Genomic DNA, 72089 nt, shown 5'->3' with positions numbered 1-72089 from the left:
ATTAATAAAATGTTAAAAGAGTAATTTCCGAAATTCAACGACAAAAAGATGATAAATTATCATAACCAAACGCCTTCTCATTCTTTAAATAGTATTAGATGTTTTTAGAAAATTTTATGCTCTTTCAAAAAAGAAATACTTATTTGATTACTTTAATCATAATAAGATTGTTCTTGAATATTTTTGCATCTGGTAAATGTTTCACTTTGGTTATAGTAATACTAACAATAATTAGTGCAGTAAAAGATTTTCTTATGAAAATATATTTATTTATTATTTTATATTATGCGATATAATGAGCATTAAATTATAATGAACTCTTGTGGTTCGAGGTTTTTTCTTTCATCTCACGAATAATAATATATTTTTTCTTTTTAGAGTTATCAATATGGGCTACCCCATACATTCAGATTAATTCATATAAGCTTTGATATTTTATGGGTTAAGTTGGGCTAGTTTATTTTTTATGTAGGCCAGAAAGCGAGAAAGTGATCGACCCAACTTACAAGTATGTGAGTTAAAGGTTTATCATGTAACTTCATTTTTTTAAAATTTATATTATTTTATAATTACTAAATTAAATTATAAATTATAATTTAAAATTGTTATCATAAATATCGACAAAACAATGTTACACGATGTTAATATTACTCCGTTGTAACCAAATCTACAAATAAAATTATCTTTATGATATTTATTAAATTTTTTTCAAGTAAAAGTATAAATATCTAAATAAAAATATTAATCAAATTGTTTTGAGTTTTGAATTTGTTTAATTTTAAATTTTAATATTATATTATATTTTTTAATTATTTTTTATTAATCCGCGGGCCAATCCTATCTATATTTCTCAAGCCCCATAAATCAATGACTTATTCAAGACTGGCTAAGTTAGACTAGATCGACCCAACGGGTCTAGTCTTTATTGATGGTTCTAAGTTTTTTATATGGACATAAAAAAAAAATGAAATGTTCTAGTACAAATTAAAATTATTACTTTTTTTCTTTTCAAAAAGAATAAAAAAAAATGACTTATTTTCTTTTTTATAACACTTTAATTTTAATTTTTATTATCACATATTTAAGATCATAAAAGTACAAAGTATTTAGTATATATACATGTAATAACTTAAATTTAGGATAATAAGCATAAAAAATATTTCTATTATTTTAAATTTTATATAAAATTAAATTAGACCATTATTTTAAATTGGAGAAAGTACGAGATTTCGTGACTTAAATATGCTATATCACTAAAAGAGCACATCATTAAGAGATCGTTTAATTCATATACTAATTATGTGGAAGGTTATACAGCACAAATTATTTAGGTGATGATAAATAATACTAAAAATTATTATATTTGAATTAATTATTGAGTATTTTTGTCGTTAAATTATATGATCCATAGATTTTTTTTAATTACCGAATAGAATTATATATAAATTATCACACAATTTGACGTGGGTATTTTTAATATCATCAGTAAATACTACTCTTTCAGTCCGGAATTATTTGTCATATTGCGCTTTTCGAAAGTCAATTTGATTAATATTCAAAGTTAAATTAGACCATATTAATTCGATATTTTAAACAAAAAAAAATTAGATATTCTAAAACTATATGAAAAGTACTATAAATTGCAATTTTTTTTCATATTAATATGATGAAAAAATACATCTTAAAATATTAGTCAGAGTTTATATAATTTGACTCTAAAAATAGAAATTATGACAAACAATATCGGACGGGGAAAGTATTTATTTAAAATTGGGATTGACTCTTTTATATTCATCCAAACGACCCTAGAAGTAAAATATAAAATTTAAGTTATACCTTTTAAAAAGGTAAGTATATGTGCATTTGGTTGATAAATAATGAACAGATATAAAAATAATTGGCCCATTTGGTTGATAAATAATGAACAGATATAAAAATAATTGGCAGAACACATAAGTGGCCTCTTAAATTTGTCAAGATTTTTCGTATAGACACCTTAACAAGAGCTCCTTCCTATTGAACACTTAAACCACTCAACAAGTGTACCTATCAAACACACCTGACTGACTTGTCACCTGTCGTTTAGGCACGCCTTTTGAGCGGGTAAAGTGAAAAAAAAAAGTGATGTGTCAGATTGGCACACTTAACGGTCCAAATCTTTCCCTTTTATTTATCCAACCCTAGATTTTCCCACTTGTTTTATTTCTCATCTCTTTCTTCTCCATATCTCACCATTGTTGTCGAAAATTAAAATATTTCTTCATTTATCTTCTTCACAATAAAAGAATTATCCAATTTGTCGATTTTAACTTCTTCAAATGCCTTAGCTTTCTCGAATCAGCCGTAGAACACAACAATAACAATTATTTTCTTCAATCGAGCACGCATAAGAAGAATACATGAAGATTCAAAAGATGACTGCAAGGTTTACTTAGAGAATCGACCACATTTAACGGGAATCGTGAAAGAAAATCTAGGGTTTATTCAAAATGAATTTTGGGGATTTAGGGAAATGACTGAGGTGTTCGGTGTTTTGTTATGTGTATTACCACATAGATTAGATTTTCCACGTAGGAGGTGTGTAATGTCACGCGCTCCATCTTAAAATAAATGCTTCAAACAACAGGTGTCAAGTCAACAAAGTGTTTTTGATAGGTACACTTTTTAAGTGGTTTAAGTGTTCAATAGGAAGGAGCTCTTGTTAAGGTGTTTATACGGAAAATTTTGACAAGTGCAAGGAGCCGCTTATGTGTTTTGCCAAAATAAATTATTATGTGTGTGTTCTAATATTAAATACATTATTTTAAAAAACATAATATCTGATATACCATGGTTTCACGGTATTTTAAATAATTTTTCCTTAAGTTTAGTGTGTCCAAAAGCCTTTTTGTACTAATTTTTATGTAAGTTTCTCTTTATTTGCAAGAAATCTGTCTAAAAGATGAATGCGGAGGTTTTGAGCAAGAAATACAGAAAAGTACCACCTATGGAGCTTGTGACGTTCGTCGTGCTCGTGACGGTCCGTAGGTGGCATCGTAGTGCAGCTGCTTAAGGAAGATGGGAAATTCTGACCAAGTGTGGGGTTACGGAGTGCGTGATGGACCATCGTAGCCATGACGGTCCGTCCTGCTAGTTCGTCATGAACATCAGAGAAGTAGTCTCAGTACCCTAATTTCAAGAGTTCAAGTGTTTTGAAACGGAGACCCTCGACGGACCGTTGTGCCTATGACGATCCGTCATACCAGCCGTCGAGGTTAATGAAGAGAGCAACAGAAGAAATTGCACAAGTATGGGACAACGGAGTCCATAACGGCCCGTCGTGACCACGACGATCCGTTGCGAGGTCCGTCGACCCAGCCGCGTTTTTACAGATTTCCAGCAAATAGAATCCTTATTTAATTAGGTTTTTATTTTTTATAAATAGTTAAAAAACCTCGTTTTTAGGGTTAGACTCTTGATTATTTGAGCTTCTTTTGTGGATTAGATTTGGTAATTATTGTTACACTTTTGGAGAATCTTTAGTCTTCAATTAATTTCAGTAATGATTATTGGTGACTTTTGTTGATTAATCAAGTGAACTTTTGGATTTTATTCTTTCTCATTGAAGTAAGTGCATGAATTCTTATATTACCTATTTGAATATTGTGATTATGATTATGGGTAACTAAACTCCATAACTAGGGTTGTGGGAACCATAGGTGAATAATGAGGCAAAACCTAACTAAAATAACAATTCTAGAATAGTGTCTTGCATGTATTGATAATTCTTTCGCTTAGAAGTATCTTTAACGTATGGCCAACGTTAGATTTCATCATAATGCTACCTGCCAGGCCAAGTACGTAGATAATAGGAAAAGAATTATCAACAAGATTTAGTGTATACTATCTAATAGGCTAGTATTGATTGGTACGAGGTAATAACTTAGTCAAATATCGAATATGATGCTTAATATGAGGTAAAGGTAAGGGTTAGTATAGCAACACACGTAGCCGGACCATGGTGCGGAGTGAAATTTTCTAGATGCCGGACCAAGGATTTAGAAATACATAACTTATCACTTTGCATGCAAGATACTAGGAAAGAATTGTTATAGTTAGAATTATCAACTTATGAACCTGTGGGGAACACATAAACCCTAGTTACATTGATTAATTGATTAAACTCCAACATTCGAAGTTGTTGATTGTCTCCTTTAATTTCGCTAGTTATTTTCATTTATTTAGAAATAGAAAACCCCCTTTTATCATTTTTGCTTTCCAAGGAAATAATTGACTAACAATAGTAATAATAGATTGAAGTTAAGTCTAAACTATTTTCCTCGTGGGAACGATCCAACCTCATTAGTTGGGTTATTTACTTGACACGACCGTTTTACTTCTTATTAGAGAAGTAAGTTTTGAGCGTATCAAATTTTGGCGCCGCTGCCGGGGAAAGTAGCTTTTAGATTAATTTAAACTTTTATTATAGTTTAGTCAATGTTTTCTTGATTTTACCTTGTTTTATTGTTTTTGATTCTTGTGAAATCATCCTCCCTCTATGCCAAATACACGGAGAGGAAAGGAACCCTTGTTTCCCTACGATCACGAATTAGAGCGTACACTATGCAACATGAATCCAAACTTGAGAATTAATGATGATGATCCAAACCAGAACATACCAGCTCCGTTGATGTTCATGTCCAGTTGTCACCCGATGCTCCGGGTGAACACCAACATAGGGGACAAAATCCTGCTCCACGGCACCAAGAATACTACAAAGGCTATGACAATATAGCAGACTCTGATTGGTCACTTGTCTTTCCCCCTCTACCACCAGGCCACACCTTTGTGGTAACTAGTAGCCTGATGCAAATGCTCACTGCCAGAGATTTGTTTTCAGGGCTACCTTGTGAGGATCCACATGCCCATATAGCTAAGGTTAGGGCAGTGTGTAAAAGTTGTGTAGGGAGGTCTGACTTGGTCTTAGATGTAATAGGTCTAAGAGTGTTTCCTCACCGACGGATTAGGCTGCTATATGGTTCACTGAGCTCCCTTGCAACTCAATTTTCGCTTGAAACCAACTAAGGGACGTTTCCTTAGCACGCTACTATCCGGTCTCCAAGAAACTAAACCACAAAGACAGAGTGAACAACTTTGTGACACTACCAGGAGAGTCAGTTAGTAGTTCTTGGGATAGATTCACCTCGTTTTTTAGAAGCATCCCAAATCACCTTATGGATGATGAGTCACTGAAGGAATACTTTTGTTGGGGACAGGATGATAATAATAAATTGTTGTTGGACACTATAGCAGGTGAATCTTATGGGGAGTGTCCTTATGCTGAGATTGCTGAAAAATTAGAGAAAATCTCCCGGAACAACAAAGCTTGGAGTACTAGGAAGTCAGATACCGGAAGAAATACCTTCGCTGTGCAGTCCACTCACAACCCAGCCACAGATGAGATTCGTGAAAAAATGGCTCAGATGAGAACTGAGCTTGGGTTGGTACTAAAACATGTCACTAGGGTGCATAAAAGATAAATGCAGTCAACTACTTGTCGAAACCACCGCCACAAAATGATGAGTGTTATTATGAGAAGGATTCCTACGCGGTAATGAGCAGACGAGGAGTTTCCGACCGACTGCCAAAGGCTTAAATCAGAATAATTGGCGCCAAGGTCAAGGGAACCAAGGTCGGATCTATGGTAACTATAACCTTGAGAGTCATTATGTTCAAGATGGAAACTACAACCGCGACAACAACTTCAACATGGGTAACTATGGTAACAAAAATGATAGGAATGGGCCCTATGTCCCTCCTCGAAATCGTGAAGTTACTCCTAGAGATGGTGGAGATAGTATTGCGCGAGTGGAGGATATGTTGCACAAAATGATTAGGAGGTTCGATGCTTGTGATGAACACATTAAAGAGTTAAGGAGTGATTTAGCGGGTATAGGGAAAAAAGTTGATACACATGCAATATCGATTAAGCAGATCGAGTTACAAATGACCCAATTATCTGCGACTGTGAACACACGGCAACCGGGCACTCATTCTAGCAACAATATCCAAAATCCGAAAAATGATGCATAATGTATGGCAATCATTTCTCGGGGTGGTAAGCAAACCATTGACTCAACTATGCCGTCTAATGAGGAAAATGTGAGAAAGGATAATGATAAGGTGGTAGAAGGTAGTGGTGAAGTATAAGATAGCACTGGAAAAGATGCAGAAGTCCCTATAGAGGTAATTCCCATGCCTAAACCACCACTACCCTTTCCTCAGAGATCAGTAAAAAAGGTCGAGGATGGATGCTGAAGAAGCTTTCTATCAATGTCCCTTTGGTAGAAGCTCTGGAACAAATGCCCGGTTATGCCAAGTTTATGAAAGATCTGGTTACAAAAGAAAGAAGATCCGAGTGCGTTCACTATTCCTTGTACAGACGGGTCATTACATGTTGCGAAAGCATTATGTGATCTGGGGCAAGCATAAATCTCATGCAGCTACTGATGGTTGATCGAACAGTGAAAAGGCCAATAGGGATACTCCACAATGTGCTAATAAAAGTGGAGTCGTTCATATTTCCGACAGATTTTGTTATTCTTGATTGTGAAGTGGATTTTGAAGTGCCTATTATTCTTGAGAGGTCAGTCCTTGATATGGGTAGAGCCTTAGTTGATATGGAAAAAGGGCAGATGAAATTTTGGTTGAACAATGAAGAAGTGACCTTCAACATTTGTAGGTCCATGAGGCAGAGTGGTGATTTTCAATCAGTATCTTTAATATCCCACAAAGAAAAGATGAAGAAGGATAATGAACTAAAAAGTGAAAAACGAGAGTTTATGGTTGGGGATTTGGTGCTTTTAGACAGTTCTAGGTTGAGTTTGCTTCCGGGCAAGCTCAAGTCCAAACGGACTGGCCCTTACTTGATTACCCAAGTATTCCCTCATGGAGCAGTTGAGTTAGAAATCAAGGAGGGATTGAGGTTTAAGGTGAATGGAGAATGAATAAAGCTCTATTTTGGGAATATTGCATCGGTGAATGAAGTCATAGAGGCATACCATCTTGATGAAGGCTGAGTAATCAAGTGCCCTCAATCGTGCCGCGACGTTAAATCACACGCTTGTTGGGAGGCAACCCAATACTTATAGTTTTTTTGTTTTTATTAATGATAGCATTTTCTATTAATGGGTTTTAAATTTGCAGGCACATCACCAGGAAATTCTGCAGAAAATCACTCTGCAGCAGTCACTGACAGATACATCGACGACCCTTAATGACCGCGACGGACCATCGCTTGAATTCGTCGTGCCAGGTACATCTTTCTGTTACTTTCAAAACTAGGACACATGCAACGGAACCAATGACAGACCGTCGCACATGCGACGGAACCGATGACGGACCGTCGTCGGGGACTCATCGCGTTATTAATGAAGCGTACCCGACCCGACCCGGCTGGGTTTTTTAAAAATTCTTAACATTTAAAAACCCCACCCCCTTTATTTCACCCCATTACTTCTCTCTTCCTCCCATTTCCCTCCCTCAACTTCCAAGTTCATAACCCCTCTCTTACAACCGATCATTTTCCCAAATTCTTCAATTCCTAAAATTCACTATCTACTAGTCAGAATCTGCCGTTGTGGTTCTTTACTTGATCACCAAGTACCTTCCTCGCTTATTTTTCTCAAATTCTCTAGTATGTGTCTCTGATTTCTACCCATTTACATTAAATTTTTGTTTATTAATTAGTATTAGCCTAGTTCTTCTTGATGGTTTCATTCTTTAATAAAATTCTGTCTGACCTAGATTGAGAATCCGCAAAATTGTCTTGTTAAAACTCTAAAAATAGGTACTTAAGAATTTCTAGTTTACTAGGTAGTTGGGTTAGATAAATGCAGGTTAAAACACTAACAATTTCATTTGGGTCATAGTGGAAGAATGAGAATCCCAGATCTGTCATTGAATGACACCACGAGACCTCGATGACGGACCGTCGTACCGATGACGGACCACCGTACCCACGACGGACCTTCATAGGGAACGTTCTAACATCCCTAACACCCCACTGACCAATTTTCTCCAAGTGTCCACCAATGGACACATGCAACGGACCGTCGTTACCACAACGGTCCGTCCTGCACAATCGTTCTGGTTGTCAGAGACCCTGTTACTAAGAGTCTCTCAATTTTTCTAATTGTCCTCCTACGGACACATGCGACGGACTGTCATTACCATGACGATCCATCCTGCACAACCGTTGTGTTGTCAGAGTCCTTGTTCCTAAGGATCTCTCACTTTTTCTAAGTGTCCTCCAACGGTCATCTACGACGGACCGTCATACCTTCTACGATCCGTCCTGCATAACCATCATGACGGTCAGAGACCCTTCTTCTAAGGGTCTCTATTTTTTTTCCAAATGTCCCACGATGGACCGTCATAGTCGCAACGGTCCGTCCTGCATATACTGTCATACTTGTCAAAGACTTTACATCAAGGTTCTCCACATACATAAGGTTCTCAATGTTACTATAGAAATGTCATTACATCTTAACTCTTTTATTTATTTTGTGTCGTTTTGCTTGTCTTGTTTGCTCCTTCTAGTACTAATAATGATTCTTTACAGGTATTATCTATTGTGGCACCAAAACAAGATCGAGTTTACGCACGCGGGCGATCGAAGTCTGTCGCCCCGTCTGCCTGCCCCGTCATTGGCTCTGATGATGAGCGTGACCCCGAGTACGTGCCCCCAGGCACTTCCACCCCATCCCGAGATGCACGTGCTGCCAGAGCCACACCCAAAAAGGCGGCGTCCGGCGTAGTCACTACCTCCCAGTCTGATGAGGAGCGCACACTGACCGACACACCTTCTGGGTCAACTACTAATGAAGAAGGAGCGTCTAGCTCCTTAGGAGTTTCGTGGTCGGAGGAAGCCTCCGGATCTGCTGAGGTTCCTGCACCCACCACCGCTGCACCGTCTGCCTCGTCTGATAAGGCTGACAGTTGGAATCCACACTCGGTTCACCAAATCGTGCTCTCACCCCGGTTACCGACCAGCCCAACCGGTGGTGTGTCGACGGGCAGTATCAAGTATATTCAAACACAAAGTTCCTGAATGACAAAGGAGTCATGACACAGACATTTACATTAGAGTGGCGGGTCCTTACGGGAAGTCTCACGACGATGCCTGAGATCCACAATCTCTTCACCAAACATCGACTGGAGTGTACAGCGCGTCTGTTGGGACGTTATAGTGAAGAGTTGGTCCGAGAGTTCTATGCCTCCTACGTAGCGACTCTCAGATCACCAGATTGATCGGCGGGCTGCCCCCACCAAACAGGCTCCACTGGAGCAGGTCCGAGTACGTGGCATTTGGGTTGATATCTCCCTTTCTGCCATCCACCGGTATTTATACGGCGAGGATGTTGATGCCAACCGTACCCCTCTCACCGCCGAGTTTGACTATCTGTGGCAAATTGGCAAAGATGGCCAATTCCTGCGTGACCATCGCTGAGAGAGACCACCAAGAGGTGGATGGCCCTGCACTTGTCCATTGATAGAGAGGGTGCTGACTGGGTGACTGAGCCGAAGGGAGCCATCAAGAAGGCTAACCTGACCATCACGGTGAAGTTTTTGTGGTTGATTGTCTCCCACTGCCTTTCCCCCACAACAGCTGATAATATAGTCACATGGGATCATGCAGTACTGATGGCAGCGATGATAGCCGGGTTTGAGGTGGATTTTACTTGGCTTCTACAGGCGGTCATACACGAGAGGGCTTTTAAGGTCACAACTACTTACCCTTTCCCGTGCATGATATTTTCTCTATGCAGGTCCGCAGGTGTGCCTATATGGCACGTTGATCAGGTCAAGACCCCGCTGGGCACTGTTGATATTGGCCTCATTAGGGATGAGGCCAATGAGTTGGCTCCACGCAGAAGGCCCCATCCAGAGTTGCCTCCACTTGGTGACAATCTGGCTGATACGGTAGCACAGGCCTACACGGCTACGCAGGCGGCTTCCACTGACACTACCCCGGTCGCTCAACCCCTTTCCCCGCTCTGGTCCCACTTGCTAGGGTCTTGAAATTAGAGGCACAGATGACTATACTTCTGCATCACATCCAGCCTTGAATGCAGAGGTCTATTGCTGAGGCAGAAGAGCGCTTGGAGCGGAGAATTGTCCAGCACACAGAGCGGAAGATCGCTGAGGTTCATCAGTGCTTGGACGCTTTTGAGTTGCGGGTGCTAGCTCGGCCAGCCCCTCAGGTGGATGTGTCGACCCTTCAGGCTGCGGTTGACAGTCTTCGTGCAGACATCGATATGATCTTAGAGGCTAGGGTGCCTGACTCTGAGGCCTCTTCTACAGATCTTGCTGAAGACACAGTGATGGCAGCCCTATTCGCCACTTCAGAGATTCCACCACCTCCCTCTCGAGAATATGCCAAGAGGCATAGGGGTCGAGAGGAGGATGAAGCTCGAGCACGTAAGAAGAAGCGCCATGAAATGGAGGCTGCGAGGAGAGCCTCACTTGCTTATGAGGAGGCGCGTCATATGAGAGCAGTAAAGTTAGCTGCTGGGGCGTCTAGCTAAAGAAATGTGGAGATAGTGGGAGTCACTAATGATAGTGTTGTTTATGTTGAGGACACTATTGAGGGTATCTAGATTATAGAGGTAGTGGGTTTCAGGGAACCAAACCCACTAGCTTGCTGATCGTCGGCGCTTTGTGCCCCAGGTTTGCTTCACCTATCTCTCTTGTATTTCAATTTTTTTATGCATTGGGGACAATTGCATGTCTTTTTGTTGGGGGTGGGGTAAATGGAAAGTGAGTGCTAGGGTGAAGTCTGAGTAGCCCAATTCACTATCCTCTTTTGGGGTTTTCTTGCCTGTGTTCTTTTTCCCCAAGAGACTGATTATTTTTTCTATTGAACCGTCATGTCTATATCTTGTGTACATAGTTTAATTCTGAAGCATGATGGCTAAAATGATATCCTGATAAAATGAAAATGATGCATGACTAGGCATAGTAATTGATAAATGTGTGGCTCTAAGCATGACATAGAGGTACACCACTGCATGACCCTAAGTCTAATATTCGAACTAGGTGTCTGATAATCTTGTAGAGTAATGAGATGTCAAGTGAGTGTGAGAATGATTTTAATAGTCCACTTTTTGTACAGAGCTAGAACTTGTCTGGTTAGTCCTGCTAAAGGTAAGCTGTAATAGACAATTAGGAAAGGATCATAGGCCCTTGTTCAATATATCCCATTTTTAGCCTAAATAAAAGAAAACCAAATGAAATTAATCCTTCTTTGATCCAAATGATTTTATCTTAAACTAGACCTGTCTTTTTCACCCCAACTAATCTTTTCTAAGAATAATGTGTTGGCCCTGGTCCCTCCTTGGACATGTGCACCTCAGCTTACGCCAAAAGCATAAGTTGAGGGTGGCTAATGAAGTAAACAACCCTTTTTATGACTCTGACCCAACTTTGGGTATTGTGTACTTTGACTCATGGCAAAGACATGAGTTGAGGGTGGCTATTATGAGGAATACTCTGGAAAGTGGGGTTAAAAGAACGAAGAGAGAGAAAGAACAAAAGTAAAATGACTCAAGAATTAGTTGAAATATATATATATATATATATATATATATATATATATATATATATATATATATATATATATATATATATATATATATATATACAAGAAATACAAGCAAGAAAAGAAGAGAGTCACTTATACAAATGAAGAAAGAAGGGAAAATAGTAAGGTGAAAGAATATGAGAAATTGGGCAAAATAAAATGATAGAAAATGGTATGTTTAGCCAATATGTCAATGTAACGACCCGTTTAGTCGTTTTGAGCAACAGACTTCAATTCTGGAAAAACTGGCAGAAGCGACGGACCCCACGACGGACCGTCAAGGGCACGACGGACCGTCGCAGGGTCTCATTTCAAAACACTTAGAAAATCTGAAATTGGGTACTAAAAATCGACTCTCTGAACTTTGTGACGGAAAGGCAGGACGGACCGTCACAGGTGTGACGGACCGTCACAGACCCTTGGTGGAAATTTGGGTCTCTGAACTCTTCGACGACCTGCAGGACGGACCGTTTCAGGCACGACGGCCCGTCACAGGTTGCGCAAGTCCCAGGCAGAGTCGGATTTCTAGTTAAGTTTTAAGGGACGTTTTTGACTATTCTTGCCTTAATTATAAAGTTCGTGGGTTTATATTAATAACTCAAATTCTTGAGGGGTTAAAATAGGTAACCCTAAGTTAATTAGTGGGGTATTATTACCATCTTTTATTCTTAATTATATACTAATTTGGGGTAAAAGAAAGAGGGTTTTGAATAAGAAAAGAGAAAAGAAAAGTGAGAGATAGATTGATCGATTGAGAGAGAAAGAGTCGAACGAGGAAGAAGAATATCAAAGCCTAGGAGATTGCTTGTTGATTCCAATTCTTCAGTGGAGGTAGGTTATGGTTTCCCTTACGATATTCGTAGTAAACTCTTAATAGAGAATGATATGTATTGATAATATTGTAAACCCTGCTATATGCTTAATTATATGCTTGCATGAATATGATTATGTGATTGTGATAAGATAAGCATGATGAAAATATTGAATCCCAAATCTTGAAAGGAAACCTTAATATACATTATTAATGATGATGCCTTGGTATAGAAGAAGGCTTGATGAATTAAAGCAATGGGGTTGATGATGCCTTGGTATAGAAGAAGGCTTGATGATTTACAGAATGATATTAGTGGATCGGGTGTCACGAACCGACACGTAGAATTAGGGGATCGGGTGTCACGAACCGACATGTAGAATTAGGGGATCGGGTGTCACGAATCGACACGCAGAATTAGGGGATCGGGTGTCACGAACCGAAACGTAGATTTAGGGGATCGGGTGTCACGAACCGACACGTAGAATTAGGGGATCGGGTGTCATGAACCGACACGTAAATTTAGGGGATCGGGTGTCACGAACCGACACGTAGATTTAGGGGATCGGAGTGTCACGTACCGACACAAGAGGAATAATAAATATGAGGGATCGGAGTGTCACGTACCGACACAAGAGGAATAATGAATATGAGGGAGCGGAGTGTCACGTACCGACACAAGAGAAATAAAGATAATGAATCTTGAAAGATGTTAATATACTCAATCTATCGAACATGATTCCCAAATGAGTATGGTATTGGGGCTTGAGTCCTCATGTGTGAACTTGACGGTAATTGCTAATGATATAGTGCTTGTTGTTGCTACATGATTGAGTATCATAGTTGCTTTTATGATATTACTTGATATATACTGTTTCCTATTTTGAGTTGGCCGATGATATCTACTCAGTACCCGTGCTTTGTACTGACTCCTACTTTTATTGTTTTCTTCTTGTTATTTGTGGAGTGCAGCAAACGTGCCGTCATCTTCGACTCAATAGTAACTCAAGCCAGTCTTCGTCACATCGGATCTTCAGGGTGAGCTAATACGTCTAGCTTGGACTGGATCTTCTACTTCATGTCTTGATGCCTTGAACCTCCGGCATGGACTAGCTTCTTATGTGTTTTTAGATTTTAGAAACTCTTAGAATTAGTAGTTTAAAGTAGATGTTCTTGTGATGATGACTTCCAGGTTTTGGGAATAATAGATGTGAATATTGATAGTTATTGAATTGATTTTACTAATGAGCTAAGTCTTCCGCATTATTTTCTGCCGTTATTACATTGAAATGTTAAGGTTTAGATTGGTTGGTTCGCTCACATAGGAGGGTAAGTGTGGGTGCCAGTCGCGGCCCGGATTTGGGTCGTGACAAACTTGGTATCAGAGCATTAGGTTCGTTGGTCTCATCACACAAGAACAGGTCTAGTAGAGTCTTAAGGAACGGTAGGGGGATGCCTTTACTTTTCCTTGAGAGGCTATAAGACTTTAGGAAAAATTTCACTCTTTCATTCTTTCTTTCGTGCTACTACTTGAGTCCAATTGGTATCTGGGCGATACGAATTGGTATTTGACCATCTTCACTCTCTTTCGCAGATGGTTAGAACTAGAGCAACGACTACGCCAACACCAACATCGGCCAGACAAGAAACAACGGAGCCAACCACTGGGGCTGTGGCTCGAGGAAGAACAGCGGCGAGTGGCCGTGGTAGAGGTCGTGGGAGGACGTCCTCTAGAGGGAGAGGACGAACACCGACTGAGGAAGTAATAAGAGAAGGAGAGGTTGGGGAAACCGAACAAGTGCAAAATGAGGAAACGCCACCCCAACCTACCCCAGAGATGATCAATCAGGTTCTGGCTTATCTTAGCGGGTTATCTGATCAAGGTCAGGCACCTCCAGTGTTTTCTGCACCAACACCTCCGGTTTCAGAAGTACAACATGCGGCTACTATGGCTCCCCGCATGGATGTTCTATTGGAAATAGGCACGTTTCCACGTCTGACTACTGGGCCTATAATGACAAATGATCAGCATGAATTTTTCAGTAAGTTCTTGAAATTGAAACCTCCGGTCTTCAAGGGTGCTAAATCGGAGGATGCCTATGATTTTTTGGTTGACTGTCACGAGTTACTACACAAGATGGGTATAGTAGAACGGTTTGGTGTGGAGTTTGTGACTTATCAGTTTCAAGGGAACGCCAAAATGTGGTGGCGGTCACATATCGAGTGTCAACCAATAGAGGCACCACCTATGACTTGGGCCTCATTCTCTAGTTTGTTTATGGAGAAGTATATCCCCCGGACTTTGAGGGATCGGAAAAGGGATGAGTTCTTGAGCCTAGAGCAAGGTAGGACGTCGGTTAATGCTTATGAGGCTAAGTTTCGTGCACTATCCAGATATGCCACTCAACTCTGTTTCAGTCCTCAAGAGCGGATTCGCCGGTTTGTGAAAGGGTTGAGGTCAGAATTGCGGATTTCGGCCTTACAGATAGCGACAACGGCAAAATCCTTCCAAGAGGTGGTAGACTTTGTGATAGAAGTGGAAGGAGTGAAGCCAGACGACTTCACCACAACATCGACATCAAAAAGGCTTCGAAAGGGAGGTGAGTTTAATGGTTCTTACACTAGAGGACAAGGTTCGGGAAGTTACTCAGTCCGACCAATTCAGTCTTCACTACAGACTGTAGTTGGGGGACCACCTCAGACCAATCAACACTTCTCCGAGGGGCATATGATCGACTCCAAAGAATGTTATGGATGTGGGGAGATTGGACATATTAGGAGAAATTGTCCCAGACCAAGTTACAGACCCCCAATAGCTAGAGGTAGAGGTGGTCATGGTAGAGGCCGTTTTTCTGGAGGGCGTGGTGGTCGAGGTAATAGTGGTCACCAAAACGGCAGAGGTAATGGGCAAACTGGGGCCACTACATCACAACATGGTAGGGGCAACGGACAGACGAACGATAGGGCCCATTGTTACGCTTTCCCTGGGCGGTCTGAAGCGGAGGCATCTGATGCTGTCATCACAGGTAATCTTTTGGTTTGTGATTGCATGGCTTCTGTATTGTTTGATCCTGGATCCACGTTTTCTTATGTATCTTCATCATTTGCTAATGGTCTAAATTTACATTGTGAATTACTTGATATGTCTATTCGTGTTTCTACTCCGGTGGGTGAGTCTGTGGTAGTTGAAAAGGTGTATAGGTCTTGTTTGGTGAACTTTGTGGGGAGCAACACCTATGTAGATTTGGTTATCTTAGAAATGGACGATTTTGATGTGATTCTGGGTATGACTTGGCTTTCTCCGCAATTTGCAATCTTGGATTGTAATGCTAAAACGGTGACGTTAGCCAAGCCTGGGACAGACCCGTTAGTGTGGGAGGGTGACTACACTTCCAATCCGGTCCGCATCGTCTCCTTTCTTCGTGCTAAGAAAATGATTAGTAAAGGGTGTTTAGCTTTCTTGGCACATCTCAAGGATGACACTACCCAAGTACCTTCGATTGACTCGGTTTCAGTAGTTCGTGAGTTTCTGGATGTGTTCCCTGCAGATCTTCCTGGTATGCCACCGGATAGGGATATTGACTTCTGTATTGATCTTGAACCCGGTACTCGCCCCATTTCTATACCCCCTTATAGAATGGCTCCCGCGGAGTTAAGAGAGTTAAAACCACAACTTCAAGAGTTATTGAACAAAGGCATCATTAGACCAAGTGCATCCCCTTGGGGTGCTCCAGTTTTGTTTGTAAAGAAGAAGGATGGGAGTTTTCGAATGTGTATAGACTACAGACAACTAAACAAGGTAACCATAAAGAACAAGTATCCTCTTCCCCGCATTGATGACTTGTTCGATCAGTTACAAGGTGCTTGTGTCTTCTCTAAGATTGATTTGAGATCCGGTTATCACCAATTGAAAATACGGGCAACGGATGTGCCAAAGACTGCTTTTCGAACGAGGTATGGGCATTATGAATTTGTAGTGATGTCCTTTGGTCTTACGAATGCCCCTGCTGCGTTCATGAGCTTGATGAATGGGATTTTTAAGCCATATTTGGACCTCTTCGTGATCGTATTTATTGATGATATATTGGTATACTCAAAGAGAAAGAAGGAACATGAAGAGCATTTGAGAATGGTATTGGAAATGTTGAGGGAGAAGAAGCTTTATGCCAAGTTCTCTAAGTGTGAGTTTTGGCTAGATGCAGTGTCCTTCTTGGGACACGTGGTTTCTAAGGATGGAGTGATGGTGGATCCTTCTAAGATTGAGACAGTGAAGAATTGGGTAAGACCCACTAATGTGTCAGAAATAAGGAGCTTTGTTGGGTTAGCTAGCTACTACCGCCGATTCGTCAAGGGATTCTCTTCTATCGCTTCCCAATTGACGAACTTGACTAAGCAGAATGTCCCATTTGTATGGTCGGATGAATGTGAGGAAAGCTTTCAGAAGCTCAAGACTTTGTTGACTACCGCACCTATCCTTACCTTGCCAGTAGAGGGTAAGAACTTCATTGTTTATTGTGATGCATCCTATTCTGGTTTGGGTGCAGTACTAATGCAAGAGAAGAGTGTGATTGCTTATGCTTCAAGGCAACTAAAGGTGCATGAACGTAACTATCCAACTCATGATTTGGAATTGGCTGCGGTAGTGTTTCCATTAAAGCAATGGAGACACTATTTATATGGGGTTAAGTGTGAGGTCTACACGGATCATCGTAGCCTTCAGTATGTCTTTACTCAGAAAGATTTGAACTTAAGATAGAGGAGATGGATGGAGTTACTAAAGGACTACGATATCACTATCTTGTATCATCCGGGGAAGGCGAATGTTGTAGCGGATGCTTTAAGTAGGAAGGCGGGAAGCATGGGAAGCCTATCTCACTTGCAAGCTTCTAGACGCCCACTGGCTAGAGAGGTCCAAACTCTAGCTAATGACTTGATGAGATTAGAAGTAAATGAGAGGGGAGGATTGTTGGCTTCTGTGGAGGCAAGATCTTCCTTTCTTGACAAAATTAAGGGAAAACAGTCTGATGATGAGAAACTGCGCAGAATTCAAGATAAAGTATTGCGAGGAGAGGCTAAGGAAGCACAAATCGATGAGGAAGGTGTTTTGAGAATCAAGAGAAGGGTATGTGTACCCCGCATCGATGATTTGATCAATACTATTCTGACAGAGACTCATAGTTCAAGGTATTCTATACATCCGGGCGCAACCAAGATGTATCGTGACCTAAAGCAACACTTTTGGTGGATTAGAATGAAGCGTGACATTGTGGATTTTATTGCCAAATGTCCAAACTGTCAACAAGTAAAGTATGAACACCAAAGGCCCGGAGGAACACTTCAGAGAATGCCCATTCCGGAATGGAAGTGGGAAAGAATTGCAATGGATTTTGTGGTTGGTCTTCCGAAGACAATGGGTAAGTATGACTCCATTTGGGTGATTGTTGATAGGTTAACTAAATCTGCTCATTTCATTCCGGTCAAGGTGACTTACAATGCAGAAAAGTTAGTCAAACTTTACATCTCGGAAGTGGTGCGATTGCATGGGGTTCCACTATCCATCATATCAGATAGAGGTACGCAGTTTACTTCTAAGTTTTGGAAAATATTGCATGCAGAATTGGGTACTAGGTTGGACCTTAGTACTGCGTTCCATCCCCAGACCGATGGTCAGTCTGAGCGAACGATTCAAGTGTTGGAAGATATGCTTCGTGCGTGTGTGATAGAGTTTGGTGGTCATTGGGATAGCTTCTTACCCTTAGCGGAGTTTTCATACAATAATAGCTATCACTCAAGCATTGATATGGCCCCATTTGAAGCATTGTATGGTAGGAGATGTAGGTCTCCCATTGGTTGGTTTGATGCGTTCGAGGTCAGACCTTGGGGTACTGATCTCTTGAGGGATTCAAGGGAAAAAGTGAAGTCTATTCAAGAAAAGCTTCTAGCGGCGCAAAGTAGATAAAAAGAATATGCAGATCGAAAGGTTAGAGACTTAGAGTTCATGGAGGGTGAACAAGTCTTGTTGAAAGTTTCACCAATGAAAGGGGTGATGCGGTTTGGAAAAAGGGGTAAACTAAGTCCAAGATACATTGGACCATTTGAAGTACTTAAGCGAGTAGGAGAGGTGGCTTATGAGTTAGCCTTGCCTCCAGGGCTGTCCGGAGTGCATCCGGTATTTCATGTGTCGATGTTGAAAAGATACCATGGGGATGGAAACTACATTATCCGTTGGGATTCAGTTTTGCTTGATGAGAACTTGTCTTATGAAGAGAAGCCTATTGCTATTTTAGATAGAGAAGTTCGTAAGTTGAGGTCAAGAGAGATTGCATCCATCAAGGTGCAATGTAAGAATCGACCGGTTGAAGAAGCCACTTGGGAGAAGGAGGCGGATATGCGAGAAAAATACCCACATCTGTTTACAGATTCAGGTACTCCTTTTCGCCCTTGTTTTCCTTCTTTTGATCGTTCGGGGACGAACGATGGGTAAATTGGTATCTAATGTAACGACCCGTTTAGTCATTTTGAGCAACAGACTTCAATTCTGGAAAAACTGACAGAAGCGACGGACCCCACGACGGACCGTCAAGGGCACGACGGACCGTCGCAGGGTCTCGTTTCAAAACACTTAGAAAATCTGAAATTGGGTACTAAAAATCGACTCTCTGAACTTTGTGACGGAAAGGCAGGACGGACCGTCACAGACCCTTGGTGGAAATTGGGTCTCTGAACTCTGCGACGACCTGCAGGACGGACCGTCGCAGGCACGACGGCCCGTCACAGGTTGCGCAAGTCCCAGGCAGAGTCGGATTTCTGGTTAAGTTTTAAGGGACGTTTTTGACTATTCTTGCCTTAATTATAAAGTTCGTGGGTTTATATTAATAACTCAAATTCTTGAGGGGTTAAAAGAGGTAACCCTAAGTTAATTAGTGGGGTATTATTACCATCTTTTATTCTTAATTATATACTAATTTGGGGTAAAAGAAAGAGTGTTTTGAATAAGAAAAGAGAAAAGAAAAGTGAGAGATAGATTGATCGATTGAGAGAGAAAGAGTCGAACGAGGAAGAAGAATATCAAAGCCTGGGAGATTGCTTGTTGATTCCAATTCTTCGGTGGAGGTAGGTTATGGTTTCCCTTAAGATATTCGTAGTAAACTCTTAATAGAGAATGATATGTATTGATAATATTGTAAACCCTGCTATATGCTTAATTATATGCTTGCATGAATATGATTATGTGATTGTGATAAGATAAGCATGATGAAAATATTGAATCCCAAATCTTGAAAGGAAACCTTAATATACATTATTAATGATGATGCCTTGGTATAGAAGAAGGCTTGATGAATTAAAGCAATGGGATTGATGATGCCTTGGTATAGAAGAAGGCTTGATGATTTACAGAATGATATTAGTGGATCGGGTGTCACGAACCGACACGTAGAATTAGGGGATCGGGTGTCACGAACCGACACGTAGAATTAGGGTATCGGGTGTCACGAACCGACACATAGATTTAGGGGATCGGGTGTCACGAACCGACACGTAGAATTAGGGGATCGGGTGTCACGAACCGACACGTAGATTTAGGGGATCGGGTGTCACGAACCGACACGTAGATTTAGGGGATCGGAGTGTCACGTACCGACACAAGAGGAATAATGAATATGAGGAATCGGAGTGTCACGTACCGACACAAGAGGAATAATGAATATGAGGGAGCGGAGTGTCACGTACCGACACAAGAGAAATAAAGATAATGAATCTTGAAAGATGTTAATATACTCAATCTATCGAACATGATTCCCAAATGAGTATGGTATTGGGGCTTGAGTCCTCATGTGTGAACTTGACGGTAATTGCTAATGATATAGTGCTTGTTGTTGCTACATGATTGAGTATCATAGTTGCTTTTATGATGTTACTTGATATATACTGTTTCCTATTTTGAGTTGGCCGATGATATCTACTCAGTACCCGTGCTTTGTACTGACTCCTACTTTTATTGTTTTCTTCTTGTTATTTGTGGAGTGCAGCAAACGTGCCGTCATCTTCGACTCAATAGTAACTCAAGCCAGTCTTCGTCACATCGGATCTTCAGGGTGAGCTAATGCGTCTAGCTTGGACTGGATCTTCTCCTTCATGTCTTGATGCCTTGAACCTCCGGCATGGACTAGCTTCTTATGTGTTTTTAGATTTTAGAAACTCTTAGAATTAGTAGTTTAAAGTAGATGTTCTTGTGATGATGACTTCCAGGTTTTGGGAATAATAGATGTGAATATTGATAGTTATTGAATTGATTTTACTAATGAGCTAAGTCTTCCGCATTATTTTCTGCCGTTATTACATTGAAATGTTAAGGTTTAGATTGGTTGGTTCGCTCACATAGGAGGGTAAGTGTGGGTGCCAGTCGCGGCCCGGATTTGGGTCGTGACAGTCAAGGAGGGAAAAAAGTCACTAAAGTATACCTAAATATACCCTACCTGACCCTGATCCTATGTTACAAGCTAAGAAAGTCTTATCGTGCTCCTAAGAGCTGTATAGCAAACTTAAAGCAGTGAAAATAAGGGCAAGCTTATGGCAATATGTATGAATGAGTGTGAATTTGTTCTGTGAGTTAGTGTTGAAAAGTAATCCTTATACTCAAACTGAAATCATTGTGTTGAAAAATGAAGATTTTGTTTTGAAGTGAGGATACTAGTTGCAATACCGAAAATATTAGCACCTCTGTGAGAAATTGAGAGGATAGGTGTTAGTGCATGGTGAGTCTGTGTCATGGTATGATTCCACATAATTCAAGCCTATTAGTGATAACATGCGAAAACATGATGAGACTGATCGGGATTGATAGCCAAATGATTGTGAAAGATAAAACGTGGATACTATTGTACAAAGATTTTGTATTGAGTCATAGTGCATCGCTTGAGGACAAGCAACGAATTTAAGTTGAGGGTATTGATAAACCGTGGTTTCACGGTATTTTTAATACTTTTTCCTTAAGTTTAGTGTGTCCAAAAACTTTTTGTACTAATTTTTATGTAAGTTTCTCTTTACTTGCAGGAAATTTGTCTAAAATATGAATGCGGTGGATTTTTTAGCAAGAATTACAGAAAAGTACCACCTACGGAGCTTGTGACAGTTCGTCGTGCTCGTGACGGTCCGTAGGTGGCATCGTAGTGCAGCTGCTGGAGGAAGATGGGAAATTTTGACCAAGTGTGGGGTTACGGAGTGTGTGACGGACCGTCGTAGCCATGACGGTCCATCCTGCTGGTTCGTTATGAAGATAAGAGAAGTAGTCCCAGTACCCAAATTCCAAGAGTTCAAGTGTTTTGGAACGGAGACCCTCGACGGACCGTTGTGCCTGTGATGATCCGTCATACCTTCCGTCGAGGGTAATGAAGAGAGCAGCAGAAGAAATTGCACTAGTATGGGACGACGGAGTCCATGACGGCCCGTCGTGACCACAACGATCCATCGCGAGGTCCGTCGATCCAGCTGCGTTTTGACAGATTTCCAGCAAATAGAGTCCTTATTTAATTAGGTTTTTATTTTTTTTTATAAATAGTTCGAAAAACCTCGTTTTTGGGGTTAGACTCTTGATTATTTGAGCTTTTTCTGTGGATTAGATTTAGTGATTATTGTTACACTTTTGGAGAATCTTTAGTCTTCAATTAATTTCAGTAATTGATTATTTCTGACTTTTGTTGATTAATCAAAACTGAAAACCTAGAAAGAAATTGTAAAACACGTAAAAAAATAATATTATATTAATACTAATAGTAATACTAATAATAATAATAATAATAATAATAATAATAATATATTTAATTGTAAAACACGGTAATAATAATAATAATACATTAATAATAATGATATATTTAATTCACACATAAAATTTAAATAACTAGTTTTAAAACTTCCTATGAGTATTACATTCTCACTTATATACAAACTCTAAAAAAAATTAATAAAATATTAATATTAATTTTTAATTAATTGAAAAACAAGATAGAAATTTAAAACGGTTTCAAAAAGAGTTGCAATTTTTCAAAAATTAAAATATATAAACCTAATAAAGTTTACGTTTATCAAACTTTCCATTTTTCTTGCCCACTTCTATATATTAGTTTCTTTAAAATCATAAACTTCATTAGACAAGTTGTTTACAAAATAGATTATACAAATTTGCCTCAACAAGAAATTTTTTTTTCTTCTTTCTCCAAGATCATCATCGAATCAGGTAATTATTTTTTAAACAAATCTCATATTTTGATTGTTTTAATATCATGATTTGATATCAATTTAATCTCTAATTTTTAAAATTCTCAAATAGGTTGAAAGTTAAATTATGTTTATATCAAAGTGAATAGTGTTGTTAAGAAGTAAATGTCTCACAATTTCTACCATTAACGTAATAGATTTCACTGCAGATGATTTACGAAATAAGAAAAAATCGGTCATTTTGTTGGTTCAATTCTGATTTATGTCATTATCATTGCGATTTGCAATGAAATAATTTATTTAAGCAGAATTAATGACTTATCAATTATCTTTCGTATTAAGGAGATAGTAATCCAATCATTATCATATTTTATTTTTATTTTTATTATTTTATGAATATTAAGACAAATCCACAAAAAAAAATTACATGTAAGTTTTTTTTTATTCTGGGATTTACCATAAAATTGAATTTTATTATATAGATCTAAAATATGTAATATTCAATGTGTTGTTGGTGTTGAAGTCATCAAGCAGGACGTAACAGTTCAATTTGCAATAAAATAATTAATTTAAACATAATTATGAGTTATGAACTTTCTTTCGTATTTTTCTTCATTTCATTGCAAATGATTTACCAAAGGAGGAAAATGCACTTATTTATTATTTATTGCAATTCTGATTTATGTCATTATCATTGCAATTTGCATATGAAATAATTCATTTAAATAGAATTTATAACTTATGAATTATCTTTCAGTGTTTAGGAGATTTGTAATTCAATCATTATCATAATTTATTTTATTTTTATCATTTTATGAATATTAAGAGAATCCACAATAAAATATTTACATGTGTTATAAACAATTTGTATTATAGTGAATGTCTAATTATGTGGAGTCCTTGTAGGATATGGTTAGGAATCCTACTTGGAGACCAAGTAAGGTTTTCCCTATAAATAAAGGTTTTCCTTCATTGTAAAGAAGATTTGTGAAAGATCTATGAATCCTGAATATACTTCAAGATGAATAAGAAGTTTTTTCTCTTCTCCCTACTTTCTTCTTCTTCTAATTTCATATAGTTTCATAACACGTTATCAGCACGATTGTTCTATTCTTAAAGAATTATGAAGAAGACGGAAAAAGTGCAAAAGAGATCTTATGCAATAAGGTTCTTATATCTTCATGGTATGATTTATCTTTATGTTATAATTATTTAAGTAACAAATCTGGAGGTACCATCTAAATTAAGTATTTAAAAAGACTTGTCGACTTTCTAATTATTTTAATTATTAAATAAACACAATTTAGTGAAAGGTATGTTTTCAACCTTTATATGAGGTATGTGATCTATTAAGCTATATTTATTAACTATTAATGTTGATTATAAGAAATCAATAATCTCAATTCTGGGTGTAATTATAATTTACGATCATATTAATGATCATCAAAAGTGATCAAATTAAATTATTTTGAAGGCTTGAGGTTGAGCCCCATTGTGGGTTAGATTTTAAGTTTTATCACACCAAAAGAATAAGACGATGAATTTATGTCTAATCGCACAAAGAGGATAAGACATTGGGTCAAAATCCTGATGCACTATGATGATAAGATATTGGGTTCAAGACCCGTCGATTTATGACCTAAGACACTTTTATATGGATAAACATTGAATTTGAGTCTTAATGCACCATATTGATGATATAATGATGACTAAAGAAAAATTAATGTGTTTTAGATGAAGAGTCATGAAATTTACTGAATTTAATCCATTACAAAAGTGAATGTTGTATTAGTGCATAATATGTCTGAAAGAAGACAGGTGATTGAATAATCCACATAAATATGGAATGAGGTACTAGCTATCATAATTTGATAAGCTCACATGTTTGTGTTCCATTCATGAAGAATGAGAACTTTTGATAAATGCTAAAATATGGATACATTCTCTAAAGGGAATGAGGTGTAAGTCACCATGCTAGGCACGAGAAAGATTCCGACCTTGGTCAATGATGTGGTATCACCAAGAATGTCTCTAAGAAAACATGTACTATAGAAAAATTTCATGTTTCATCTTCGAGCTTGTATTGGACAAGAATTAATGTAGTTGAGGCATATTCTATGGTAAATAAGAAGTTTACTAATTTCACTACTTTCTTAGTTTGACACAATTGTCTGGGACATCGTTAGTCTATAATGTTTAGACTAATTATGGAAAATAAAAATAGACTTTCATGTAAGAAACTAAAAATTCTTCTAAATGGTGAATTTTCTTATACTACTTGTTAGCAAGGCGAGCTAATTGTGAGACCACCATAAACGAAAGTTGAAATTGAATTTTCTGCATTATAGGAGCGTATACAGATATTTGTGGACCTAGTCATCCACTTAGTGGATTGTTTAGATATTTAATGGTCCTTCTTCTATATGGTCTCATGTGTGCCTATTATTATCTCGCAACTTGATGTTTGTAAAAATGTTGGCACAAATAATATGTTACATGCACAATTTTCTTCAGATTAGTTCATTCAATGATGGGATCACGACTCACCTAAAGGGTAAATTAATTGAGAATAAATAAATCTAAAAAATTACTCTTGGAGTAATAAAATTGAAATTAACTCATATAATAGTAAATCAGAAATTTACTAAAGCAAAAGGCACATGGCGTAGTAAACATGGAGTTTATGAGTACTACTAATTTTATTAGTTGGCATGAATAATTTGGTCATCCCAAAGATGTGCATATTGATTAATGGACATACATTGAAAAACTAGAAGATTCTTCAAAAATTCTTTACGTTGCTTGTTCTCGTGATAAAGTTGATTGGATCAACTAAAGTTGAGACTAAATCCCTAAATTCTGAAAAGTATAAAAGGTGAATATAAGCCCGTTCACCTATTATGTGATATGATAAAAAGATGCAACTATAAGATAATCACATGTATTTTGTTGTCAACATGTAGTTTGACATTCACAAAATTGTTTGTGCAAAAATAATTGAGTTAAGAACACAATTTCAAAATATGTAATCAAGACAATTTATCTTGATAATATTGATAAATACTCAAGATAATGTGACACTAAATGTCTCAAATAGTAAAATCATTGTTTATGAAAATAAAGTTTCATATGTTGATATGAAATATGATATTACATAGAAACATAATTGTATGAATCAAACCAATAAGTTATGATCAATTTTTCTGTTAATTGATTTATGGTCAGGGATCAAATAGTTTTCATCCGATAATTTTGATGTGCAATATATGATAAATGAATATACTATGATGCACAAAGATAGATTCTCCAAAAGATTGAGATATATGTTAGTTTGTCTTACATAAGGGGGAGATTAGAAGCAACACAAAAGTTATAAATACTCCTATTGAATGTGCCATAAAGATAGAGTCTACGACATGCATGGAGCATGATAGACTAATCAATTCTAAATATAATACTTGAAAAGGGTGGAGAATCAAAGAATCAAAATGATCATAATAAGGAGACAATGTGCTCTTGGAGAGCCTACGACATAACACTTTATGAAACCTCATGAGAGGGGTAGCTACCTAAAAATAATGAAATGATGAGATCTCAATAAGTTTTGTCGTATTGTGAATCGATACAAAAGTATATATCATTGACGATATCTTTGATACAATAGCGTGTAATATTGTAAAAGATTATGAGGATATGAATTCTACATCTATTAAAGTATACTTGTGTAGAAATAATTATCAAGTGAAAAGTGGAATGATGCATCTTGGTAAGCGTAAAGCTTATTTGACTTGCAATCTAAGCACTAGAAGATGTCATACATCTAATATTGAATGTTGTCACTTGACAAAATTGATATGAAAATATACAATGGGTTCAAATTTATAGCTTATACAAGTTTTTGGAGATCTTGTCTATCATCCTCATAAGGATTAAGTAGATTCAAAATGCATAGAGCATATACAAGTATTGTTATGCTAGTTGTTAACTACAATTGAAACTCTTGAAGAGTTTTCAAAAGGCAATAAATTATTTGCTTAAAGAAGTCAAAGTAAGGAACTTGCAGAAATCTTTGATCCTGAAAGAAAGATTCATAAAAGGAAATAGAAGAAAGCATATCGTCAAGGTTATTCTACACTCATAAACTCCCAAGAATGGTGCTACCAACATGCAAGAGGTATGATCAAGCAATATTATTGTTGATTTATTCACCAAGTCTCTACCAACTATAACTTTCAAAAAGATGGTGTACAAGCTTGAAAAACGAAGATTATAGTCTCTGAATTGATGTTGTCATCAGGGGGAGTTAATACACTATGTACTCTTTTTTTCTCACAAGGTTTTGTCCCATTGGGTTTTCTTTATAAAGTTTTTAATGAGGCATCCATAATGCGTATTATTAGATATGTGTACTCTTTTTCCTTCACTAGATTTTTTTCCCACTGGATTTTATGTAGTAAGGTTTTAACGAGTCACATAATCTACCTACATTCAAGGGGGAGTGTTATAAACAATTTGTATTATAGTGAATGTCTAATTATCTGGAGTCCTTGTAGGATATGTTTAGGAATCCTACTTAGAGACCAAGTAAGGTTTTCCCTATAAATAAAGGGTTTTTCTTCATTGTAAAAAAGATTTGTGAAAAATCTATGAATCTTGAATATACTTCAAGATGAATAAGAAATCTTTCTCTTCTCCCTACTTTATTCGTCTTCTAATTTCATATAGTTTCCATAACAACATGTAAGTTTTTTTTTAATTTGAGATTTACCATAAAATTGAATCATTATTATATTGATTTAAAATATTTATATAAAATATGAAATATTCAAATTCAGATATCTATTTAAAAGATAAAATTACCTTTCATTTTAAACAAAAAAAAAAACAAGAACATAAAATCAGAAAAGGAACCATAAATATGGGGCTATACTAACTATTCCATGCATGATGAAGTCTTTTAAAAGACAATTTATATTTAATTAATATTACTATTTTAAAAGTTGAAATTAAAATTTAAAATTTAAAATTATTTTAAAGGTAACTATCATACATGATAATGAAAGTGATATGTTCGATTTCATTTTCATACCTAATATGAAATTTGGTTGTATCAAAAAATAAAAAAAATTCAAAAGATTGAAATACTTTTTAATTTAAACCCCAAAAAAATGATTAAAGATAAAATCATAAAAGTTAAAAAAAAATGTTGACTAACTGTTTTTACATGCATGGCTAACGATGGAGTCCTTTTTTAAAATTTAAAATCTAAAATCTAAAATCTAATTTAAGTATTTTAAATCTAAAAATCTTTATAAAAGAGGAGGGATATTTTCGATTTCGATAAAAAAAAAAAAGAAGATAAAATCAGAAAATAATAATTAATCAAGTATAATTATGGATTCTTCTTCCATTGCATTTTTGTCCTTTTCTTTTTACAAAATATTTGTAGGCCTAAAATTTAGGAATGTATATTTATTTATTTATTAAAATTGTGTTTGGCCTTACTTTTTCTTTTAAGGTTATATATAATTAAAAATAAATAAAAATAGTTGTGTATTTAATTCTTCCAATGTATGATTTATGGTATTTTATTTTAAATATCAAAGTATGATATGTGTATCATATAAATGGCTTGATTCGAACATCACTAATTACTAACAATAATATAATATTATTTCAATTAAAACATTATCCTCAGTAGTAGACCAAACATGTAAAAACAAATAAAGTATTTGCTTTTTCTGAATCAAACTAAAATAAACAAAAAATTAATACTACTATCTTTATTAAAATTTCAACAAAATATTTTTAAAAAACTAAAATGTTGCTAATTACTATATAAATATAAACAACATATTTTAATTTTAATGATATAAGTATTAAATTGTGTAATAATAATAATAATAATATCGTAATATGCACAAATGATTAAGTTCATTGATTTGTATAATTGTTTTTAAAAATATACATATCAGTGCATAGCAATTTTATTAGTTGATCTGAATTTAAAAATTCGCGCAGCAACCGAGCACAAATACTAGTATTAAATAAAAATGTGATCTTTATTAATTATTTCCCCATAATCTATTTAAATTTTATATATATATATATATATATATATATATATATATATATATATATATATATACACCTCTTTAAGATCTCAATTTTTTAAAATCTATTAATTTTTGTATTTTCTCTAATTTATTATTCAAAAAAAGTTTTTTTAAAAAATAATAATATATTAAAAAAATATTAATAGTACCACAATATCTATCTTCTTTTTTTCAAAATAAATAAATAGAAAACTTTAAATTTAGGAGGAATCAATGAGAGGACATCAATTCAAATACTGGATTTTCGAATTGAGAGAGATCAAGAATTCTCACCATTTCTTATAACTTAATATTTTTTGATAATATGTGATAACTACTTTTTAAAGAAAAAATTCCACAAACAATTTTACTTAAAAGATTAAATTATTAAAAAAATTAAAAAAAAAAAAGCAGGTGGATGATCGTAGCCATAGGGAAAATTTAATTAGGAAAATAGAGAAAATTTGTTTAATGTATTTGTAGAAAAAATAATATATTGTTATGAGTATGACATAATAGATTTTTTTTAAAATAAAATACTTATCACCTATATCATGTTTAGAATCTTGATTTAATTAATTAAATATTAGCCATTAATTTTTCTTTTGTCATGAGTTTTCAATTCAAAAATAAAAATTGAGGAAATGGAGAGAAGTTGAATCCAAAAATAACCAAAAATTATGATTTTTTTTTAAAAAAAAAGAATCGGGGAGTCGAAGAAGTATATTGCTTTGATTTTGATAAATAATACTCTCTCCATTTTAAAAAGGATGACCTAGTTTGACTTAGAACGGAGTTCAAAAAAAGAAAGAACATTTTTAAATCTTTTGGTCCTAAATTAAAGTTATGTCAAATGTATCAAAATGTCATTTAGTTTTGTGATCTTAAACATGTCATGTGAAAAGTTAAAGTTAAAATATTGTCCGAAAAAGAAAGGGGGGTCATTCTTTTTGAAAGGCATTAAAAAGAAAATAAGGTCATTCTTTTTTAAACGAAAGGAGTAATATATATCTAATTGATGTGGGTTCTTTATATTGTCCAATAGGAGAATGACACATGATAAATATTTTTTTAAAAAATAAAGAATAAAGAGAGAATTGTTAGTTTCAAGGCAATAAGTGAGTCAAAAAGATGAATGGAAATGTATTTTTAGATTAAAAGATAGATGAAGGATATTTTTAAACCTTTTCCTATAATTTAAAGGTATTTTTGACTCCTTTCCCTATATAAAATGTACTTCATTCGATTAAAAAAGAATGTCCATATTTTCTTTTTAGTTTATTTGAGAAGATTGACCGTTTTTCTTTTTTGGCAACACTTTAACTTAAACTTTTCACGTGATATGTTTAAGACAACAAGATTAAAGAACATTTTGATATATTTGACACAACTTTAATTTAGAATAAAAAAATTCAAAAATTTTTTTATTTTAAACTCTATTCCAAATCAAACTAGGTTAATTTTTTTTTTGAACAGAAGGAGTAATTATTTTTTTATCGAAGGAATTCAGTGAACTTGAAATTTGAGTGATTGAATGGTTTTTCTTATACGTGTACTTGCAATCTAAAGTTTGAAATTTCAAACCATAAGGACAGAATTGGGGCAAGATACTTGTACATAGCATTAAAATAATCTAAATACCAAGTACTCCTGTAAGATTACAAAAGTAATACAAAGTTAAACCAATGAAATAGTTAAATGGTACACAAGAGACAAAATGCCATTTTACATCTAAAATACATGAACAATTAATTGGGCTAGAGTTTGATCACTCTAACAATTCAAAATAACAAAATAAAGTTTTAATTCAAAATAACAAAATAAAGTTCTCTTTTAATAAGAACACATAATTTTAGTAGATAGATTCAGATAATTAAGTAAAAAATTTTGCCAAAAATATTCTTAAACTATATCTCAAACTTAAATTATATTCTTAAAGTTTCATTTTTAACCGAAAGCATCCTTCAAATATTTAAAAGTAAACAATTTTCATCCTTCTAGCAGTTCATGTGACTGTAAAAAAAAATTCTTGTATGATTTCGTCATATGCTATAAGAAGTTCCTAAATAAATATATATTTAAAATGTTAGACATTATTGCTTACTGAAACAAAAAATAAGAAAGGTGTGAGAATACATTATTAGCTCTTTTTCTCATTTGATAGTGGAAAGAAGTTGAAACTTAATTATCTTTATTTTTTTTCATAAACGAAATGTATATAGATCAATAAATCTTTGGGAAAATCTGATGTAGAAGTCATCAAAATATATATTGATTACGTCTCGTATTTGAGTTTCATTCTACATTATTAAGAGGATGTCTCCAACAAATATCGCTTCTAGCATATTCAATTGAGAAGAAATATATTTCAGCTACTAATATTTTTAATACAAATTAAATGAAAAATAAGTAAATAAAAAATTATCAATTTAGAAGATTTTGCATAATGCTAAACTCAACTACCGAAAAAGTTTACGATAGTATTTTAGCGTATCTAAGAATAATATTATGAAGGTTAACTTGATTTTGTAGAATGTGTTAGTTTTTCTGATAAGTTCAAATAGAAAAATGAAAATTGTTCACTTTTAAATACTCAAAGGATATTTTCTGCTAAGAATGATATTTAAGTTTGAGATATTTGATTAATGAAATCCAAAAAATCAAAAGAGAGTATAAAAGTGATGTATGCGTTGTACAATGAATAGCCTGGGGCAAGACTAGATTATCATTACAGTTTTTTGTACTAATAATGACCAAAGACTAGTAGAGTGATTAAGCCAAATATTCCACCATTTTTCAAAGAAAACAGAGAAGAGGTGTCTTATTCAGGGAAGAATAGGGCAAGCAAAAACATTCAGGCAGTAATAGTGCATTGCATTGAGGTAAATGCCTCTTTCATTACATATTGCCTCGCAATTTTTCTTGAAAAAATGACATAACAAAATTCTCATTTTTTTAAAACAACCAACGGTTTTGGGCTGCTTCATTTACAAAATGCAGGCAGGACCTTTATAAGAAATAATGTTGCATGGCATCACACCACAAGTATAATCCTTTTTTACCAGAACAACCAAAATTAGTTGGATAAATAAAGCATTATGGAATTTGTAACAGATGATGGAAGAGTAGTCCACTAGAAACACCCTGCATCCACAACATCATCAGTTGTTTTATCACAAAAGCTTTGCTAACGGGTAAAACATCGTAAAAAAAAATTGGACAGAGTTTCCCCTGTTTCTAGGGCTATCCAAATTTACCTGTCTCAGCTAGAATCATATAACACAAGAAGCACTACAAAAAAAAAGGTCATCACCAATGCGCATTCTCAATATCATGCATTGAAGAGAACTTCAATAATTTTTATTTGTTTGAAAGGAGAAAAATAGAAAAAGGTCAATCTATTTTGACATGAAATGTATGTCCATATTCCTCCATCTGTGTATTCTCATTCGATTAATCCATTCTTCATCGTACTAACTTCCTACTTGTCAGACAATAGACCAAGGTCTATCAATAAGAAATTTTAACGCATGATGAACAAAGTACACATGAAACTAATGAATGGAGCAATATTATGAGTTGAGACGCAATAAATGATAAAGAACCCCTTGAACCAATGTGAGATTCACCAATACTATCAACTTCGAAAGCTCTAGCTGGGGGTTCTCATCTATGTCAATAGTTGTCTCTGTCAAACAATAATAACATAAAAGTGAGTTAGCTAGCTTAGTGAATTGATAACGCTTCCCAATAGCTACTCTATAAAGGGGATAGTAGGGAAACATGCAAGTAGATAGTATTCATAAAACATAGTGGTAATGCTTTATTGCAATAGTGATAAACCATCATACAAACACTGCAACAAATAACTGAACATCATCGTAGACCCATCGTCAAATTCACGATTACAAACTCTACAAGATGCGGTGTTACAATCTAAATGATTGGTTCCCTACCATGAGAGAGAACCAATATAAGTTGTATGGACCCCTCTGTGAGAGTTTAATCATGACAGTGATCCCCACTCGGAGAATTATCAATAACGGTATACTGATTTAAGACTTTCCTCTAACAATGAACATAATTGTAATAAAGAGACAAAAGCTAGGTGCACTAGCTCAAACGAACTCATCATTAACTACAAGATTTGTCAAACTCTGATCTCCAACTGCTTTTCTTTAGTTACAAAGTAACCACATATCAACATTTTCAAAACAATAAAGTTTGTTTGACTTTATATCATATCATGCTATACAGTAAACTTCAGGAAAAACACTTCTCATGATAAATACATTTCAAATTACAAATGAATTCATTTCAGTAGCTATAGTTACATCTTTGACTACAGCACCAACGTTGACTTTGCCTAATAGGGAGGGAGGTTGTTATACAATGTATTGTGATGTCTCTCGTATAGGCTTTGGAGGGTTTTGATGCACGGAGGTAGGGTGATTACATAGCCTGTAGACAACTTAAGAATCACGAGAAAAAACTACCTATCTTCAAGTAGAAAGATCAAAACTTGAGGTAAGGAAGCTGGCTTGAGTCACCTAAGGATTTTGACATGACTATCTCGTACCATCCAGGGAAAGCAAACGTGGTGGAAGATACCTAAAGTAGGAAGTCCACGAGTAGTTTGGCTTCCCATAAGCTTCTGTTCAACCCTTGGCTATTGATTTTTTGCTCTGGACTAACCAAGGGGTTAAACTTGATGCTTCACTGTTAGGGGTACGCTTGTGTGCATGATATGAATGGATCAAAGCTTATCTTTTGAGGATCCCCATTTGTTTAAGCTCAAGTAGAAAGTGGACTGCGGAGAGGTTAATAAGGTAATTCTCTAACCTGATGGGTTAATGAGATTTGATGGTAGATTTTGTGTGCCCAATATAGGGATTTGATATGGACTATTGTGGGAAAGCTCATAGTTCCCGCGAATCAATCTATCTAGGGGTTACAAAGATGTTTCAAGACTTGAAGAGGCATTTCTGGTGAAGAAGGATGAAAACAAGCATATCTGACCATGTAACTTGTTGCTTGATTCGTCAGCAAGTAAAGTATGAAAATCTGAAACCTAGGGGGATAGGGCAAAACCTGGTTAATCCTGAGTGTAAATTGGATAGGATCACTATAAACTTTGTGGTAGGCTTGTGATATGCTTTGAGGAAGCATTAGTCTGTTTGGGTATTTGTAGCCAGTCTCACAAACTTTGAATTTTTCTTTTCGATACAGCCTACTCGCACATTGGAGCATTTAACAAGTATCTACATCCATGACATAGTTCAGTTGCATGGAGTACATGTTCACATCATTTGACAGAGGGTCACAGGACAAAGAATCCAACTTGACTAAGGAGTATAATGTAGTGTATATAGATAGAGCATAGTGTATTCATCAGTGTTGTGTGGAAACCACCACCACCTCGGGTTCCCCAACCTCTCATGACTAAAACCCACAAATTCAACCAGCAAAAAACATTCCACATACCCCCACCACCGTTGGAAACATATTTCTCCAGCGAGATATACACCATCCACCAAGCGCGTGAGCCTCTTCCTGGTCCTTTTTTTTTCAAAAGTATCATTGTGCATCGTTCCAACAAAATTAACTGTCATTGTGCAAATTCTGGTGACTAGTCGTAGCTACCTCTATTACTGTTCGTGTTGTGAAAAATCCAACACCACCACAAGGTCCAACAACCTTTGACGACCAAAGTCCAACCAAGTTCATCTATCGCAGATCCCTCATGCGTGACTAGATCTAGGGTTGTAACGAACATGTCAGTACCACTTGCTAGTGCGTGAGTTTCGATCAATTTTTCAGCAACTTTCTTGTTCAATGTCGACTTATCTCTTGATTCTGCGATGTTCCATATATTTAGAGTCCTACAATGACTCTCTTCTCCACTCAACACTCCCCACAACAAGATAAGTTCTCCCACACCATATGTATTTTGTAGTGTTTCTAACACCTGTATATATGAATTTCGTAACACGATTCCACTTTAAGATCATAAGGTCTTTTAAATAAACCCTTCTTATAGGCTCAAATGTAGAATTATTGGACGTTCTTCACCAAGTTTGGAATTTTATCCATGGTTCAAGACATATTAAGAAATGTAAGGTTATCTTCTATGTGCGGGAACATCATTGTTCTCCCCACACAATATTCTTCCTTTCTATAAGTTCTCCTTAATGAATGAGTAGGCCAAGTTATGAAAGCTTACTTTCTTGCTCATGTTAACTCATTACGAATTTCATGAACTCATTATGATCATTCTAAATTCTCTTCATGATCGAAACCCATGAACCCCATGATATTTCTATCAAATTATTACATCGTATAAACCATAATTGTTCATCAAAATATGAACTTTATGATATTATGACATGATTAACATGACTTCGATTTCTGGACCAAGATTATGAAACTTGTGAATTTTGCAATATGATGCACAACACATACCATTATTTATGAGCTTTCAAGATAATTATGATTCATGAGTTTTTGAGATAGACTATTTCATTTAATGAACGAGGAGTAGCAGTGTTAATGCAGGAAGGCATGACTATATATAACAAGTGCCCGAAACTACATATGCCAACATATGTTTTGGAGCATTCTATCGCGTCACGCAAATACATATGATACCCTGATGTGGCATTTTTATGGATCCTTGATAGCAAACATGTAATGTATGTACTATACCCCGACAAGGTAATGGAAGACTTAGCTGATCGGGAAGATATTAAACTCCATGGTTATGCTAAGAAATTCCTATAATGAATTTAATAATGACGAAAGATGAAAACAATAAGGTCAACTCCATGATTTAAGTCCTTTGATTACACTCTATGTCATGTTCTTTGGTTGCCTTTCTATTTTAAGTCCCTATTATGATTCATTCCATGTTATGTTACATACGAGTACTACTTTATATATACTTCACGTGTAGATATGCATCATGATCAAGCTATCCTGTATGAATTTTCATCTCTCGACTATTGGTGAGTCCTACATTTCTCTTAGGCCACAAGTATTACTTTCAACTTTCTACTTATGGGCATGTTGGGGACCTGTACTAGTAAACATTGATACTCAAATTATATTAGAGATTTCATAGACAGATTAGAGTTAATGCCTAGATTTATGTTCTGTATTCAGTTTTGACCTTAGCATCATCATACTTTGCAAATCCAACTTCATTAATGGAAATTATTTCTTTTAATGACTAATATGCTTTATGAATGAAAATTTTCTTGAAAGGCTTATTTTATGAATCTGCGTACCCATTTTATCTCGTATATGTCTCATTTCACAGTAGTGGTTTCACTCGGACAAGTTAAGGCATCGGTTGTTGGGCTCGCCTTTAAAGACAATTTTCTTAGATAAATTTCGATGATGTATTATTACTTCATATATAACCCAATGAACTTTCTAGCCGTAATAGAACCCGACTATAGCCATGGAAGAAAATAACTAAGTATAAATATAATAATGTAGATATATATTTTCATAATATATTTCTCGCATGGTATCAGAGCAATTATTATAAAATTAATTCAGCCGTCACTATGCAATTTTTCGGTAACCTAACTACTGTCTGAGAAGATAAAATTATGTCAGTATTTTTCAAAAACCAAAACAACCACTAGGTTTGAAATCCTCCAATGAGCAAACCCCAGTCAGATTCGCAAAAAAATTGTCTCACACGTGCCTTCATGTGCCACTAGAAGTGAACTTTTGGCGAGCGAGTCATATTTATGCACCAAGCATGCGTCGTCTTCCAACCATTTTTTAAGGAATTTTCTTTTTCCTGTGGGGTGGCCTCTTAATTTCAAGGCTGACCATATAATTTTTTCCTGATTCCTATCAGGTTTTGGTGATCAGATCCCTTTTTTTACCAAGACGATCTATTTTCAGCAGTTCCATCCATTCTAGCAGTCGAATTCTGGCCCTAATATTCTTTTTCTTATTATTATAATTTTGTGAGAATATTCTAATTTCACACTATGTCGTTTGGGATCACTATTTTTTGGCTCTAAGAATATAGGATGTTTGAGTGCTATGATCAGAACCATTAACAGAAAGCTCAAACTATTTAGCTTGGCTTTTTCGACAATTGTGGTGCAAGGGTCAAGACATCCAAGATCACTTAACCAACAATGCTTGTGTGGTAGATGAAAAGGCAAAGGCTATTGAGGCTAATGATAAAGCCAAAGCACAATAGGAGAAAGTTGATGCTCAATTATGTAGTTCGTATGTCAATCTATCGATTCTAAGTTAATGTCCTTATTTACCCATCACATACATGTTATTCATTTTGGGAAAAGGCTCGTGCCAGATATATTGATGACAGTCACTACGAATGTAAACAAACAACAAGAGCATTGACAAACATAGTTTCTAGTTCTGACGCTTGTTGGACTTCCTCCGACCATGATTCAGTGCATAATCAGATTTTAGCAAGTCCTGCTATTCTATAATTGATGAATTAATCTCTCCTCTACTTATTCAAGCCGCGCCTGCTAGTAACCAAATAGTTTCATCATCCATCATTAACTTCTTTATTTTAGCATCTCAAACCATAGACAAACGAACATATCAGCCTATGCAGAATTGATGAGGAATAGGTCATTTCGAAACATCTCGATCCAAGTATAGTTATTGTCATAAGCTTCCTACTGCTACAAAGGAATATAATGAGTCCCTTCGAAATTAAGCAAGCAAGCAAATATCTCCACAAGTAGCATTTGTTGCTTTGTCTGATCAACCACCCAATAATGCTCATATTGCTCAAGTAGAATATGATGAGTTCCTTCAGTATCGATCAAGTAAGCAAACATCTCCACAAGTAGCCTCGGTTACTCAGCCTAATGTTCATGTTACGGATTAATCTTATACTTGTGTTTCACAATCTAGTACTCTTAGATCATGGCTCATGGACTCGGCCACTTTTGATCATATTTCTGGTAACAAATCACCTTTTCTAATATTGTTTAATCACAATCTATTTCTACTATTGCTCTGGCCAATGAGAGCCAAATAAAACCAAAGGGGGTTGGAAAAACCAAACCCTCTCTTCTGTCCCTCTAGACTATGTTCTTTAAGTTCCCGGTTCTCCTTTTAATCTAGCATCTGCTAGTCATTTGACATATGTCCTACATTGTGTCAAAACTTTTTTTGATGATTTTTTCTCATGCAAGACCATAGTACGGGACAAATGATCGGCACAACACATGAATCACAGGAACAATACTATCTTACCTCTTCAAATTCTTTCACATCATGCTCCGTTACATATATTCTAACCCTAATTCACAAACATTTAGGACATCCAAGTTTATCCAACCTACAAAAGATGGTGCCTAGTTTGTCTAGTTTATCCATGAGAAAAGACATAAAGTCACTACTGATATTGTCTTGGATTTGCAAAAAGACACTTTAACTTTGCAACTGTCCTAATATCCCTACTAAACAATTTCGAACATATATTACTATACCATTTTTCGATCAACCCCAAGTTTTAAGAAGCAAGTGTGTTCACACACCAATCATTATATGACACATGTTAATTTAATTTAAAATGCATTTTTTTTATCTTAAGTTTTTTCCTTTATCTTTTTTGTTAAAACTTTATCTCTCTCTCTTACTTTTTGACTTTTTGATTTATCTTAAATTTCACTTCATCTCCCACCTCCCACTTTCAAGTGAATCATTCCTCCATTATTTTTTTTCTTCACCTCCTACACCCCATGTCAAATTGAGCCCTACTCCCTTTTTTTTAATCTTCTTTTTCTTCTTCTGGTCAAATTCTTTATAAAATTCATATTATTTTTTTTAAAACTTTATTGAATTATTGATAGCAAAATTAATTATTTTTCTAAGAAAAATTTAAAAGATATCATAAAGTACTCATTTTCATATAAATTATAAATTCAAAATTAGAAATGATAATTTTAAAAGAATCAATTAATTCCCAAAAATTAAAGGAACTTAATTACAATTGGATAAAAAAACTATATGATACTTCCTAATCATCTTGAAATCTAATGGATTTATCAAATTGTTTGAAATTTAAGAAAATATTTAGAAAAAATATTAAAATTAAAGAGAGTAGAATTAATAGTAATAAAAAAGGACGGTGAAGTTGTGGTAAGAGTGATGACATTGAAAGTAAAAGGCTTTAATGGGTGGAGATGAGAATGGTTTGAAGAAGAAAGAAGAAAGAAGAAAGCTAAAGAAAAAATAAAAAGGAAAAAAAATTAAATAACAAGAAAAATAAGAAAATATATTTTATAATAAAGTTTTTACAAAAAATAAAATTATATTATTTATTATAGGTTTTTCACTCTCTTTGAGAGAGTGCACACCACTCTCTATGTCAGGTGGACGAAAAATGATATAATTATTTGTTTAGTGGGTATTAGAACAATTGCAAAGTTAAGGTGTCTTTTTGAAAATTCGAGACAACTTCGGTGTTGACTTTATGTCTTTTCTCTTTATCCATATTAGATTGTGAGTCATGTCAAGAGAGTTGGTCAGAGTCTATGTTTTCACTTGTTCATTGTGACATTTGGGATCCTAGTAAAGTCAATTCACCCATAGGTTCTCGTTATTTTGTTAGTTTAATTGATGATTATTCGAGATGCAGTTGAGTTTTCTTAATGAAACATCGTTCTGAGTTATTTTTATATTCAAAAGTTTCTTTGTTGAAATAAAAAAAATCTAGTTCATTATGATATTTGGGATCGTAGTAGAGTCGATTCACCCTTAGGTTCTCGTTATTTTGTTAGTTTCATTGAGGATTATTCAAGATGCACTTGAGTTTTCTTAATGAAACATCGTTTTGAGTTATTTTTATATTCACAAGTTTCTTTGTTGAAATACTAAATAACTTTGGTGTTACTATTCCTATTTTTTGTAGTGATAATGCCTACGAATACTTATCCTCCCAATTTCAATAATTTATGACTAACCAAGGAATTACTCACCAAACATCTTGTCCATACATCCCTCAAAGAATGGTGTGACAGAAAGGAAGAATAGGCATCTCACTGAGACAATTCACACTCTCATTGAATCCCATGTTTCGCTGCTTTTTTGGGGCGATGCAGTTCTTGGCTCCTTTCATTTTGCTATTTGATTAATAGAATCCCTCGTCTTCTATTCAGAATCAAGTCCCACATTAGATATTGTTTCCTCACTAACATCTATACTCTTCCCTTTTTGTGTATTTGGGAGCAGATGTTTTGTTCATAACTTAGCCTCGGGTAAAGATAAATTAGCACCTCATGCTCTCAAATGTGTCTTTCTTGGTTACTCTCGAGTTGAAATAAGGTATCGTTGTTATTCATCTAATCTTGTCGATACCTTATGTCCGTTGATGTCACATTCTTTGAGTCTTTACCTTATTATACATCTTCTAATCTCTGAGCTCGTACCCATACCTTATGTCTTGCATGTACCAATTTTTGAGAAAATTACTTCTACATCTTCCGTGGTAGTGCCACCACTTCTGACTTATTATCGTTGTCCATGCCCAACAATAGTCCTAGATTATTCATGTCATACACCGAACCCAGATCCTACTGCAGACTTGCCTCCTCTCATCAACCGATTGCACTTCAAAAAGGTATACAATCCCCTAGAAATTCTAGCCCACATTATACTTTTTTGAGTTATCATCGTATCTCTTCACCCCATTATGACATTGTATCATCTTGGTCCTCTATTTCTATTCCTAAGACTACAGGTGAAAAACTTTCTCATTCTGGATGGAGGCAGGCTAGGATTAATGAGATGCCTACTTTACATATGAGTGGTACTTGAGAACTTGTCTCTCTTCCAGCAGGTAAATCTAGTGTTGGATGTCATTGAGTTTATGCATTCAGAATTGGTCCAGACGGTCAGGTTGAGTGGCTTAAGGCTCGCCTTGTTGCCAAAGCGTAAACTCAGATATTTAGACTCGATTATAGTGATACTTTCACTCTCGTAGCTAAAATAGCATATTTACGGCTTTTTCGATCTACGGATGTAGTTCATCATTGGCCTCTTATCTGTTGGACATTAGAAATGATTTTCTACATGGTGATCTTATGAAAGAAGTTTATATGTAGCAACCACCTGGTTTTGTTGCTCAATGGGTGTTTAGTAGCCTTGTATGTCAATTGCATCAATCACTCTATGGTCTAAAAAAGTCTCCTCGAACATGGTTTGGAATTTTAGCATAGTAAAAGAGTTTGGCATGACACGTAGTGAAGTTGATGATTTGTATTTTATCAGCATTCTACACCAAATCAGAGTATTTATTTAGTTGTTTATGCTGATGATATTGTTATTTCTAGGGATGATCAAGATGATATCACTAATTTGAAGCAATATCTCTTTAAGCATTTCCAGACTAAAGACTTTGGCAAACTGAAGTATTTTCTAGGTATTGAGGTTGCTCACTCTAGATCACATATTGTTATTTCTCAACACAAGTATGTCTTAGACATTCTTGAGGAGACATGAATGATATGTAGACTAATTGACACTCTTATGGATCCAAATGTTAATCTTCTTTCAGGACAGAGGAAACCACTTAGTAATCGTGAAAGGTATAGAGGGTTGGTTGGAAACTTGAAGTATTTTACAATGACTAGACCTAACATCTCTTTTCCAGTGAGTGTTGTAAGTGAGTTTATGACTTCTCCATAGTCATTGGGAAGTAGTTGTTCGTGTTCTGCAATATATAAAGTCAGCTCATGGTAAAGGACTACTTTTCGAGGATTAAGGCGATGAGCATATCACTAGATATATATACGCTGATTGGGAAGTATCAGCCTCTGATAGACGTTCGACATTAGAATATTATGTTCCTGTTAGATGTAATTTGGTGTCGTTGAAGAGTAAGAAATTGAGTGTGGTCGCTCGATCTAGTGCAAAATCAGAATATCAAGCAATGTCTACATCAACTTGTGAGCTAGTTTGGATCAACCGTTGTTGGGAGAGCTAAAATTTAGAAAAATCGTTCATATAGAACTTTCGTGTGATAATCAAGCAATTCTTCATATCACATCAAATTCAGTGTTTCATGAAAGGACTACACACATTGAAATTGACCGTCACTTTGTCAAAGAAAAGATACTCCTAGGAGACATTGTTACAAAATTTGTGAAGTCAAATGATCAGCTTGCAAATATCTTCACCAAGTCCTTCACCGGTCCTTGTATTAATTACGTCGGTAACAAGCTAGGTATGCACCAGCTTGAGGGAGAGTGTTAGAATAAGAATACACATATAATCGTACTTAATAGGAATAAGAATAGAAATAGGAATAGAAATCCTAATTGGAATAAGAGTTCAATGCTGTGTCTATATAGAGTTTCAATGTAATAATGTAGATACACAATTTCAATAATTATTTATTTCTCCTATATTTCTCACAATAATAAGCAAAACTATACGGATAGTAGAATTGTCTCCACTAGTACAAAGTTCCACTAAGAATGAAATAACATATAGATAATAAACACCATGGCCACTATATAAAAGACAAGAGACTCGCTATAAAAGTTGGATCTCATTCACATACCATGTTGAAACTGCAATTAATACCTACACAAGAGTGCAACAAGTGAAGAATGAATATAAAATTCGACATGTACCTTGTAAATCTCATTGACGGCTCCCAACAAGATAGTGATTAAAGTTACTTTATAAACTAACATTTATTACATGAATTCACTCTTCAACTTAGCTGGACAACTCTTTTCACAATCAGCGTGCCTATTGCAATTGAGGTTCCAAGCTTGTGACTCATGAAGGACGACGCCATATCACATAAACACATGATTATATTTATGATCTTATTGACTAAATAGGCCTCACATGACGCTTTCAAAATTCGGCTAAACACCCCCACATCTTTGTACTGATTGAACTCAAATTGTCCTCACGATGTCCAAATATTGGACTCACAGTATAAAATACTTATGTCTTAGCTCCATAGTAATAACACTTAACAAATTAAGATTTCAATAGATTTTGAGATAAAACATGCTTTTCTTGAATATAACAAATCTGAATTCATCACAAGGCATGAATATCATATGCTCAATGCATCAAAACACAAATATATGATATAAAGCTATACTCTTAACATTCCTCGCTTTGTACTCAAAATCTTATATAAGTTCATCACATGTATCCATTGTCCCTCACGTTAAGTCATGTATAACACATACATTGAGAAAGTTCTCTTATTGAGGTTAAAGTCTTAACTTAACTCATTGAAAGAGAGCTTTTAACACTTCTTGACCACTTTACCATGTCCGAACGTGTCAAAACAACTCAAATATTTCCTAAAGAATAAGCATTAACATTTACAAAGCGAAAAAAATTGATTCTCCTAATTTAATACATAGTCTAGGTCAAATTTAACTAAAGTATCTTAAAGGTCAAGATCCCAAACTAATTTTAAAATCAAGTTACCCATGTCCTAAGGGTTCCACATGTAATAATATTTTCTCAATCCGACATCAATCGACTCCCAAATCATCAAAATATATGGCAAAAATTCACAATTTTACACTTTAAATTCACAGATTAGAGCCTTAAATCTCATGTAAAATCATGTAATGTATTCAAATAAAAGTTAAGCAGTCTTACCCTAACACAATTAGTAATTTCTTCTAAAAATTGCACAAAGTCAAGCTCCAAAATCTCTACAATTGTCTCCAACAATACTATAATATGAATGGAAGCATCTTGTTACATAGGTGTAGAGATGAAACCCTCCTAGGCTTGAGTTGGTGTTGGCAATGCCTTTGGAATGATAGGAAGATCAACTAATATAGATCTAGCATGTCATTGAGCACCAATAGGAGGATTGTCTCTTGGCTAAGACACATTGCAAACATTTGTCTACGTACCTTCTCAACCTACTCTGACCTTTGGGTAGTAGTAGAAACATCTAGTACTACTACTTGTACTCCTAAAATGAACAATTGTGTTGTCACAATCTATTACAATATATCATAAAAAGGAAGATCCCATTTCTCTTCTTTTATAATTACTAGTTTCTAAGCACGTGTTTCACATGTGTGTTTCATGTGAATTTTTATAGATACGTTAGAATGACTAAAATTTCATGGATATATATACGTAAATTGTAATGAATAATAAAATCTCACAATTACAAAATAAGAATAAAGACTACGGCAATAAAACATTCATAGAAAACTAAATTAAGAAGTCTAATAGAGAGAGAAAAAAAAGACAAAAGAAGCAGATTTAAGAAAAAAATACAATATAGACATTATTCTTATAAGACTGATGTATATATAGATTAAAAAATAAGTACAAAATTACTACATAACTCTCTGAGTTCTTATCGACTCCTTTCATATCCTATCAAAATTCAAGAGTCTTCATCATCTACTTTTACTATAGAATAAAAATAATAGCCTAATAATCTTGGTAGGGGTGTCATGAGATAAAGAAGTTGAATTTATATAAATAGAATAGAAGAAATATCAAAAGATATCTTAAAGTTTTATTTTAAATATTTGGAGGTTATGAATATAAAAAGATGAGAGTTATGAATATCAAGAGTATAAAAGTTGAATAAGTAATTAGAAAATAATAATAAATAAATGAAGAATATGAAAAAAAATAAAGTTAGCAAACCATGTAGAAAGAACAACTAAAATTCTTATCATGTAATTAAGCATCAATAAAATATAAATTTGTGAAGCTAGAATCATTCTTAATAATAATCAAGAGGACATTATCAATGTGTGTCTCCATTTTGTAGATTTGCACCCTTTAAATTATTATATTTCGTTATTTATCATAAAGGATAATACTTTATCCACATCAATTATATTATTCATGAGAGGGGTTAAGGGAAAAGTAAAAAATTTATGTAAAGATTTTTTTAAAAAAAATTATAATTATTATATATATACATGTATACATATACATATATATACATGTATACATATATATATATATATATATATATGTATGTATATATATATAGGTTATACATGATAAATATTAATAAATTAGATATATATTTAGGAATTAATCTTAGGAAGTCTAAAAGTCAATAACATTTACTTAAATTTATACAATAAAATATTTAAATATTTTATAACAATTTAGTTTATAAAAGAGGTAAAACCGTAATTCAACTTTCAACTTTTTTGTTCATGCTTTTAGTAATATATGATCCTGGTGTGCGGGCTAGATTATTACCTCCTGCCTAGTGTTACAATCCTAAAAAATGAACTAGGGTGATCTAGAGGTTCACTTGTGTGTCTTGAGTTAGTAACTTGTTAAAATGATCAGTTTGACTTCCAAAAGTTGTTTAAGCGCTAGAATCTAGTTGAAAATGTGTTTTAAGTGATGGGCATGAATGCTTGGACATATGCCAAGCCAAGGAAGGAAGGGCCTTAGCAAACGGCCAAGGCTTCCAACCTTGGCTCAACACTGCCTCAGGAATCCACGATCCACTTTACGGTCAGTGGTATTGACCACGTATTGTGAAAGTGGTCGTGAAGTTACCTCGGTGGCATGTAAGGCAAGGTACTTTGTCCAAGCCACTGCCCCAACTTCCACAAGCCACATCACGACAAGTGATCTTGACCACAACCCGTGAACATGGTGGTGGAAATGCCTTATCCATGTAGGGGATTGGCAAGGCCAAGTTGGCTGCTGCCCCAAGGACCACGAACCGCCAACAAGGCCATGAAGTCCTTCACGAGCCGTCAAGTTGGTCGTGGTCCCTAGACGGGCTGCCCCAATTTGGTGATTCCAAAAAAAATCTATTTTAGTTTTTATTAAGTTGGGTTAGTTTTAAAAGGTTTATATCATTAATATTATATAATTTTAAGTCTTAAAACCTTCTTTTAACTCATTATTTCAAAACCCCCAAATCAAAACCTCAAAAGTTCCCTCTAGTCGAATCCTCCATTTATGAACATTCGAGCTCCAAGGAAGAGGACCAAGTTTTCAACCCAATTTCATGGATAGATTCTCAAAAATTTATGGTGAATTCATCCTTGATCTTTTCTCATTCAAGGAGCCAATTTTAAAGGCTTTTCAAAAGATCTAAAAACCCTTAAACCCTATTTCGAAATCTAAGCATGGGTTCTTGCATTAAAAGGTTTTAATGGATGATTTATAGAGTATTCAATGTTATTTGATGGTTTTATGATCAAACTCCATGAACCCATGTATTCCTTGAATTCCTAATTGTGGCTCTAAAGTGGGTAAATGGATCATATCATAATTATATTGAATTCATATGTAGACTGTATTGAGATATTGAATTATGTATTGATTAATATTAGAATTGTTCATAGCTTGCCTTATAATGTTGATATCTATATTGAGTATTGATGTATCATTGATATGGATGACTTGTTCGCCTAGTCTTATGTATATTGCTATTGTAAAGATCAATTGTCATATGAATTTGTTGGAAAGGTTAAGGAATGGTGATTGTGGCTATTGGAATGTGGTGAGTTGACCTAATTCCTTTGTTTAGCATAGAATTGATATTGAATTGTTATTGATTGATATGATTCACTCATGGTGGTGGTGTTTAATTATTATAGTTGTTATGAACATGGCCTTGTCGGCATTATTATGTGAATTATGGTATGATCATGATATAGTATATGTGAAGGTATAAAGTGAAGGTACTCATGTGATGTCTATATGATCTTGTATGGGTTCTATAATGATATGATTGAATATTCTTCTTCTCTAGTTTTTGATATATGATGATGAAGGACTAGGGACAACCTTTATAGGACGATGTTGTATCTTGTATTGGTAGACTAGTTGTCCCTACTTGGTACTTGTATTGTATTGAATAAGTGTAAGAATGAAAGTCTAGGATCGATAGACCTAGAGTAGGTTCCCTTCCTTGAATGACTAAATGAGATATTTTAGAGTATGTCTTCAACCGGTAGACCTAACCATGGTACCCCTTTTGATGAGTCTAGAACCCTAAGTGAATGTGGAACCTTAAGTAAGAAAAAAGGTCAAGAATGTAAAACCTTGAATATGAAAAGAAGGTTAAGAATGTGAAACCTTGAATATGAAAATAACGTTAATAAGAAGCCTTGAAGGAATGGCCCTATATGGTGCCTCCGTCTTGAGTGGAATGATGGACTTGGAGATAGGTTAGAAGGAATGACATGCGACCATCTTTAAGAAAGTCATAAGACCTATCCTAATTGACCTTGGTTGACAGCCCTAGTGCACCCATCCTTGGATAAAAAGTATTATGAGTTCGTAGGACTTAGTGATAATACGTTCTCTAATACATCCAGGGAATGATTTACTTTATGAGAAACAAGGAAAAGCACTGAGTGCATATACTTGTGGTAGTAGCTCTACTTTAAATGATACTAGAGTAAAAAGAAGCCCTTGATATCCCTTAACCATGTGCCAACATGGGATGTAATTTAGTTCTACCCTTGGCAAGTAGAACACCTTCCACGGTGTGGGGTCTTTATGACACCGAATTCCATACCTAGCTACAATGGTCTATGTCGGTTGATGTCTATTCTCATGGGATGTATACTCTAGTCATTGGATAGGTTCTACAACATGTCGGCAGTGGAATGGGACGCTATCTACACATGGCACGAGTAGGTTTTGAAGATGTTAGAGTGAGTTCCGCAAGTCCTCCAAGACCATTATGTGAATTCCCATAATTGATTACTTGTATCTTAAATGGTTCTAAGGAATAATGTTCACTTAGTAGACGAAAGTTGAATAGAAAGGTTCTTACCTAGGGTAGCTTTGAGGATCACTTAGGTGTGCTTGAAAAGGGTGTATGGACGGTCTCTTCATGTCTTACTCAAATGAGTCTTAGAGTAACTATAGGTGGAGAATCTGAAGTGATGGAAAGGTTTACTTGTTAAATATGAATGTCTTATATGTGATTGTTGACTTGCATTATGTCTATTCATGAAGGTTTCTATCAAAATAACATGAAAGCATATCTCAAAGTAAATGCCTCTTTTTGCATGATTTTCTTGCATGCTCTCAATACTTAGTGCATTCAATGTGCGAATTTCATATGTTTCTCTATGTCTACAAGTGTAGGTGGAAAGTGAGGATTTTCTTAGAAGTTGAAGCTTGGGAAGCATTATTCTCTCGAGATTGGTATGTCCTCATATGTTAGAGGACATGAACGATGTTTAGTTTCCTTTTTTAAAGGACTTTATAATAAACTATAGTTTCTTTTCAAATAGATATAAGGGTTGTGACCCTATGATATTATATTTGCCTAAGATGACTTACAATGAGACTTAGTTCTTTCTTATATTTCTATAAAAGAGTTTGACTATTGTGATGAAAAGTTTTAATTATGCACTACTTTTCATATATATGGGATGAAAACTGTCTAAGGCTTGTATAAGACCTTTGAGGTCGAGTATGCCACGTCGCGTCTGGGGGTGCTCCTCGGTCGTGACAAACTTGGTATCAGAGCATAAGGTTATTAATTAATCTTTAGTATTCAAAGTCTAATAAAAACCACGTCTAGTAGAGTCTTTTTCATCGGTGGTGAGTCGTGACATATCTATGAGCGAAAGGCTATAGGACAATAGAAGTTCCACTTTTTTCATTCGTGCCATAGAGTTGAGGTTATAAGTGTCTTTTCCTAATCTTTTCTCTTGTGCTTATAGGATATGGATACAAGAAGGACGCAATGAGGGAGTTCCTCCCCAGGGTGAACAAGTTCCCCGAGGTTTCAAGTTGAACAAATCTCTATAGCTAATCAAGGGAATAAGGTTCTGGTGGTTCCCCCGGACATGACTAATGAGGAAGTTAGATGAGCTCTTCTTACCCTAGTCCGAGCCATGACGGCTCAAATAAATCGAGATATAGGGCCTAGGATGAATGCTCTTGAGAGTACCATGACCTCTTGGTTAAGAGACTTTGTGGGGATGAATCCTCCTACATTTCTTGGATCTAGGGTGGGAGATGATCCCCAAAAGTTTCTAGATGGTGTTTATAAGGTTTTGAGTGCTATGAGGGTGGCTTCTAAGGAGAAGATGGATTTGAATTGAGGGAGGTTTCTCAAGTGTGGTACACACAATGGAAAGATAATAGGCTGGTTGAATCGAGTCCTATAGAATGGGAACAGCTTAAGGAAGCCTTCTTAAGAAAGTATTTTCCTCGTGAAATGAGGGAGATTAAAGTTGAGGAGTTTATAAACCTTAGGTAAGGTAATATGAGTATGGAGGAGTATTCCTTGAAATTTACCCTATTGTCCAAGTGTTCTCCATCTTTGGTGTCTTAACCCTAGGGATGAGATGAATAGGATTGTGACCGGTGTTGCCGACCTAGTGAAAGAAGAGTGTCGACTACCATGCTCCATATTTACATGAATCTATCTAGTCTCATGGTGTATGCTAAATCCATTGAGGAGTTTAAACTTGAAAGGAGGGGTAGATCTTTTAAAAGAGAAAAAGAACCGATAGGAAAAACCAACCTAGGTTTAAGAAGAGAGCTCCAAATCAAGATATCCCTAATGCTCCTAAGGTTAACCATGAGAGGAGTGGTGATTCTCAAAATGTTAAACCTACTTGCTCTACTTGTGGAAATAAGCACTTTGGGAAGTGTCTAGCCGATACTGGAAGGTGTTATGGTTGTGGAAAGGATGATCATAAGGTGAGATTTGTCCTACCTTAGGGGCTTAGGGAAGAGAGACCAAGAAATCTCTTAGTGAAGGTACGGTTTCTATTCCTCCAAATTATGGTCGTTTCTATTGCCTCCAAGCTAACAAGGAAGTAAATCCGGATGAAGGTACGGGTAAGTTATAGTTTTCCCTTTTGTTATAGAGTTGATGGATTCTTTATAAGTGGAGGAGAGTATAGTGAATAGTTGGGTTGATGGATTTTGTCTCTTCTCTTCTATTTTATTCAAGCTTGAGATATTGAACTTTCTAGTAGCATGTGCATGAATTGGGATTCTTATGTGAAAAAAATGAGTTTCATGTTTCCTTACTATATTCGAATGTTTCCATGAGTTTATGTTTGTATAGTAAACGAGCTTACATGATGTTGTCTCTCAGTTGATATGTATTTATAGTGAATTGCCTAAATGTTTGCATGAATGGCTTACAAGCATGCTTAACAGTGAAGTTCTTGAAAATATTGCATAAATGTGTTTCATGAGAAACAGGCATAACATGCTTAGAAATAATGTGATGAGAATGAAAACAGGTGGAGAAGGAAGTTCCTCCTATGTGAAATGAGAAATGTAGAGTGTTAATGCATAATAAGTTGTATGTGTGGCTCTTACCTTCTTGTTGCGATTTGAGTCTCTTGTTAAGTGGAGTTGATGTTCCTCCTAGCTAATTGTATTGTTGTATTGATGTGGTATGGTTGTGAGCTACTAGTCTCGAGTCCGTACCTCTTGGAAGTGTTTTAAGTTTCATTCGAGGACGAATGTTTCCAAGTGGGGGAAATTGTTACAACCCTCAAATATGAACTAGAGTGATTTAGAGCTTCACTTGTGTGTCTTGAGTTAGTAACTTGTTTAAATGATGAGTTTTGACTTTCAATGTCTGATTTGAAGAGTTTAGAGGTTGAACGTCAAAGGACAACCATGACGTTCGTGACCTAGTCTAGTGTGGTTATGTGTTTATGGTGTGTGATGGTTGAGAGTCCTGTTAAATGAGATTAAGCGAGTCAACGTCAAGACACATGCTAGACTTTAGGTAAAATGTGTATTAGTGATGGGCATGGATGCTTGGGATTGTGCCAAGCCAAGGAAGGAAGGGCCTTAGCAAAAAGCCAAGGCTTTTAACCTTCTCTCAACACTGCTTCAGGGCTTCACGAGCCACTTCATGGTCAGTGGTCTTGACCACGGATCGTGAAGGTGGTCGTGAAGTTGCCTTGGTAGCACGTGAGGCAAGGCACTTTGGCCAAGCCACTACCCCAACTTCCACGAGCCACTTCACGACCCGTGAACATGGTCGTGGAAATGCCTTATCCATATGGGGGCTTGGCAATGCCAAGTTGGGTATTGCCCCAAATACCAATAGCCGTCAATTGGGCCGTGAAGTCCTCGAGCTGTCAAGTTGGGCATGATCCCTGGACGGGTTGCCTTAATTTGTTAATTCCAAATAATTTCTATTTTAGTTTTTATTAAGTGAGGTTAGTTTTAAATAGGTTTATATCATGAATATATATATATATATATATATATATATATATATATATTTTAAGTCTTAAAACCTCCCTTTAACTCATTATTTCAAAAACCCCAAATCAAAACCTCAAAAGTTTCCTATAGTCAAATCCTCCATTGGTGAACCTTCAAGTTCCAGGACCAAATTCTCCAAGTTTTCAACCTAATTTAGTGGAAAGACTCTCAATAAGGTATGGTTATTCATCCTTGATTCTTCTCTCATTCAAGGAGTCAATTTAAAAGGCTTTTCAAAATATCTCAAAAACCCTTAAACCCTATTTCGAAATCTAAGCATGGGTTCTTGCATTAAAAGGTTTTAATTGATGATTTATGAAGTACTCAATGCTAATCGATGGTTTTATGATCAAAACTCCATGAACCCATGTATTTTTTGAATTCCTAATTTTGACTCTAAAGTGGGTGAATTGATCATGGTTTAATTATATTAAATTCATGTGTAGATTGTATTGGTCTTGAATTATGTATTGATCAATGTTATATTTGTTCATAGCTTGCCTTATAATGTTGATATCTATATTGAGTATTGATGGATCATTGATATGGATGAATTGTTCGCCTAGTCTTATGTATATTGTTATTGTAAAGATCTATTGTTATGTGATTTTATTTAAAAGGCTAAGGAATGGTAATTGTGGCTATTGGAAAGTGGTAAGTTGACCTAATTTCTTTGTTTAGCATAGAATTGATTTTGAATTGTTATTGATTGGTATGGTCCACTTATAGTGGCAGCGTTTAATTGTTATAATCATTATGAACATGGCTTTGTCGACATAATTATGTGAATTATGGTATGATCATGATATAGTTTATCTGAAGGTATAAAGTGAAGGCACTCATGTGATGTCTATATGATCTTGTATGGGTGCTATAATGATATGATTAAATATTTTTCTTCTCTAGTTGTTGATATGTGATGATGAAAGACTAGGGACAGCCTTTATAGAACGATGTTGTATCTTGTATTGGTAGACTAGTTGTCCCTACTTGGTACTTGTATTGTACTGAATAAGTGTAAGAATGAAAGTCTGGGATCGATAGACCTAGAGTAGGTGCCCTTCCTTGAATGACTAAATAAAGTATTCTAGAGTATATCTTGAACCAGTAAACCTAAGCATGGGGCTCCTTCTTGGTGAGTCTAGAACCCTAAGTGAATGTAGAACCTTGAATAAGAAAAAAAGGTCAAGAATGTAAAATCTTGAATATGAAAAGAAGGTTAAGAATGTGAAACTTGAATATGAAAAAGAAGGTTAACAAGAAGCATTGAAGGGATGGACCTATATGGTGCCTCCTTTTTGAGTGGAATGATGGACTTAGAGATATGTTGGCTAGAACGGCATGCGACCATCTTTAAGAAATTCATAAGAGTTATCCTAATAAACCCTTGGTTGGCAGCCCTAGTGGACCCATCCCTGGAAGAAAAAGTATTATGAACTTAGTGATGTTACCTTCTCTAATACACCTAGGGAATGATTTGCTTTATGAGAAACAAGGCAGAGCACCGAATGGATATGCTTGTGGTAGTAGCTCTACTTTAGATGAGACTAGAGTACAAAGGAAGCCCTTAATATTCCTTAAACATGTACCTACATGAGATGTGTCCTAGTTCTAACCTTGGCCAGTAGAACACCTTCCACAATGTGGGGTCTTTATGACACCGGAGTCCATACCTAGCTAGTGTGGTCTATGTCGGTTAATATTATTCTCATCATATGGGATGTACACTCTAGTCATTAGATAGGTTCTACAACGTGTGGATAGTGGAATAGGACGCTATCTACACATGGCACGAGTAGGCTGAGTTCCCTAGGTCCTCCAAGACCATTATGTGAAGTCTCCTAATTGATTACTTGTATCTTAAATGGTTCTAAGGAATAATGTTCACTTAGTAGAGGAAATTTGAATAGAAAAGTTTTTACTAAGGTAGCTTTGAGGATCACTTAGGTGTGCTTGAAGAGGGTGTATGGACGGTTTCTTCATGTCTTACTCAAGTGAGTCTTAGATTAACTCTAGGTGGAGAATCTAAAGTGATGGAAAGGTTTACTTGTTGAATATGAATATTTCTTATATGTGATTGTTGACTTGCATTATGTCTATTAATGAAGGTTTCTATCAAAATAGCATGAAAGCATATCCTTAAGTAAATGCCCCTTTTGGCATGGTTTTCTTGCATGCTCACTATACTTAGTGCATTCAATGTGCGAATTTCATATATGTCCAAGTGTAGGTGGCAAGTGAGATTCTCTTAAAAGTTGAAGCTTGGAAAGCAGCATTCTCTCAAGATTGGTATGTCCTAATATGTTCGAGGACATGGACTATGTTTAGTTTCTTTTTCTAAAAGACTTTTTAATAGACTATTCACTATAGTTTCTTTTCAAATAGATGTAAGAGTTGTGACCCTATGATATTTTATGTGTCTAAGATAGCTTACGATGAGACTTAGTTATTTCTTATATTTCTATAAAAGAGTTTGACTATTGTGATGAAAAGTTTTAATTCCGCACTACTTTTCATGTATATGCAATGAAAGATGTCTAAGAGCTTGTATAAGACCTCTGAGAGGTCGAGTATGCCGCGTTGCATCCGAGTATGTACCCTTGCCTTAGTCTCTCACAACTAGGAACATTCATTCGTTATGGGAACTTTTGCCTTAGTCTCTTACAACTAGGAAACAATATGATGGAACCCTATATTTATTTTTCATCACTTGGGTGAATGTAATGTGTGCCTTGGTGAGCACGTCCTAACGATATCTTTGATATGAAGATTTCGCATCAAAATTGGTTAATATTATGGTGGAGGCTACACTACTAGTAATTCTCCTCCTTTAACCAGGTTCGCAACCTACAATGACCGTAAGCTGATAAAATATGAAAGGCGGAGGGGAGGGAGGACATTTCACAAATCCCCACAACCCCCTGAAGTTCAAGTGTACAAAAAAAGTAATAATATACCCAATGTAATTCCATAAGTAAAGTCTCAATATTTAAGTAGAGAAGGGCAGAGGGGATGACCCATTATCCACCAAGTTTAGAAGGTTGTGCTTAATCCAAAGGGCGGGTCACATGCAGATTTCTCGATAATAAAAAAATGTAAGGTCTAAGGAGAGTAGTGTGTATACACAACCTTACCCTACCTTGTAAAGGTAGAAAAATTTTTTTCGATAAACCCTCGACTAAAGTAAGTCATATCAAAAGAGGCATGAAAAGGAAATACAATAGTAAAGAAGTCATGCTAAAATTAATGAAAAAGGAAATAATAGCAACAATAAATAAAATGATAACCTAAAAAAGTAACAAGTAATAATAATTATATTGATAATGTAAACTAGAAAATCTCGAGTCCCTAATATTCTTCTATCCTAATCTCTGACTTATATATCCTCCTATCTAGGCTCATATCTTTGTTAATGTACAGGTGTGTCATGTCTTGTCTAGTTATCTCTTTGTAATACTTCTTCAGCCTACCTCTACCTCTCCTCAAATCAACTAGAGTCAACCCCTCACACCTTCTCATTTGAACATTATGCAACTCTTCTCACATGTATGAACCATCTCAACATTTCTTCCTCATTTTGTCAATTATGGAGACCACAACCACTGTCACCAAGTCACGAATATTTTCAATCCTAATCAATTTTTTTATAACAAGGGAAACCCGTAGCTGCTACCCTTTGGGTAGGCACAGGGTAAAACCCCCGCTCCTATGCAATAGCTCGTAAACCACATAGGAGAGGTAGCCCGCACTAGGCTTCGAGCACTTCCCAGAAGGCAAACCCCTTGCTTTCTCTGGCCGGACTTTGAACTTGAGACCTCTAACATAAAAGTCCCTAACCCAAATCATTGGGCACCCCAAAGGGTAATCATATTTCTCCAAATATTATCTAACTATCCTCATTTTCACTGCTTTTATCTTCTAACCATGCAAGTTCTTGATTGACCCACACTTAATCCGATACAAGAGAGTTGGTTTAACAACCACTCTACAAAATATACCATTAAATCTTTGTGGTACATTGTTATTACACAAAACATCAAATTCAAGTTTTATTTTGATCCACCCATTCAAATATGATACATAACATCATCGTCAATCTCCCCATTTTCTTGAATTATTGACCCAAGTAAATGAAAACTTCCTCTCTTGGGATGAATTTTGTATCAATCTACACTTCGACATCTCCTTCATGAGTTATGTCATTGAATTTGCACTCTAAGTACTTTGTGTTAACCCTTCTCAACAATAATCCTTTAGACTCAAGGGTATATCTCCAAACCTCCAATTTATCGTTAACTTTGTCGCATGTCTCATCAATCAATATCATGTCATTCACAATATATTGTGTTAATTTATTAATCACCGAGACAAATTAAAAGGGCATAAAAGTCTTTCTATAATGCAACCCCATCATGATAGTGTTTTCGATCTCCTCCCATTATCCTTGCTCAAATCTTGATTCCATTTATTCGTCCTAATGTACGCTAGGGGTATACTTGATATGTCATGTTATAGCCATTTCATTTTGTATATAGCAAGGTTTCAGTCATAACTTTCTAATTTAACCTTCAATTTAAAATAACAAGTTCACAAAATTTCTTAAAATTTGTGATTTAAAATAACAAGTTCACCAAATTTCTTAAAATTTGTGCCCTATTAAATTAAAATGTTATGAATAAAAGAGAGATAAGAATCCATCTGACTATGAGAAAGCAATCTACCACGTACTCCACCACATGTAAAAACACTAAAGATTCATAAATTAGGCAAGGAAAAGAAAACAAATGAAATCAACCCAGCACATATGTTAGAAATTAGCCAAACAAATAAAACTGCGTACCTATTAAGTCTCTATGAGCAAAACGATTCCGGCAACTTCTTTATCGCCGTACTTCTCTCCTATGGCTATGGCTGATTTGAGAATCAATTTTGTCAGCTTACTCATCAAACCCCCTATTTTAATTTTATTTTGGGGGGAAAAAAGAATAAGGTTTTGGAGCTGACGATAACTCCATTGTCGCCGTATTCTCTCCATTTCTCTATCGCTTAGCACATGTCTCGCCGCCATTCTTATTACCCATTTCAATTCGCCACCTCTTCTATCACTTATAATATAATATAAATATAATAATCAATAGTAAAATTATGTATATAATAGTGATACATGAGCCCTTTCTAGCTTATGTGATAGAATGAATTTTAGAGCTTAGATTTCAATATTTGAAATTGTTAACTATATTTAGTAAAATTATGTATATAATAGTGATACATGAACCCTTTCTAGCTTATGTGATAGAATGAATTTTAGAGCTTAGATTTCAATATTTTAAATTGTTAACTATATTATGACTTAAATTTTTTATAAAAATAATTTATGTTATTTATTTTATTTCAATTTTATATAATATAAATAGAATTATAAGAGTCAATTAAAGTTTTTTTAAAACTGTTAAATTATTAATTATTGTGATTTATAGTATTGCATTATTTTAAATATATATATATTTTTTTGTCCTAATTTATTTGATACTAATAGAATTTCGAGAGTCGACCAAAATATTTATATTTTGTGCAATTTATAATACCTCTTACTTAATTTTCAAATAATTTTACTTTCTACATTCCAATTTATGTGGCACATTTTAACGTCATTTCAAATAATATATGTTTCATTCTATATTTCATGTGATATTGATATAATTTTGAGGGTCAGCCAAATTTATTTTATATTTTGAACATTTAAATTATCAATTATTGTGATTTATAATACGATAAAGGATAAAAATGTCATATATGAAATTAAACTAAATGCCCCTATAACTACAACTTAAAATTCAAATAATGTATATTACTCATTATGTCTCAGTTTATTTATGTGGCACTGATAAAATTTTAACAATCATTTACATTTTTTATATGTTTTAAAAAAAATTAAATTGTTAATTATTATGATTTATAATACTTTTAATTTTTTTTCAAATAATATACGAACTTCCTATGTCCTATGCAATAGTGCTATAATTTCTAGAGTCAATTAAATTTTTTATGTTATAAATATTTTAAATTATAAATTTTCGTCTTTTATAGGATAAAAAATTTCATTAAATTGTGCAAAATTTAATTAAAATTCCCCTAGTTAATAATTTGGTAAAAAATGCCCGTCTTTGTTGCTAATGAAAAAATATCCTTTTTCAAATAAATATATTATTATTATTATTATGATTGTTATTATTATTAAATTTATTATTATTATTGTTATACTAAATATAATTTTTTCCTAATAATATTTTTTATTAAGATATGAAGTTATTGCTTCAATTTCAAAAATATTACTTCAATTCCAGAAATATTAAGATAAAAATATTTTATATTTTATTATAATTGATGAATGATGAAACTATTACTCTTTCCACTTTAAAAAGAATGGCCTCATTTTTTTTTAATCTATTTAAAAAAGAATGATCTCTTTAATTTTTTGATTGCATTTTAATTTCAGTTGTCCACGTGGCATGTTTAATAATGTATAAGATCAAAGGATAATTTTGTACATTTGATCTAACTTTAATTTAGGACCACAAGATTCAAAAATCTTCTTTACATTCTTAAACTCCGTGCCAAATCAAATCAGATCATTTTTTGTGAAACAAAGGGAGCATAATCTTATATATATATGACATATACTAATGATTCACTTTTGTCCACTTTTACCTTTAATGATATAATTTACTCTTACACAAAAATTTAAGCAATATTTTAGATCATAAATTTTAAAATATTTCTCAAAAAGAAATCAATCTAATTAAAAAATGTCAAATAAATTGAAACGAAAAGAGTAATATATTTATCTAGGAAGAGGATTGATCCATTAGATGAGTATGGAAAAAAATGATGGCTATGTATTATGGCACATAGAAAGGACGAAGTCAAAACAAAACTTATTTATTAAATTTTCTATAGTGCTTGGACTAATATTTCTTGTAATAGAAATATACTTTTAGATATTTCATTGATTTTAACGTAATTGATTTGTTAAAGGAACATTGTGGATTGATTTTCATATGGAATAATATTATTAATTTATATGTATTCAAAAATTATACTTTTATAAAATTTATAATTTTTAATGATATTCATTGAAAATTTATGGACAAAATGACACTTACTGTGACTTGGGAGAAAAAAAAAAGTATAACTTCAATCTATATTTAAAATTTTAGAGATATACTTATATTATATTAAAGTCTTATTATTTTTTAAATTTAATTATTTTATAAATAATTTTCTATCACTTTTTAATATACATGACACTAACTTAAAAAAGAATCAACCAATATTGACCCACACAATAGTGCAACAAAAAAAGAATTGCTGGTAAAATTCTTCTTTCTTGTTAGTGTTCATCACTAAAGTCTTTGTCCTGCATAGCTTTCAGGATCAAAGTTTTTTTTCTCTTCTTGAGAGAAAATTCTTCGGGCTTTAAAGTTTACTTATCTCATATAGTTTGTCTATTGACATTATTCTTCAGGTATTTTATTTTTGTAATAATATTCATCTTGCTTTTTCAAAGTCAATAAACATGTTAACTCATGTATTCAGGTTAGTAAAATAGAAATTGAAGAGATGAAATAAATAGACAAAAAATAAATAATTCGAGTCAACAAAATTTACTGTATATCTTTAAGAAATTTAATCTTTTCAAGTATTCGAGATTGTAGATTATTTCCTTCCAAGATAAAATGAATTAATTATTTCGAAAGTAGCAGTACCTCAAACATCAATAATTTCAGCAAACTCAAAAATCAGCAACGAGAGCGCGCACACACACTCAATTGATTTGTTTGGTTGTTGAATTCTGAGAATTGAACTGTGAATTTTGAGACTTATGAGTCGTGTATTATATAATTGTTATGTTAGGCTGAATTCTATGCATGTTGTAGTTTGAGGAGGTTCAGTTGGTGAGTATTGGGTATTTGATTTCTAGCTAGATGTTTTATTCATTAGGTTGCTTGCTGGCTACCATGTAGTTGATACTCATTTCTTGCTTCTACACACGTGTAAATTTCAAGTCTGATCTAGCGTGATTAATCTTATTCTGACTTTTCGAGGTTGTTGAAGGACGAAAAATAGTTGCTTCACATCCCGACGGACCCTCTTTTCCTTTTCTTTATGCTTTAACCTATTTGAGTAACAAAGGATGAGAGTTGTAATTATTTCAATTTTGCACCTTAAGTATTAGTGTTTGTACACATGACAATTAAATTTTAAAATTTAATTGAAAGAATTAGTTTTTCACTTTATCTTGTTCTTGATTTATATTTTCACATTTCTTTCATTTTTATTGGGAATAGACATGTGTTTTCACTACCACTTTTAGATCATGACAACAAAATACTGTAAGTGACACTTTTCTGATATTCATTAATATATACTTTAATATATTGAGTCAAGTTTTACATAGTTTGAATCTATTAAAATTATAAAATGTCACGTAATTGAAATAAAGAGAGTACTAATAATTTATAGTATCACGTAAATTGAAATAAAAAAATATTATTTAAGAAATACATGTTACAATAGTGGCTCGAGGGCGAGGATAACAAAGCATTTGCTTTAAGCCCCAAACAATTTTAAATGTGAATTTTATGATTTTAATTTTAGTAAAAAAATATTGAACATTATACAAAAAGAAAGATACAAAATTTAAATAAAATAGAAAGAAAGATGAACTAACTACTATTAGAAATATATAAGAACTTTGAATAAAATAACACAAATAACATTTTTATAATAACATCCAAGATATATATTGCAACAAATAACTAATCTTTTATTGACTAGAACTAATTCTTACAAATAACCAATCTTTTATTGCCTAGAACTAATTCTTACTTTTATAAATGATAATATTATTATGTGAACTTAATCACTTAATAGCTTTTAAGAATTAGAGTTGTTAATATGGGCTAACATATTTCATCCGGATTAACTCATACATATTTTGATATTTTACGGGTTAGGTCGAGCTAGTCCACTTTTAGTATGAGTCAGAAAACGATCGGCCCAACCCACAAATACGTGGACTATATTCTTGCCGGGCCAGCCTACTTTTTAAAAAATTATATATTTTTTATAATTATTAAATTAACTATAAATTATAATTTAAAAATATTATCATAAATATCGACAAAACAATATTACATGATGTTAATGTTACTACTTGTTAATCAAATCCACAAATAAAATTATTTTTAGAATATTTATTAAGTTTCTTTCCCAGTAAAAGTATAAATATCTAAACAGAAATATTAACCTAATTGTTTTGAGTTTGTCTCTCTTTAATTTTAAAATTTAATGTTATATTATATTTTTAAATTAATTTTTATTGACCCACGGATCGGCCCTACCCATATTTCTCAAGCCCCACCAATTAACAAACTTAAAAAATCATTTTCTTAAATAGACTCCAAAAATCTTAGATCACTCCTATTAAAATTCAAATTAGTTTAGGCTTTATCAAGAATATTACACGAAAAATAAATAGTATGCAAGAATAATAATAAAAAATTAATATTTATTTTTGTGTATATATTTAAAGTCTCTTAATATAATTTAAGTTTACACCAACAATTTTATTCAGACATCATTATTTTCATTTTAAATTTGCAGAGCGTATATTTTCGATGTATTCATAATATTATGAAATTATGAATAAAGAAATGAACTATGGTGTAAACCTTTGGCTAATGATAATTTTTTTTAACCAATGACACAAAATGTTTGAAATTCTAAGGGGAGAATTACTTTATAAGAAGACACCAAAATGCTTGGTAAAAAATTTAAGTTAGCCCTTTTAAAAAAAAGAAAAAACATCAGATGTAAATCTACTAACTGTCCTTATCAGACATGAAAGAGGAGTAGAAAATTTAAGTAAATATTCTGTCAACTACATTTTTAACATAATTATTCAACTAACTGAAATTCATAAAATTCATATATTATAGAGGCACCATTTTAAATAAATTAGACACTATTCAGGGAAGGAATCAAATGGATAACCTTTTATTTGGAATTTATATTTCTCAGTCTCTTTTTTAAAAACAAATAAATTGGGTTAGAAAAGAGAGAACGAAGAAAAAGTTACGAGTTTGAAACTCTTTCAAATAACCAATCAAATAAATGATTAACATTCTCATTTTTCAATCTTCTGAAATATAAAAAGTATCACAAAAAAGTACCTTTTCAAATAGTCTTCTAAATCACCAATAGTCTTTTTTTAAAAAAAAAATGAGGGAAGATTAGTTTTTTTTTCTTTATTGGTGGAAAGATTTTAAAAAATTCTGCTCTTAAAAAAAAAGAAGTAGAATTTTTTTTTAGATTAAAATATTACTTACATATATTTATATTATTAATATGTCACTTATTAATTAATTAACACATTTCATAAGTTTAGTTAAGTTTCTTCTGAGAATTTTATTTTTTATTTTTTAGTAATACATTGTTTATTTTATTTTACGTTTGTATATTATTATTATTATTTTATATTTTATATTTTATATATTATAAATTATATATTATTTTGCCTATTATCTTCAGAAGTAGATAAAACTTAACAATAATAATTTTTACAAGACTATAAAAAAAGAAAAAAGATTTTAGTCTTCCAAAGAAATATATAATATTAATTGAAAATTTGAATATAATTTTAATTTAATAAAAATAAAAAATTTAATTAAATTTTTTTATAATAGACAGGTAAAATAGTTTATCCCTATAAAAATAATTTTAATATTACAAGTACATTGATATTTGTCCTTTTTAGTAATTTGGTTCTTAAAAATATTTTTTTAAAGATTAATCAAACACAATTTACTTATAAAAAATATTTTTAAAATTAATTAATCAAACACAGATAATTTTTTTAAAAAATATTTTTTTAACCAGCTATTTTTGAAAGATGCTTCTAAAAATAAGCAATTTTGGACATCACTATCAAACAAACTCTAAAATTAATTTGCAAAATATTAACCTAAATAAACGATATCAAATAAATTGAAACCGATGTTAGTTCAGCCTTGCATGTGACGCTATAAATTCTTTGAAAACGCATCAGCACCACATATTTCTACACCACACGTCGAAAGTACGTCTATTCTTTATCATATTATATGTACAAGCATTTCCATTTTTCTTGGTTGCATGTACTATGAATAAATTAAAAGGTACTTCTTCTTTTTTAAACTCAAAGATTATCAAGAACGTAACGCCTTCTTAGCTCTCACTCTAATTGCTTTGTCACTGATTCCCCAGAGTATATTTCTCTCTTCCTCTCTCTCTCCCTTTTTTTTTTAATCATCCTTAATTCCCTAGGAACTTTACCTTTTCGACTTTCTGGGTGACTAAAACACACAATTTTAAGGGTTTGTAGGTGATGTAGCGGTGGAGCTAGTAGCCTTAAGGGTTTGTAGGTGATGTAGCAGTGGAGCTAGTAGCTAGCCTGTAGGAGGGTTCAGTCAAATCCACTAGATTTTTCTCAAACAGTATAAATTTATATTGTTTAAATCACTAAATAAGTATAAGTTTTGAATTTAGAATACTTAAAAATCATAGTTGCAAAATTCAGAAGCTATAAAACTTGAAATATTTTTGAAAAATTCCAACTTGAGGTGAAGAACGTGCTTAGTAACCTCTCTTGTCGATTTTTAATCGTTTATAGGTTAACATTTAATTCTAGGGTTAAATTAATAATATATTTTTAATTTGTTTTTGATTTTTGTGGTTATGAAGGATGGATTATGAAGTAGCAGAGCTAAAATGGGAAAAGGGAGAGGTAGTGATGCATGGGTTAGGTCCTCCAGGCGTGCCTTGTTATTATAAGCCTTTATCGACTCCTTCTCCAACAAAATACACGTGGGACGATAAGCCACATGCTGCTGCAGGTGGCACACTTGAATCCATAGTGAACCAAGCTACGACTCATAATATTGACATCGGTGACGAGGGTGGTGATGATGATGATTTAGTGAGTTGGTTTGATGATTGTCTTCCTGAAACGTCCATGGATATTGTGGCCGTAGTTCCAACAAGTTGTACTAACTATAATCAACAAGTGCCCCCGTCCACACGTGTTGCATCATGCAGTGGTGATGCAGAGATGGCACGTGTGGGAATGGGATCTAGCTTTGAGGAAATATCGGAAGACTTTGAGAATCAAGAGGCTAAGAACTTGATCGGCTCAATGGTATACGAGGGCAAAAATAACACTGTGAGCCCGGGAGAGACAAGTTTGGGTGAGGAAAGAGTACTTACAACAACATCTACCTTTAAGCATAATAAAAGGAAGACACTGAATAATCATGATAGCAGAGGTCAGGTAAATATATAATCTCCTTTCACGTGCATATTTATTGTATATGATTCCCATGCAGCACAACATAAATTTATTTAGTAATTATGATTTTCTTATTTATTATTATTACTACTATACATTTGCAAAGGCTTTCACCGCTGCAACTAGACTATTAGGGTGTGTTTGGCATGAACCAAAAAAAAAAATCCATGTGAAATACTCTTTTTTTTAAAAAAGAAATCGATCTCTTACTTGTTTTGTAGATCAGTTTGATAAATATATTATTTCAGAACTACTTATATGTAGTTGGATGATCAAAGAGTGGGGGTTTATACAGATTGAGGTAATTGGAATGCCACTAATAGAACTTAATTGTTTTTCCATTAATTAAGTGACTTTTTTCTTTTAATAAGGAACTTGTTTTTTCTAATGAAAATCTATTTCAAAATATTTGACCAAATGCATTTTCAGTCAAACACTACCTTAGTTTCATGTTATTGATTTTGTGTAACCGTTTTGTTATTCGATGTTCACTCGTCCTACTAATTCATTTTTTTTCCAGATCGAGTAAAAGGAGAAATTGCACTGCTCTTTATCAGAATTTTCTCCATTATTCTCTGATTCAAACCAAAATTTCTATCAATGAAGAATTTCATTTATTCTATCACGGTTCATCGTAATAATTAGTCTCATCCTCTAGAAGTGTATTTACTATTTTCTCAATTTTCATTTTACTTGATGTTCTTCCCTTTCAATCTCTTTCATAAAAATTGTTACCTTCTTATAATTAGAAAAAATATAACTTTAGAATTATCTTTTTAACCTTAATGAAATGATACTTTCAACCATATAAATATCTAAACATAATTTCAATTCACAAGTTTCATATATCATTTTTTAAATATCATACCTTGTTAAATAACGTCATATATAAACTGAGACAGGAGAGAAAATTACTTATTCCTTTTCTTTAGTGAAGTGATACTACTAAATAAATTTGAAGATTGATATGTCAAATTGTTGAATAGTGTATTAAACTTTAGTGTTCTTTTTTGTGAACTCACAACACAAGGAGTCGAGAGATAATGAGGATGAGGATGAGAAAAAAAGATCCAAAATTTCTTCATTTTCAACAAAAAGGTGCAGAGTTGCTGCTACTCACAACCAGTCTGAACGAGTAAGATGTCACTCTCATGTCTCTCTAAATGATTTATTTTGAATTTTGAGATTAAAAAAAGCTATTTTAATTGTAAACTTTTTTATATATTTTTAAATATTTTGAGTTGTTTATTTTTTTATATAGTTTATAAATATATAAATTTTATTTATTAAAAATTTAATTATTTAAATTTAAAATATTTAATTCTCAAAAAATAAAATATATCGCGATAGTAAATGATTATTTTCAATTAATTGTAATGATGTAAAAATTTTCTTCTGGCCTGACATCATATATATATAATAACAACAAAACTAATTTGATATTTTTAATTGATTATTGTTTTTTTTAAAATTATTACTAGAAAAGAAGAGACAAGATAAACCAAAGGTTGAAGACATTGCAGAAGTTAGTTCCAACATCGAGTAAGGTAATGAAATTAAAAAATTAATATTTTTTTCTATCAATAAATTAATTTTATAATTTTTGTCTGTGTTTTACGGTTGTTTGGAACTTTATGTTTCAAGAATATAATTATCTATGTTGATCAATTTTGTCTTTACATGAAAAATACACACTAAAAGATGCAAAAGCATTGGGACCTTAGCTTAAATACAGAATATTTCTAGTCCATGACTTATTTCTGCACTCCACCAGTTCATGAATTCTCAACCACTATTTCAAATAATTATTCTATCCGTTTAAAATTTATTTGATATAGTTTAATTTTATGTGAAATTTAAAAAGGAAAAACGTTTAAAATATGGTTCAAAATAAGTCATAAATATTTTTATATTACTGTAAATTATTTTATAAAGAATAAAATAAATATTTTAAAATTGAATTATTAATCTAAATGACATATTATAAATAATAATTTTACGAAAGCTTGTAAATGAAAGACATAAAAAAATGCAGAATCCTCGTATGAAATTATTGTAACTTGTTTTTGCAGTCTCATATTTTTTTCATTTTTCAATCATTAGCTTTCTATTTAAGTATCAATAATTATTACGTATTGTGAAATGTCGAATTGAAGAGAAGAAGGTGAAATTAGTTCTTGACTCCCATATGACAAATATCCAATTGTTACTTTTAAGTATCAATTATTACGTACTGTGACATGTCGAGTTAAAGAGCGAAGAAGACAAAATTAGTTATTGACTCCTTTTTCAGAATAATAACCAAATATTTAAGTATCAATTATGACGTATTGTGACATGTCGGGCCGAAGAGAGAAGAAGACGAATTTAGTTCTTTAGTCCTTTCAAACAAACAATCAACTATTCAAGTATCAATTATAAAGTACCGTGACATGTGGGGTTGAAGAGAGAAAGAAGACGAAACTAGTTCTTGACTCCTTTAAAAAATATAATTAACTTTTAAGTATTAGTTATTATGTATCGTGACATGTTGGGTTAAAGAGAGAAGAAGATGAAAAGTTCTTGACTCCTTTGAGACAAATAGCCAACTATTTAAGTATAAGTGATTATGTACAGTGACATGTCGGGTTGAAGAGAGAAGAAGATGAAATTAGTTCTTGAATCCTTTCAGACAAATAACCAACTATTGAAGTCTCAGTTATTACGTATTGTTCGGGTTGAAGCGAGAAAAACACCAAATTAGTTGTCGACTCCTTTTAGACAAATACCCAACTAGTTAAGTATCAATTATGTGACATGTAGAGTTGAAGAGAAAAGAAGATGAAAGTAGTTCCTGACTCCTTTCAGAAAAATAGCCAACTATATAAGTATTAGTTGTTGCGTACTGTGACGTGTCGGGTTGAAGAGAAAAGAAGAAATATTAGTTCTTGACTCCTTTTAGACAAATAGCCAACTATAGGTACTGAAAGAGAGTACTTGAGTTCTCCAATAACTAGAAAGTGCAGCATACCTAAATATAACTAGGTCAGTCATTAAGAGAGAAGAATTTACGGAATCACTTCTTAACTCCTTTCAGACAACTAACAAACTAATTAGTATCAATTATGACTTACTATGGCATGGGTTGAAGAGAGAAGAAGACAAAATTAGTTCTTGACTCCTTTCAGATAAATACCCAACTATTTAAATATCAGTTAATACGTACTATGACATGTCAGATCGAAGAGAGAAGAAGACTAAATTAGTTCTCGACTCCTTTTACACAAATAGCTAACTAGGGTGAAATTAATTAATTCACATATGGAGATTTGCCTTTTAGGGAATTAAAATTTTAATAGCGGAATTGATTGATTGCCTGAATTATCATCAATTTAGTGAGGGTTTAATACTTGTACTATTCAGCCTACTAAGTTTGATCTTTTTGTTTAAGCAGACTGATACGGCATCAATGTTAGATGAGGTGATAGAATATTTGAAGCAACTACGAGCTCAAGTTAAAGCCATGAGCATGATGATTCATGTTAACATGCAGCCACCCCCTATGATGTTACCAAATATGGCATTCCAACAACAACAACAACAATTTCAAATGTCAATGATGGGGATGGCTAGACCCATCGATGTCAATGCCCTTAGCAGCCCCAACATAACAACAATCCCATCGATTCTCCATACCACCGCACCCTCTAATTTCAATAACCCTCCTATTGCCTCCCCTGGAGCTGATCCTTTAGCTTCCTTGGTCGCAGTACGCCAATTATCACAGGTACAACAACAAAAATAGCTCATCTTATAACGGTTACATCTGTTAAACATTAGAAATGTTATCTCATGTATTCAAATTAGCAAATCAGAAATAAAATAAAAGAGAAGAAAAAGAACTATTCGAGTCCACAGAACCCATAGTGTGTCCCTTTCATTCCTATTCACACGAGAGGAACTCGTGATTTTGAGGTATGTACATCTTGATTCTCTAATATTATCATGAGGAGTGCATGATATTATTGTTTCTCAAAGGGTAATATTTTTTTAACGCTATAGCAAAATATTATTAAATAGAACGTACATTACAAGAGTAACATAAAAATATGATAACACTTTACAGTACAATGAAATATTATTATAGAAAGGTTTGACTGGATTATTATGAATTTTCTAAAAAAATATTTTTCTATTTGGGAACTTTTGCAGCCTATGACGATGGATGCTTATAGCAGGATGGCAGCATTGTACCAACAATATCTACAGTCAAATGCAAATCTTGGCTTTAAAAATTGATGTATAGCACTGTTGTGGAGTTTGAAAACTTTTTTCCTTGATCAATTGCAATAAGATTGACCATAGCCTATTGACAGTTCAACTACTAAATTTGGTGTTACGTTCCAAGATACATGATGAAGAAACATAATAGAATATGTAAATTAAATATGATTGATTTATTTTTTACACTTTAATAGCATACAAAGTGTACCATAGTATGATGTGATTTTTTTCCTCTTTTGAAAAAATAGAAGATTTTTCCATAAATAGCTCAAGTTTGAATCGTAATTATCATTAACAGTTATAATTTGTCTAATTATGATTCCTAATAGCAGCTTGAGAGAGGAGCGAGGAGCGTGAAATTGAGAAAGAGAGAGAGGATTGAGGAGCGTGCAATTGAGAAAGAGAGAGAGGAGAAATGCTAGATACAGGCTAATAAATGTTGTGTAAGGTACATACGGGCAGAAGAATCCATTGTACCTTGAAAGATGAAGCTCGCCCAGGGATTCCAAATCAAACGTCTCTCCACTAATGTCTCAAAATCAACTGTCGAAAGATGCCTTGTACTTAACAAGAAAAAGAACAAGGTGTGGCATCAGTATACAAACTACACTGTACTTGTAAGATCACACGACCAGTCCAATATTGAATGTAAACGACCACTACAATATAGTAACATATATAGGAGGCATAACATAACAACAATTTGCAACCACATAGACTCTCAATCACATGTCATGAAACAACAGTAATTGGGTTAACCAATGCATGACTACATGTCCCACATGATCATAGTGCAAATGTTTGGTCCTCATTGGGAACTACAATCACATATATATGGTCCTCTCACGAAAGTCAAATTCAAGTTGTTAGTGTACTGGCATGACATCTGATCCGTCTTAGTATATCAACGTGGTACTTGAGACATTCATGTACCAGCGTGGTACCCAAGCCAACCAACAATCACAAAGAATAATGTACTTACATAACACAATAAACAAGACAATTGAAAATCACAAGTTCATTGCATGAGATTACCTACATGAGGTCATTTCATATATTTTCTACCATGCATTATACAAATTATACAACAAAATAGTTGACATGCATACATGCATAAACCATAAACATACAACCATTGCCTACCTCTCGAATCAAGCCTCTTGAAAACTTTGAAAAATCAAGAACTTTCCCCTTGCGAAGCGCCTTAACTTGTTCTTGATTTTAAAAAACAATATAAATAACAATCAATCATTAGTGGCCTATAATTTTCCCAGATTGTCAACAAATCCTAAACCTATGCAAAAATATGACCATCTTCCCCAACTTAGGGCTCCTTCCCACCGTGGAATCATGTCAAAACCATCCCCCAAAAGTAATAACCTAAATTCTAAGGCTTAAGAATCAATTCATTATAAGGATGGATAGCAAGTTCTTACCTTTATTGTGAAATCCATGGAAACAGGTGCTACCTGCCCAAGATATCCCCTCCTAAGTCTAAGTACCAAAGTACAGAAAATAGGAGTTTCATATTTTTTTCTGCTCTAAAATCCTGATTTGGTGCGCTATAGAAATAGCTACCCTCGCTATAGCGGTCTACACACTCGGCTATAGTGGGCTGCCTCCCGCTATAGCGGCCTCGACGAAATTTTAGAAACACAAACTCCGAAAGAAGGCCATTTTTACAGCACAAACTCTTATATTGATGTCCAGACGCATACGTCAAGTTCAATTCTGGAAGGTCTACTTATCTGAATCCAAAGTAGCCCCTTCTAAATCCAAGAACACAAAGTACATAAAATAGGATTTGTGGGTTTTTTCTGCTCTTAATCCCAATTTGGTGCAATAACGGTCTACACAATCTTCTAAAGTGGGATGCATGCTTCCCGCTATAGTGGCCTCCACAAAACTTCAGAAACTCAATCTTCGAAACAAGGCCATTTTTACAGCACAGACTCTTATATTGATGTCGCAACACATACGTCAAGTTCAATTCCCAAATGTCTACTAATTATCCAAATTTAATTCCGAAATGTCTTATGGACTCCTTAAGTTCTTGGGTACAGAAATATAGCAACAAAATCTTGAAATCACACCCCACCAATTTCCAAATGTCCCATGACCTCACCTAACCCAGAGTCTATGTGCACTTAGCTGAAAATTTTTAAGCCCCTACTCGGAGAGTTTTCAGGCCCCAAATCTTATTCATAACGATCGAGTCAAAACGTTACATAAATTTGATATATACAAGATAATACAATTGATACATTTAACAACAAATGTTGTCTTTTTTTCATGTATTCATTCTATTTATCTAAATCAGACTTTAATTTGATGGTGACCAATATATTAACAAATAGAAGATACACAAAGTTAGTCAAAGTACGCCAAAGATTTTTGCAGGATATGACTTTTAATTGATATATTTTATGTTGTGGATAGGTGTTGCCATATATTCTGTACTATATAAAGATGATTTAAAGAGAGAGGCTGGAGAAAGAGAGGGGGGAGGGGAGAGGGATGCGAGAGGGAGTGATGGGAGCCATAGAGGAGAGAGGCCAGTGAAATTGAGATTAAAAATTTGCGATAAAATTTCAATTATTATTGTATTTGTTACATAATATTTTGAAACTTTAGCTAGGTATAATAAATAATTTATTTATATTTGTTAGATTATATATTAATTTTTTTTCCTAAAAATTTATGTACCTCATAAGCAGTTCAATTTGTTGTAAGAGTTTTGGGCCATCATGACAAGAAACAAAAATACCAAATTTACAACCAAATATTTATGACAGGTTCTCCATAAAATAGTGACATATTTATGAAGGAATTTTTTTTACCATTATGATAGATTTTATTCGTTTATCAAGTTGCAATACTTAGAATCTGTGATAAAGTATTCTTCCATCATTGTTTTTCTTGTGGCACATTGAGCCATTTGTAACACTTTTTTGATGGAACAATTCAAACTTTAATTACCTTCTTAAGAGGGAATATTCTCATTTTGGCCACTCAAATGGTACCTTGTAGAAAAGATTGAAACTTTAATTCTTTCTTTAGAGTCCACGGTGGACCTTTCCATCTCTAGATCGATAACGATTTATTTTTAGATTTTTTATGCGGTGTTCGGTACCTTGTTAGCAGAGGCTGATCTAGGATCTGAAGGTCTTGGGTGTCACATTGTTTAAGTAAAGCGAGTCGATTTCTTTAATTTTAGGTTACAATCAAGTTGTTTATCTTTTTTTGATTTTTATAAACAAATCGATTAAACATGCATGTTAGTAATATTTTCTTTTAAATACTAATTAAGCAATTCAATGTTATTTCTTCTTAGGAATTAATGACTTTATTTGCTGAAACTTTGATGGAAAAAAAGAGTTTTCATACTAAAATTTGAGTTTTTATAAACTATCTAATAGTGTTAACTTAATATATTGACTTTATGTGTTGTTGCAAAATATAACAAAGAGAATACAAATTTAAATTCAATTTAGTCATCCTACTTACCAAGAACGTTGGTGAAGATTGAAAGAGCCTTCAAATTAAAAAAAAAACTTTAATAATAAATAATATTCACTACTTTAAAAAAACTTTTATTTTTTAAAACTACTATTTAATTATATTCTTAATAATATTTAAGTCATGTTCATAATTCAGTACTCATTAATTGAAAAGGAATAAACATGGAACACTCGTATCAAAAGATTAATAATTCATGAAAGAGAAAGTAAAGAAACTTAAGAATTAATTATGGTGAATAAAAGTCAGTTCGAATTAATAAAAGATACTAATAAAAAAATAAGAATGAATGAAAGGAAAAAAAACCCATCACACATTAATAAAAATGACAAAAAAAGAGAGAGAAAAAAAAAGAAACAAAAAGTTGAATAAAAATTACAAGAAAAGGGAAAGAAAAGAGAGAAAAAGCTTCAGCCTCCAAAAATTAACGTTGGAGACAAGGATCGAACCAACACTACACATGTGACAAAATGACCTGCTTTTTCAATTGGACTATTCACCATATTCTTTAGTTAGTGGCAAAGAAAATATATATTAACTTTTTTATAAATATATACATATATATACAAAGTTTTTTCCGAAATCAGTGGATGTCGTGGCACCCCAGGGTACCTATAGATCCGCCCTTGCTTATTAGAGTCTAGCTAATTTAAATTTGTATTGGATATAACCTCATTAGAAGGGTAGTACATTGCTCCTATTCAAAAAAAATTTCCGTCCCAAAACATGGTTTTCTATTCCGTGTTTGATAATATATTGAAGTTTGACTAATTTAAATTCGCGCTGGATAGGACCTCATTCAATTGGTAATGTGCCTCTTCCACCAAAGTTTTTTTTGAACCCGAGGCCTCTAATTAATTAAGAAACTGCCTATTAATTCATTGTTTCACATGTGATACTAGTGATTTTGTTTGTGATTGTAGAAAGAATCTAAGATATATCCATTAGTCA

General features: G+C 33.9%; 1 protein-coding gene and 2 long non-coding RNA genes across 3 annotated transcripts; 1 reads left to right on the top strand and 2 right to left on the bottom strand.

Moving 5' to 3' along the window:
- Positions 1-31597: 31597 nt before the first annotated feature.
- LOC138339010 (uncharacterized) lies at positions 31598-56133 on the bottom strand. The gene is made up of 2 exons (XR_011211978.1): positions 55809-56133; positions 31598-32432 (listed from the first exon to the last, which is right to left on the bottom strand). It is a non-coding gene; the product is annotated as an uncharacterized lncRNA (long non-coding RNA).
- A 5982-nt stretch (positions 56134-62115) lies between these two features.
- Positions 62116-68011, top strand: LOC104649549 (transcription factor UNE10-like). The gene is made up of 6 exons (XM_019215884.3): positions 62116-62276; positions 62753-63338; positions 64387-64491; positions 64838-64903; positions 66790-67122; positions 67548-68011. The coding sequence occupies exons 2-6, from the start codon at positions 62754-62756 to the stop codon at positions 67632-67634; spliced, it is 1176 nt and encodes a 391-aa protein (XP_019071429.1). The 5' UTR covers positions 62116-62276; position 62753; the 3' UTR covers positions 67635-68011.
- On the bottom strand, positions 67024-70046 carry LOC112940170 (uncharacterized). The gene is made up of 3 exons (XR_003244114.2): positions 68763-70046; positions 68097-68182; positions 67024-67161 (listed from the first exon to the last, which is right to left on the bottom strand). It is a non-coding gene; the product is annotated as an uncharacterized lncRNA (long non-coding RNA).
- Positions 70047-72089: the final 2043 nt, after the last annotated feature.

This window comes from Solanum lycopersicum, chromosome 10 (genome assembly GCF_036512215.1).
Source record: "Solanum lycopersicum chromosome 10, SLM_r2.1".
In the NCBI taxonomy this organism is placed as follows: domain Eukaryota; kingdom Viridiplantae; phylum Streptophyta; class Magnoliopsida; order Solanales; family Solanaceae; genus Solanum; species Solanum lycopersicum.
The sequence above is the reverse complement of the archived record's forward strand: the minus strand, read 5'-3'. Positions and strand labels throughout refer to the sequence as shown.

What these genes read in the sequence shown, in the direction of transcription:
- LOC104649549 (XM_019215884.3), top strand. Translation starts at nt 62,754, where the DNA reads ATGGATTATGAAGTAGCAGAGCTAAAATGGGAAAAGGGAGAGGTAGTG. An exon ending in CTCACAACCAGTCTGAACGA is followed by an intron (nt 64,492 to 64,837) that starts GTAAGATGTCAC and finishes AATTATTACTAG; the next exon opens with AAAAGAAGAGACAAGATAAA. An exon ending in CAGTACGCCAATTATCACAG is followed by an intron (nt 67,123 to 67,547) that starts GTACAACAACAA and finishes GAACTTTTGCAG; the next exon opens with CCTATGACGATGGATGCTTA.